The sequence below is a fragment of the Triturus cristatus genome, chromosome 10, assembly GCF_964204655.1.
Source record: "Triturus cristatus chromosome 10, aTriCri1.1, whole genome shotgun sequence".
In the NCBI taxonomy this organism is placed as follows: Eukaryota; Metazoa; Chordata; class Amphibia; order Caudata; family Salamandridae; genus Triturus; species Triturus cristatus.
The window spans coordinates 1233046276-1233118364 of NC_140593.1; the positions used below are offsets into that span (position 1 = coordinate 1233046276).

At 45.7% G+C, this 72089-nt stretch overlaps 1 protein-coding gene across 1 annotated transcript; it reads right to left on the bottom strand.

Moving 5' to 3' along the window:
• Positions 1–4174: 4174 nt before the first annotated feature.
• Positions 4175–51692, bottom strand: TSR2 (TSR2 ribosome maturation factor). Its single transcript, XM_085629856.1, has 5 exons — positions 51533–51692; positions 34818–34908; positions 11232–11323; positions 6301–6492; positions 4175–4762 (listed from the first exon to the last, which is right to left on the bottom strand). The coding sequence occupies exons 1-5, from the start codon at positions 51608–51610 to the stop codon at positions 4598–4600; spliced, it is 618 nt and encodes a 205-aa protein (XP_085485982.1). The 5' UTR covers positions 51611–51692; the 3' UTR covers positions 4175–4597.
• Positions 51693–72089: the final 20397 nt, after the last annotated feature.

Genomic DNA, 72089 nt, shown 5'->3' on the forward strand with positions numbered 1-72089 from the left:
AGATTGTTGTGGAGTGATAACGAACCTCATTTTATAGCGGACGTTATCAAGTATGTCCTGAAAGGAATGGGAATTACACAAAAATTCCACGCAGTGTTTCACCCTCAGTCTGCGGGATTGGTTGAGAAGTATAACGGCACTCTGAAGCTTAAAATGGCGAAAATACAAGCTTCCACTTCCCTGACTTGGCCGGATGCTTTACCTTTGGCATTATTGTCAATTAGGTCAGTACCGCATTCTCGAACCGGTCTCACGCCATATGAGATCGTGTTTGGACGTCCGATGAATATTTGGGGCCCACCGAAACCAAAGTCAGTGTATGATGTACCTTGTGTAATGATGAGTGATTATCTGGCACAGTTAACCGATAAGTTGGTCTCTATTCATCAACAGGTTCGAGAAGCGCTCCGTGACCGGTCCACAGATGAAGGCCATGATCTCCGGCCCCGAGATTTTGTCCTGGTGAAATCGTTTGAAAGGACGAGCAGCCTAGAACCGAGGTGGTGCGGTCCTGAGCAGGTCTTGCTTGCAACGAGAACGGCTGTCCGGGTCTCCAACCGTAAAAATTGGATCCACTCCATACATTGTCGTAGAGTGCCACCCGGATTGGTGGAGCCTGCTGTATTGACCGACCATCGAGAAATCCTGGCTGCGAAGAAAGGCCGTGCTGTGGACCCGGACGATACTGAGGAGCTCTTCCCGGACCAAGCGACCCCTGGAGTAAGAAGATATCACCTCAGATGGAGGAAGTGAATTTCTAAGTATCAAAATACGTTGTCAGAGCAGCCCCTGGGTTAGTGAAACGGAGAGCCAATGAGGCAAGGGGGGGGGGATCAGCCCTGCATTAGTGTAGTGACACCCGTCTTGGCCCGATGGTGAAGAAATCAACCGCTGCCTAGGGGGAAGAGTTCTGACAACCTTTTTAGTTTCAGGAAGATATGGACACTTGTTCGAAAATGGAGAAGAAGAAAATTTTTTGTGCAATAGGGTTCATTGTTGCTTTGGCGATTGCTGCCATCACCACGTGGTTTGTTGAAGATGTAATTCCTGCCCGTGAGTTGCTTGTTGTGTCTACTCCAGTGCCGGAGGAGCACTACTTCTACACCCTTCCATATCAAGAATTGAAGCATCGCCAGTCCTATCTGAATAACACTTTCATCCAGATGCTGCATCATTCCCACGTCGCTACAAATGCTACATATTGTTGGATATGTGGTATGATGCCAGCGCATCAGAAGAAAGGGGGAACACCATTTATACCTCTCCCTTTCTCACATAACGACTCCTGTAGAGCATGGTACACCTTGCTCTTTGCCACACGAAAACCTACCGTGGGACGATTACTCTTCAGACTTAACAAAGAGTGTCATCAGGATAAAGAAGGCTACCCACAAGCCAATGGAACAATATGGGAATGGGAAGAATATCGACCAGACAATTAATCAATTCCCTACATCTTTACGAATACTAGAGACACTAATGGAAACGAGAAATTTGTCATTTCAGTGGCACAAGCCCAAGCGGACATGTGTATCCAAAGTGTTGGTCATATTCCTGTTGGTGTCAGTGATTGTATTGTTGTACTAAACATAGATGGATTAAATAACAGTACCTTTCTGGCCTCCCACAATACCTATTTTGTGTGTGGTAATAAAGGTTACTATCGTTTGCCTGCCAGATGGTCCGGGGTATGCTATGTGGCCTTTTTATTACCCCCTGTAACTTGAAGTTATTGAACAACGTAACCGTAAATAGGTATAAACGCACTCTATCTGTTGATGACGTTGACCGGACGGATACCAGTTTGCAACAGTATATTGATTTTAATCTAGGGCTGTTTTTCTTTGTTGGAGCTGCCCTGAATAATAGGAAGATTCGACGATTAACTAGGGTTGTAGAGGCTGTGACAAATCAAACTGCTGCTGCTCTTGGGAACATTACAGAAGAGTTGCAGATCACTAGAATTGTTACATTACAGAATCGTATGGTATTAGATGTTATGTTAGCAGATAGGGGTGGAGCATGTAGAATTATAGGAAGTAGTTGTTGTGTGTTCATCCCTGATCACACACCATCAGTTTATCAAGCTATTAATAAATTGCATAAAATTGCTGCTGACATTCATACAGACAATGGCACTTGGACCTTTTTTGGATGGTTTTGGACCTTAATTACTACCTGGGGATGGAAAGTCCTTACTGGTTTATGTATTATTGTAGCAATTTTGTTCACATGTTGTATGTGTATTCAATGTGGTCCTATGATATGTTCTCTATGTGTTTCATTCTGTATCCCCAATAAGAAAGCTGTTGCCGATGCCACCTATCGAAAGAGCATAAACAAAGAAATAACTGAGATGATGAGAATAGATATAAATGATGATTATCTTGATTATCCTAGTAAACCGAATGTCTTCAGCAAATGCTGAAAGGGTCGTCTGTTGTAAATGAAACAGCGATATGATTAAGCATTCACTGAAGACATGTGCTCTTCATGTCTGAATTACGTTTTCTGCTTTATATTGACTAGTGTTCAAGACCCCATTTTGTTTAGCCGTCCGCCATCTTGTATGGCCACGAAGCCACGTGCTCTGCACGAGAAGAGTCTTACCTCTTCATTGGTCACTCTCGAGATCTGCCTAGCAACAGTCTATAAATAGCTCCTTTGTACGTTTGATGTATGTTCAAGACTGACCACATCTGTTACTAATTAGGCTTTGCTCGAATGTGTTTTCGCGGGTTACAGGAACTGTTAACTCCACCCATGTATTGATCCTGCATTGAACATGTCCATATAAGGCCACAAATCTTACTTCATGTTGTATCCGCCTACTTATGAGCCCCCCTATTGTGTATAAAAGGGGACCATGTGCACAAGTCCTTTGTGCTACTCTGTGCAATACTGTAGAGTGTTGTGTAGATTGTAGGACCACCTTTGAAGGTTAATAAACTTTGTATTTGTATTTGCAGTTTCCGTGCCAACTTCCTTCTAGTACTTCGTATACAGAAGGGCGAACCCTCTGTACTTGCGGGCCTAGCTGGGGCCAGTATTCATCAATTGGGTGCTAGAAGTGTAGGATTGCAAGCATTAGAGGGTACGTTAGGCGTTTAGGGCTGTAATAATTTTGTGCTAAATTTTGCAGGTGCAGAAAGTCCCTACCTGGGTAGCATCTTACGAAGACATCAGTGTGGCAGTCTCTCTTTCTGTCCCATTCCCCTTTCCCCCCTGCTTCTGATATCAGAGAGATTCTGGTTTAGGGGCATTGGGGAGTTGGGAAATAATCATCGAGGAATTTCAGCTGTTCGGCTCCTGTGGAAGAATCTAGATTCAGGTACTGGGCCTGACAATTTCATTCTGGTTTTGCACTTGAGTCATTTGATTATGTGAGTCTGCATTAACTGATATATTTTGCCTTCCTTTCTAAAATATTGAATTTATAAACATGTGTGTCACTTCAAATGCACCTGAATTTGTCTTCTTGCCTCACCTTAAGAGTGTGCCGGGTTTTGTTTTATCGGCTCGTCTTTTGGGAGTGCTGTTTAACGTGTGTTGTTTAAAGGTGCAGTGGTGCATGTGCCTCCTCTTGGGATCGCAGGGTCTAGGTGTGTCCTACTGTGTCACTACACGAGTCCACAGAGGGATTCACCCAATGTCTGAACGCGGGTTGCAGAGTCCATTGGGGGATTCACTCAATGTTTTAAACATGGGGTTGCAGAGTCCATTCAGGGATTCACCCAATGTTTTGAATGCTAGTTTGGAGAGTCCATACAGGGAAGCACCCAATTTTTTTCTGCTGAGGTGGATACTGGTCACTAACATTATCTCACTGAGGGTGTAACGCTGATGTGTGTCTGAAACATGGGCTAGTTTATTTGTTTTTCTACCCAGAAGTGGTATCTCCTAGCAGTTCAAACCTGCCGATACAACTAGCAATTCTGCACGTCACTTCCTTTGTGCACTTGTGTGTTATATTATCAGTCTCTGCATAACCCATTGGGTGTATTTGGTTCCTACATTTAATTAAGTTTAATAATTATGTGGCTTGATCTAAAAAACAAACACACAGACCAACTACACGAGTGATAGCACTGAATCCTTATATTAACACCTCTGCTACCTTTACTCACCAAATCATTGCCATTCGCTGCCGCAACACAATAGAACACGTCAGAAAACAACAAAGATGAATTATTTTAATCCTCAAAAAAGGTGTTCCTTTTTGTAACCAATTTATAGTCTTGGCAAAAAGGAGAGTTCTGCTGCCTCTGTGACGGAAGCTGGCTCTGGGCCTTGGCTCGGTCCCAATCCTTCTTCTCAGTAGAAGGACTAACGAAGTCCTTGGATGGCCAGGTACCCTATGCTGCCTGTAGGCGACTGTCCCACAGGTCCGGCCGTGTTTGTAAACGTCCCTCGGGTCTCCAGCTGCTGGCTAGTGGGGTTTCCAGCTAATGAACCTCGTTGCGGAAAATCCAAGCAAGGCTGCAAAGAAACTCTTTATAAAATGAATAAATAAGTTAAAAAAATATATGATTGCTGCCTTCTGTTTCTTTGCTGCACCGGTTAAAAAGCCAGCTATCCCACTAAAAATAATTTGGAGTTATTTTTTCTTTCGACACACAACTGTCCACCCGTCTGCAGCCTCCTCCTCATGAAAGTCTGTAGCAGTGGTGTCCACTTGTGGTGTTGCTTCGGGGCAGTCAGATGACGTTACCTCTGGGGAAGACACAGGGACCAAGAATGGTGGCTCCTCACAATCCATTGCCTGGAAACAAGAGAAAGATATTGAGCTGAGCTTGCATTGTCCACGTCTCAGCCCAGGAGGACAGTCTTGACATTCATCCCCGCAAGAAGGGGCTGCTCGCAAGTACCAGCTCCCAGGTCCACCACTTACATCTTAATACACATCAGCAATAAGACACATTTCAATACTTCTCCCGCCTCACTTCACACAGCGCTGCCGGCACCCAGCACTCCTCGGCGTCTGATGTGCTGATCTTTGGAAACATTGAATAAAAGTCAGGTGGACATGGCCAGGGCGCCGCCTATGCTGTGACTCTTGGTTACGTACCAGCACCAAAATTCCCCAAATTCCCGCTAAGTCAGTCCATCTCTGCTAGTAAGTTGGAACTCTGAAACACTGAAATGTACATCTGTGGGCCTGCATCTGCCCTGGTGATCCACCCACCAAAACTGCAACCCCTCAGGTGTGCGCATGAGCTGCTAGAAGCCTCTACTTGTAAGCACTATATAAATACCAGGTCCTGTTCTATCCAGTAAGGGAGCTCGGTAGGATAACACCTCTCGTGCAAAAACTTGTTTGACCTCTCAGCCTTCTTCAGATACAAATAACATAAGGATCGGTCATCAAAGGTGCTGCCATAAAAACAATGCATTATTAGGTCAACAGTGATCTTCTACTTTTTTGAAACAGCCACAGGTTTCAGCACGAGCAGCGGGTATTTACGGGCAATTTCCTTAAAGACCCCTAAAGACAACATCGTATGTAGCAAGTGAGGGTGTGACCTCATCATATCTGGCAAGTGAGGGCATGACCGCATCATATCTGGCAAGTGAGGGCGTGATGTCATCATATTTGACAAGTGAGGGCGTGACCTCATCATATCAGACAAGCGAGGATGTGACCTCATCATATCTGGCAAGTGAGGGTGTGACCACAACATATCTGGCAAGTGAGGATGTGTCCTCATCATATCTGGCAAGTGAGGGTGTGACCTCAACATATCTGGCAAGTGAGGATGTGACCTCATCATATCTGGCAAGTGAGGGTGTGACCTCAACATATCTGGCAAGTGAGGATGTGACCTCATCATATCTGGCAAGTGAGGGTGTGACCTCATCATAGGTGGCAAGTGAGGATGTGACCTCATCATGTGTGGTGTGTGACGGTGTGGACGTGCACTGCCTATGTGTTCCTCTCACTAAGTCAAGGTAAAGAGATTTCTGGGACAGAATCTCTCCATCAGCCAGATAACTGCTCGATAACCCAGTGCCATGGGAGCCTGGCACGGCCTGTGGACGATGCCTCTCGTTCAAGGCCCAGCTGCAGGAATCGGAAAAGACAGGCCATAAAAGGTACATGGGCCAAGAAAAGCTCCCTCGATACACTCAAGTGAGAAAATAATTACAGTATAATGGGGAAAATGATCGTTTGTTTGTTCCTCACGGAGTATAAACACTATTTTGATCTTATACACACCAAATTCAAGCTCTGGAATTCACAGAGACAGATATTGCCACATTAAGCTCAGGGCCCTGCTGACATCTAGTCAAAACAATTACCTCCTCTTCTTGCTCGTCGTCCTCCTCCTCCTCCTCCCCACTGTTGTCTTCCTCTTGGCCTGGCGTCTGGCCCTGCACGGCGCTCACTTTTACATGCTTCTTCCTTTGGCACAGCTGGGCGAGTCTCTCTCGCATGGCTGCCACCTCACCCCGCTGGCACTGCCGATTGAAGGTGCAGAGCTGCTGAGCCACCTGCCAGCCAGGGATGGGGGGGACAAATAACAAACACGTTACATGCACTATCCTGCCTCTTAATCATGGATTCTTTTCATCGCCCTCTTTGCCTTGTTGTTGCTTTTTGCTATACCAGACCCAAAACTTCATTTAACGTTAATCTAATCTGGTAATTTGTAAGGTATTCATGAAATTCACCCCTTTATCAGATATGCACTAAATCTGCTTCGCAGTCATTAAATCCATCTCAATGGTGAGTATTCAGTAAAAGTACCTCACTGTTGGATATTCACTAAATCCAACTCACTGTTGCGCATTAATTAAATCCGTGTACAAAGAGTATGCAGTTCATAAATTCATCTCATGGGGAGCACCATTAGTGCCACACCTATACGAAGAAGGGTCGGTGGAATGTAAATATTCATGAACAAGAGCCCCAGGATTGCAGAGAGGGGTAGGTTGCCGGTAACTGACCGCGCGAGACGCCAAACCTCACAATGAGCGGAATTCTTTGCAATACCGAAGGGGCAAGTGTACTATACCGACTGGGTCGGACTCCCCCTCATCTATTTATTATTTACACAAGGGATTGGTTTAGCCACACTTTATAGGTGTGTTTTTTGGGGGGATTGGGCCTTTTACCTATTTGGACACCTGTCCCGAATCCAAGTAGATAAGGATATTCTGACGTTCCTGACAAACTGCCATAGATCATACGTGACTCCCTTTTTGGCAAGAAACATGTTGACCTTTCCTTAAGTTGATCCCTTGAGATACGAAGGAACATTATTTCCTTTATAGTTTCACTTTGTTTTTAGACATGACAATATCCACCACCATAATAAAGTATCCATTAGGTGGCCTTTAGTCATTTTTATATAATCCATTTTTATTGTGTTTACAAAGCAAGCAACATCTAAAGCGATACAACCGTGAAGAACAGAACATTTCTGGGCTACAGCATTTACAAGAGACAGCTGATTCGAAAAGCACTCCCCTCATGATGGTGATCCATAATAAGACCTCCACTTCTCCAAAACGCTATCATGTTTATGAGGACAGCCACGTGCCTCATATATCGGCTTTCCTGTTGTGTGCATCAATCAACCCCCTTACGACACAGCTGGATTGAGGGGGGTGAGGTTGTCCCCGCACGCAGGTAACATCTCTTTTGGCTACCAGACATGCCACCCCTATAAAGATCCTCTCAGAGCATAGTCCACCCGTCTCTTCCAGGAGCCCCAGCAGTGCCGCTCGGGTGTCCTGGTCAAACGAGTGCCCCAGAACTGCTGAGATCTCACGTCACAAAAGGAGCACAGCGCCGGGCAGTCCCATGCCAGATGACAGAATCCAGCAGCAGGGAGAGCCCAAAGTGCGCATGTAACCTCAGAGGTCGGGGATATCCGTTGCATACGGCGTGGGGAAAGATATGTTGCATGCACATTCACGAAGACATCACCAGCTCCCTGGGGACCCGACATGCCTCCCTCCAATCACCATCCAGCCTGCCCACCCCCTCTAAGGGACCCGGAGCATTGATAATCAAAGAAAGATAAATCACGGGTATCTATCCCCTGCTCAGAGCCGGGAATCCAGGGGGAGGTGGTTCCGCAGGGCATGCCATAGCTGAAGGAAACAGAAGAACTGTGTGTGGGACAGGGCATAATGACCTCTCAATTCTTAAAAAACATCAGATTACCCCCCCTGGTTGACTTCTCCACAGTATGTAATTCTTATCCGGTCTCATTGGGCAAAACCCTCAAGGCTTGAGAGCTGTTGAAGCCATGTGCCTTGCCAGACTGGGGCAATCCAGTCAGGTGGCGGTCCCACCGAATAAAGGGTATCGCCGCCCTCCAACAACATACTGCGACCTGGGTGCAGGATGGTGTTGTTGGAGGCATTCGGCCCAGTACAGCAAGTCAAGGAGCCCCTCAAAGCCCAGTCGGTTAAGTGCCAAGGAGGAGGCGGGGTCATCCCAGCCACCTGCAATCCACACATTGATGGGCACCAGTTGTGCCACTAGATAGCACCCGTAGATGTCCGACACCCCACAACCACCGTCAAAGGAAGACTTGGGCACTGAGCTGACCACCACCCAATGGCGCTTACCGGCCCATATAAAGGATGCGAGTCTGGAGGTCAGGGAGTGGAACCATCTTTGGTGGATTGGATAAGAAACATTTGCTAGGGCGTGCAAATAGCGTGGGAGACATCATCTTAAAGAGTGTGATGCGTCCCATGGGGTTAAGGGGCAGTCGGCACCAGCAGCACAGGTCAAGGGACAAGGCTAATTGTTGAAAATTAGGGGCCCGGGCCAGGTTTGAGAGGCATGCTATATGAATCCCGGGTACTTGAAGGAGTTCAGCAAAAAGGTGCATGAGGGCACCAGTGTCGTCCCGCAGCGTCCCCAGTGACTTCCACCAATAAGGATTTACGCACATTAACCTGAAGACCAGAGACCGCTCCATAAAGACGAAGGATATCCAGACAGCGGTGACCAGAGGACTGGGGGTCGCCAAGAATGGGGAGAAGGTCATCAGCGTAGAGCGATATCCGTTCCTCGAATCCAACCCCTCACCTCCTGCCCAATCTCCAAGCATCGCAGCGGATCAGGCATGCCAATAGTTCAATAGCGAGGGCGAATGGTAGTGGGAAGAGGGGACAGCCATGACGTGGCCCTCAGTCATTTTTAATGCTCCACTCTTTTTCTCCATTCTACACATTCAGCACCCTCACTTCAGGCTCATTACAGCAAATCACTTTAAAATATGTCCGGCAAAGAGACCCTCAAGGGACCCGTTGGGCATTGCAGGAGCAGCCCAAAAAGGAGCTGCCCGATGATGAAGCATGCCACCCATCCGGGTGAGTGAGGACTCTTGCTCCGGAATATTTATATTTCACCAACCATTCTTGGCATGTGACCGACACACTAATGGTGTTCCCTCGTGAGAGGATATTAGGAACTGTATACTCTCTGTCCGTTGATCAGTCTACATAGGGGAGTGTATGCTGGACACGGATTGCTCCTAGTCCCGCCTTTTCTTTCAAGGTATTCACTACATCCACCTCCCTGTCAGCTTATTGTTGGGTTTGCATTAAATGAATCTCATTGTCTAGTATTCACGAAATCCACCTCATTGTCCGGCATTTGCTGAATCCACCTCATTGTCCGGCATTTGCTGAATCCGCCTCTACACCAGATATTCGCTAAAGACTCCTTTGCCAGAGAGGCATAAAATCCTCCTCTTCGTCTGATATTTAGTAAATTAATATCCTCATCAACCATACCAAAAATGTGCCTCTTTACCCACCGTTTACCAAATCTGCATCCTGGTTAGTTTTCACTAAATCTAGCATTTTCGCAGCTATTTACCAAAGATGTCGCTTTGCCTGGTTTTCACTTAATCGGTCTCTCCATTCCCCATTTAATAAACTTGTATGTTTATTTGGTATTCACCAAGCCAGTCATTTTGTCTGTTCGTTCCTAAATGTACCTCTTAATGAGGCGTTCATTGAACATTCCTTCCGTTATAGCAGTAAAGAAATGTGAAACTTTGTCCCACAGCCACTAAATCCACAACTTTGTCTAGAATTCAACAATACCATCTCTTCCTCGGCACTGAAAAAATGTACTTTGTCTGTTAGCAACAGAAATCCACCCCCTTGTGAAGTATTCTACACTTCATCAATATTCAGTAAATCTTCATCTTCATCCGGCGATCACGGAATCTGCCTCCTTGTCCGGTATTCACTAAATGCGCTTCTTCCACCAGTAGGTACTAAATCTGCCTCGTCCTTCGATATTACTCAAAGATGCCGATTCATCCGCCATATGTTAAAACTGCCTCTTCCATTGTATTCTCGCCAAATCTACCTCTTCGTCCACCAGTCACCAGACTGAGGTCTGCCTCAGTGATTGATTTCATTTACCTCCATGCCTGGTTTTCAATTAATCTGTTGCTTCATCCGAATCTTCTTGATCTGCGCCTTCGTCGTGTTTTGAAGCTACGCCCGCACCAAGTGCTCAAGAAATTCACCGAATCGTCTGGTGTTGTCTTAACCTGGCGTTTCGTTTGGCGTGAAGATTCTTGTCTCATCTTCACTCAATCTGCGCCTTCATCTGGTATTTACTAAATCTAACTCCACCAATGCTATTGAATAAATGCAAATTTCCATCTCTTAATCAATCAATAGGTCTCCGTGCTGGACACAGCCTAAACCGCTCTGTGTTTACTAACTCGGTCTCTTTGTGAGACCTTACTTACATTTGCCCATTTAACTGGGTTACCTTTCTCGTCATCAGGTCTGTATAAATATAACTTTTCAGTTAGTATTCAAGACTCTGTCCCTTCGTCTGGCGCTCACTAAACCTGCCTTGTCTGGTTGGTAACACATCTGCCTAAACAGGGTCGCAGAATTCTACCTTCCCATTTGTTACTCAATAACTGTGCCTCTTCTTAAAGTATTTATGTTCCTTAAAACAACTGGTTTGATGAGTTGTCACTGTTTCTATATCTTCAGCAGATATTCCCACAAGTCAACACATCTGGTCTTCAAACATCTGGCACTCTACGTAGCGCTGAATGGGGCCACATCTCTATCTGATGTTCACTGGATCTCTGCGGCAGACCAGGACACAGTTACAACAGTAACACACAGCTGCCCAGGTAACTTGGAAATCTTTCACCTCTGGGTTTCGCCAGACTCTGCACTGCTCTCAGGATCACAAGTCCTGGCGTGTTTGAGATCTCCCTCACCTCAGGCAGGCTGCCGTCTTCCACCAGAGTGTCAAACTCATTGTTCATCAGCTCAGACAGGAACTCCTCCACTTCGTACTGCTCCAGGTCAGCTGGTGGGGGAAAGAGAACATGTTTGCAGCAGGGAATACAGGAGCCTCGTCCTTCCCCAAAGGAGCTCAGAACTCCCTAAAGCAGGTGGAGAACAGCAAGTATGAGGCGAGTCTGGACAAACATCTTCACCTGGAGAATCCACAGACATTGTCAGCCTGCTGATTCATCTGCCCCTCTCTACACAGCCCCCAGTAGACCTGCTGATTCATCTGCCCCTCTCTACACAGCCCCCAGTAGACCTGCTGATTCATCTGCCCCTCTCTACACAGCCCCCAGTAGACCTGCTGATGAATCTGCCACACTCTGCACACACCCCTGGTGTCTCATGACCCTGTTAATGAATCTGACGCTCTCTGCACACACCCCTGGTGTCTCAGTACCCCGTTAATGAATCTGACACTCTCTGCACACTCCCCTGGTATCTCATGGCCCTTTTAATGAATCTGACTCTCTGCACACACCCCTGGTGTCTCATGACCCTGTTAGTGAATCTGATGCTCTCTGCACACACCCCTGGTGTCTCATATGACCCTGTTAATGAATCTGACGCTCTCTGCACACACCCCTGGTGTCTCATGTCCCCGTTAATGAATCTGACACTCTCTGCACACTCCCCTGGTATCTCATGACCCTTTTAATGAATCTGACTCTCTGCACACACCCCTGGTGTCTCTTAACCCTATTAATGAATGACTCTCTGCACACACCCCTGGTGTCTCTTAACCCTATTAATGAATCTGACACTCTCTGCACACACCCCTGGTGTCTCATGACCCTGTTAGTGAATCTGATGCTCTCTGCACACACCCCTGGTGTCTCATATGACCCTGTTAATGAATCTGACGCTCTCTGCACACACCCCTGGTGTCTCTCAACCCTATTAATGAATCTGACTCTCTGCACACACCCCTGGTGTCTCATGTCCCTGTTAATGAATCTGACGCTCTCTGCACACACCCCTGGTGTCTCTCAACCCTATTAATGAATCTGACTCTCTGCACACACCCCTGGTGTCTCAGTACCCCGTTAATGAATCGGACACTCTCTGCACACTCCCCTGGTGTCTCATGACCCTTTTAATGAATCTGACTCTCTGCACACACCCCTGGTGTCTCATGACCCTGTTAATGAATCTGACGCTCTCTGCACACTCCCCTGGTGTCTCATGTCCCTGTTATTGAATCTGACACCCTCTGCACACACCCCTGGTGTCTCAGGGCCCTGTTAATGAATCTGACACTCTCTGCACAAACCCCTGGTGTCTCATGACCCGATTAATGAATCAGACACTCTGCACACACCCCTGGTGTCTCATGACCCTGTTAATGAATCTGACGCTCTCTGCACACACCCCTGGGGCTGTCTTTACCCTGTTAATGAATCTGACGCTCTCTGCACACACCCCTGGTGTCTCAGGGCCCTGTTAATGAATCAGACACTCTGCACACACCCCTGGTGTCTCAGGGCCCTGTTAATGAATCTGACGCTCTCTGCACACTCCCCTGGTGTCTCAGGGCCCTGTTAATGAATCTGACACTCTCTGCACACTCCCCTGGTGTCTCATGACCCTATTAATGAATCAGACACTCTGCACACACCCCTGGTGTCTCATGACCCTGTTAATGAATCTGACGCTCTCTGCACACTCCCCTGGTGTCTCATGACCCTGTTAATGAATCTGACGCTCTCTGCACACACCCCTGGTATCTCTTAACCCTATTAATGGATCTGACACCCACTGCACACACCCCTGGGGCTGTCTTCACCCTGTTAATGAATCTGACACTCTCTGCACACACCCCTGGTGTCTCATGACCCTGTTAATGAATCAGACACTCTGCACACACCCCTGGTGTCTCATGACCCTATTAATGAATCAGACACTCTGCACACACCCCTGGTGTCTCATGACCCTGTTAATGAATCTGACGCTCTCTGCACACACCCCTGGTGTCTCAGTACCCCGTTAATGAATCTGACGCTCTCTGCACACACCCCTGGTGTCTCAGGGCCCTGTTAATGAATCAGACACTCTGCACACACCCCTGGTGTCTCATGACCCTATTAATGAATCAGACACTCTGCACACACCCCTGGTGTCTCATGACCCTGTTAATGAATCTGACGCTCTCTGCACACTCCCCTGGTGTCTCAGGGCCCTGTTAATGAATCTGACACTCTCTGCACACACCCCTGGTGTCTCATGACCCTATTAATGAATCAGACACTCTGCACACACCCCTGGTGTCTCATGACCCTGTTAATGAATCTGACGCTCTCTGCACACACCCCTGGTATCTCTTAACCCTATTAATGGATCTGACACCCACTGCACACACCCCTGGGGCGGTCTTCACCCTGTTAATGAATCTGACACTCTCTGCACACACCCCTGGTGTCTCATGACCCTGTTAATGAATCAGACACTCTGCACACACCCCTGGTGTCTCATGACCCTGTTAATGAATCAGACACTCTGCACACACCCCTGGTGTCTCATGTCCCTGTTAATGAATCTGACGCTCTCTGCACACTCCCCTGGTGTCTCAGTACCCCGTTAATGAATCTGACGCTCTCTGCACACACCCCTGGTGTCTCATGACCCTGTTAATGAATCTGACGCTCTCTGCACACACCCCTGGTGTCTCATGACCCTGTTAATGAATCTGACGCTCTCTGCACACACCCCTGGTGTCTCAGTACCCCGTTAATGAATCGGACACTCTCTGCACACACCCCTGGTGTCTCATGACCCTTTTAATGAATCTGACTCTCTGCACACACCCCTGGTGTCTCAGTACCCCGTTAATGAATCGGACACTCTCTGCACACACCCCTGGTGTCTCATGACCCTATTAATGAATCTGACACTCTCTGCACACACCCCTGGTGTCTCATGACCCTGTTAATGAATCTGACGCTCTCTGCACACACCCCTGGTGTCTCATGACCCTGTTAATGAATCTGACGCTCTCTGCACACACCCCTGGTGTCTCATGACCCTTTTAATGAATCTGACTCTCTGCACACACCCCTGGTGTCTCATGACCCTGTTAATGAATCTGACGCTCTCTGCACACACCCCTGGTGTCTCAGTACCCCGTTAATGAATCTGACGCTCTCTGCACACACCCCTGGTGTCTCAGTACCCTGTTAATGAATCGGACACTCTCTGCACACTCCCCTGGTGTCTCAGGGCCCTGTTAATGAATCTGACACTCTCTGCACACACCCCTGGTGTCTCATGACCCTATTAATGAATCAGACACTCTGCACACACCCCTGGTGTCTCATGACCCTGTTAATGAATCGGACGCTCTCTGCACACTCCCCTGGTGTCTCATGACCCTGTTAATGAATCTGACGCTCTCTGCACACACCCCTGGTGTCTCATGACCCTTTTAATGAATCTGACTCTCTGCACACACCCCTGGTGTCTCATGACCCTGTTAATGAATCTGACGCTCTCTGCACACACCCCTGGTGTCTCAGTACCCCGTTAATGAATCGGACACTCTCTGCACACTCCCCTGGTGTCTCAGGGCCCTGTTAATGAATCTGACACTCTCTGCACACACCTCTGGTGTCTCATGACCCTATTAATGAATCTGACGCTCTCTGCACACACCCCTGGGGCTGTCTTCACCCTGTTAATGAATCTGATGCTCTCTGCACACACCCCTGGTGTCTCATGACCCTATTAATGAATCAGACACTCTGCACACACCCCTGGTGTCTCATGACCCTGTTAATGAATCTGACGCTCTCTGCACACACCCCTGGTGTCTCAGTACCCCGTTAATGAATCGGACACTCTCTGCACACTCCTCTGGTGTCTCAGGGCCCTGTTAATGAATCTGACACTCTCTGCACACACCCCTGGTGTCTCATGACCCTATTAATGAATCTGACGCTCTCTGCACACACCCCTGGGGCTGTCTTCACCCTGTTAATGAATCTGATGCTCTCTGCACACACCCCTGGTGTCTCTCAACCCTATTAATGAATCTGACACTCTGCACACTCCCCTGGTGTCTCATGACCCTGTTAATGAATCTGACGCTCTCTGCACACACCCCTGGTGTCTCAGTACCCCGTTAATGAATCGGACACTCTCTGCACACTCCCCTGGTGTCTCATGACCCTTTTAATGAATCTGACACTATGCACCCACCCCTGGTGTCTCTCAACCCTATTAATGAATCGGACACTCTCTGCACACACCCCTGGTGTCTCATGACCCTATTAATGAATCGGGGTTTCCCTTCTGCTCCCTGTGCAAGGACGCTACGCTGCTGTGGGGCTCCAGAATCGCCTGAACACATCGGGACTGCGAGGACCGGGGAGCATTGCGCTCCGATAATCTGGCTCACCTGCTCCTCTTCCCGCTGACCATCTCGCCCACGCCACGCCTCGCGGCCCCCGCTCCGCGGGTGCCGCTCGAAGGCTCCTTCAACATTTAAAAACTCGGCTTGTGCTACGAAGGTTGGGTTTCCCTTCTGCTCCCTGTGCAAGGACGCTACGCTGCTGTGGGGCTCCAGAATCGCCTGAACACATCGGGACTGCGAGGACCGGGGAGCATTGCGCTCCGATAATCTGGCTCACCTGCTCCTCTTCCTAACGACCCGCCCCTCTTATTATTTAACCATGTTCACGTGAATCCGCAGCGCGGATCGCAGCGCGGGCGAAGCCCGGGCCAAGGGCGGGCCCGTTGTAGCCCGTTTGAGACCGAGAGAGACCGGACCGGGCTACCCCTCTGTCACCTACGGCTCCAGCGCGTATGTGCTTATTATATGTCATTTCTATTGCATGTGGTTGTATCGTTTATATTGTCTTGTGGAGGACATATCGCTGCTAAATCAGAGTAATTGCGCACTGTGTTGCATCCTAATTAAGCATGGCAGCTAAAGAGGGTAGGAACCATGCGACCAAAAGTAATCTCACTGGTACATTAGATCAATTCATAGTTAGAGCCAACTCGGTGATTGACCAGGGTATTGTCCTCATGGAGCGCAGAGTGTCGCAGGATCTGGCCCTAGCAAGAAGATCTTCTTTGGGCCTCCTTGCATCTGCACGTACCCCAAATGGCACTGGTAGTAATGCCCTTCCTCTTACCCAATTCATTGATGAGACTTCAAGCAGTGAAACTTCTAGTGACAATGAACCCGGGGTCAACCTTAGAACTACATCCCCCCCAGTGACTAGGTCGGGACCGATCCTACGGGAAAAAAGGGCCACTAAGGTAGGGCTGTCCGCAAACTCCAAGCCAAAAGCCATCAGGCAAGTTCGCTCCAAGCCAGGGGGGAGCTAAATCTGCACATCATGGTGCAGTTTTGGTGGCCGACTCGATGGCTAGAGATGGTCAGGGTAGCTGCTCCCTTCCTCCAGCTTCGTGTTCCTCGTTTAAGTCTCCTGGGGATCACTCAGCTCAGGCATCAGCCCCTCCTGCATTGATGACACAGTCACAAGAGGATGTAGTAGTACTGCAACAACTAGATCTAATGCTGCGCGCGCTACTGGCACCCCTGGAATCCAGGTTGGAGGGAATAGCGTCCCTTATTACCAAGCTTGAACAAGGAATTAAGGAACACACTGAGGGTGCTAACAATAACAAAGTATTCCCCGCATGCTTTTGCAATTGCCACTGTACCACCATAGCCGGGGCTTTACCAGTCCCGGCGGCCCACTGTACAGCTCCACGGTTACCATCTGTCCCGAAAGCAACATCACTGGCAATTCCAGCCACACTTAACGCTCCCGCACTAGAACATCATGAAGTTAGGTCTCTTACTGACCATCACGCAGATAGTAACACCTTGGGAGAGGCCACTTTGGGTAATAATAGTGACAATATGAGGACAGTGAGAAAGCGAACCCAGGATAAGGCTAATAGGATGACTTCTAGAATAGACCTGCCCCCGGAAGCTAGCCCCTATATGGTTGTCCTAACAGGGGTTCCTGAAATGAATGATAATAGTACTGAGGAGTTCTCGAACCTAAAAAACAAGGCAATCCACTGGCTCTCAAACCACAGGCCCCTGCCACCGCAGGTTAGTTGTGAGGTCATTATGGTTAGAAGGGTGGGGTGGGTAGGGCACACTCCTAAAAACTTAACTGGCGATTGTGTCATAGTTAACTTCCGGGATGCCAGGATAGCAGACTACATCTGCAACTGGAAAAAACCACGCTTAGACACCACTATTGGGGTTCGCCCCCTCTCCTACTTCTACCCAAATGATCGTCTGAGAATAGAAGAGAGCGGTTGGACATACATTCCGCATTTACAAAGAGGAGGTGCTGGGAAATCAAGGCATCTGCCCTTTGACGCAGACTGGGGTTATCCTGTCTGTTCAAACAGGTTTAGCTGCCTAGACCAGGTCGATTGACTGGCCAAGTCAACCCAGGTAGCTCAGGATTCTATGGGGGATAGTATTCTAGGCTTAGAGCCCTTTGGGCTGCATGACGAAGGGAATTTGACTCTTGACACCATGGGGTGCACCACTAGTACAGGGGAGACCAGTCTCAGCAGTATTAATGGCAATCCCCAAGCGTACTCCCTGCAGTTTTCTGCTTCCCTTCCAATGCCAGCCACCTCCCATAGTGCTATTTTCACCCTTATAGGGGGAATTGATCCTCCCCAGAAGAGTAGCATTTCGACTGTACTAGATCCCTCATCCCAGCACACACCTCGCCACCAACATATGAACTTACTGTCATGGAATGTGGCAGGCTTAGCAAATAAGATGGCATGTCCTGAATGGGGCTCTTTTGTGGACGCTGCTGATGTGGTTCTATTGCAGGAGACCTGGGCCAGGGAGGTGGTTCATAGAGCCGGGTTTGCTTCCTTTAACATCGCAGCTCGGTGGGGAGGCAAGGGCCGCCCTTCTGGTGGCCTGACAACATGGATAGGTGTACACCTGGGTTGTAGTGTGGATTTGATCCAGACCAATTCGGATGACATCCTTTGTGTCCAACTGTCCTGGCCCAACTCATATAAGCTGGCAGTTGTGAATGTATACTCACGCCCTACTGCTATGGCTAAGGAATCTAACACCGTAGGGGAACTATCATCTTTCCTGGAATCTTTGGACCATGATGTTAACTGTGTGATTGCAGGAGATTTTAACTGCCACTTTGAGCCCCTCCCAGGGCTGGGTGAAGGGGCATTGCAGGAAGAAGATGAGTTTTGGGGCATCCCACAGTGCAGGTCCACCTATGCAAAGGCATGGACCCCATTGGCTATCCAGGTCATGACTCTAACCCTGCAGTTTTCAGTTAGGGCGGTTAATGGCCGAATGCCTTCGGACATTCCATCCAAATGCACCTATAACAAAAAAGACCATGAATCCCATCTGGACTATTTTATGGTCCGGACTAGGTTATGGTCCAAAATTATAGATTTGGAGGTCATGAATAGATCAGACAGTGATCATAACGCCCTACTGATGAGAATGGAATTGCCAAACTCTGCTATAGCCCATACGGAACCAACTGTTGATCTAGGATTGGTCCTTACCAACAATAGGAGGAGGGTTAAGTGGGAAACCCTATGTGAAAGGCGAGATGCACTGCCAAGCCTATACTCATCTATTCTCCCCCTGCTCAAGATGGCAAGTGACATCTGGGACAAAGGGCAGTCCGAGGATAACTCTGCACGCTTCCTCACTGTGCACCGGGAATTAGTTGATACCCTTGCAGGCTTTTTTAACCCCATAGTTCCCGACAGGAAACCAAGGACTACCCCGCCATCCTGGTATAATGCCGCATGCAGGAGTGCTAAAACTGCCTTGATTAATGCTATTAAAACTGGCAGTGATAAGCTAACAATCTGCTCACTTAGGGGTGCCCACAAACAAGTCTTAAAACAGGCAAGGATAGATTGGGATTGGGAGAGATGGGAAAGTTTATCATCAGCCCTTGCTAATAAGGAATTGAACAGATTCTGGGCCATTGTGAATTCTGGGTGCGCGGAACCCCGCAATGCAATCGAAGCTAATCTTGACCCGGGGGTGTGGGAATCCCATTTTAAAACCTTGTACGCTGCCACCTCTGATTTAGATCTCTTGCCTTTTTGGCTTCCGTCTACGGGGGATGCCGTAGCTTTGGAATTCACTGTAGATGATGTTTCGATTGCCATAGGGAAACTGGCACTGGGTAAAGCACCGGGCATAGATAAGATGCCCGGGGATTTGCTCAAAGATCAGCCTCAGATATGGGCACCGTACCTTTGTGCACTTTTCAACTCAATTTTGCAGGGCACGGAGGTCCCAGACTCGTGGCTGGGAGCGGAAATTGTACCGATATATAAGAAGGGTTCTCCCCTGCTCCCCGTTAATTATAGGCCTATCAGCCTCATTGACGTCCCCCAAAAAATAATGGCAAGACTTATTTTAGATCGCTTGCAGGACTGGATCAATGAGAATGATATCCTTTCTCCCTATCAGGCTGGTTTCAGAAGTAAAACATCTACCATAGACCAGATCTTCCGCCTAGTAATGTTATACTGGAAGACTGTGTCGTTGGAGGGTGGCAGTCTCCACATGGTATTTGTTGATCTACGCTCTGCGTTTGACACTGTTCCTAGGGGCAAACTTTGGGCTGTTCTACGCGATCTGGGTGTACCCATCTCCCTACTGGGTATATTGGTGAGGCTACACACTGAGAATTTTGCCCAGGTCAGGTGTGCAAGAGGAGGTGTATTGTCTGACAGGTTTGCTGTAAACAAGGGAGTCAGGCAAGGGTGTGTCCTGGCCCCTACTCTCTTCTGTATTTATGTGAACGGATTGATTGCCAGCCTGGACGCAGTCCCTAACAACGATGCACCCAGGTTGGCAGGCAGGAAAGTAGCAGCCATAATGTTTGCGGATGACACCCTGCTCCTTTCCAAAACACCAATGGGCATCCAGCGTATATTGGAGGGATTTAGCAACTTCTGTAGGGAGCACGGACTGCAGATCAATGTAGATAAGACCAAATACATGATTTTTAATCCCCCAATACACACTAGGCCACCACCTACCCTTGATTCAGTTGCACTTGAGAGAGTTCACACCTTTCAATATCTTGGTGTTACCCTAGGTGAAAAACTTTCCTGGGGCCCACACCTTGCAAAATCCCAACTTAAACTGACCCAAATAGCTGGGGGAATCTTAAAGATGACAAACGCCTCTACTTTTAAACCCATCAGCCCTAGTCTTGAAATCTACAAGATGAGGGCCAGAGCGGCTGCACTATACGGAGGGGAACTATGGGGGCACGCTACTAGACCAGGATTGTCTAAGGTTGAGAACAACTTCCTGAGACAACTGCTTGCGCTCCCCCAAAGTACACCCCTACTACCGCTGAGGCTCGACCTAGGTATTCTCCCCATCCAGGAGGAACTAGCTATCAAACCTCTCAGGTTTTGGAGGAGGATTTGGCTGACCCCTGAGCTGGAGCAGTATAAAACAGAGCTCCAAGAAATACTGAGATTAGGTAGGGCAGCACATATCCCCTGGCTTTCCTATATCAAAGATGAATTTACGAACATGGGTCTTGCAGATATGTGGGTGAACCCAGCAATAGCTTGCAGAGAGATCTCAGGGAAAACATTCACTGAGTTATATCGATTTCGATGCTCTAATGCGTGGCTCCATGATTCAAAGAATGGTACCATGGTGAAAGCATTCATTGAGATCAAATCTGTTTATTCATTCGAAGATTTCATGGATGTAATTTTCCCTGTTATGGCTAGGAAGCTATATATACAATGGAGGTTTGGTGCACTTCCCCTAGCGTGTTTAACAAGCAAATGGTACCCGACTAGGTCCTCACATTGCATTGGCTGTGGCATGAGTAAAGAGGATGAAAGCCACATCCTTTTTTTCTGTCCTCTCTATACCAGAGCGAGGCAGAATTGGATTGTACCTATCTGTAGGAACCTTGGATTTAGGAAATGCTCTGACGCACTAAGGGTTTTTAAGACTGAAACTGCAGGTCACATTGTATTTGCCTTAGCCAAGTATCTGCATGCTTTCTGGATTAAAAGGAGTTTTATACTATCTAATACCGCCTAGTAGCCGGGCATGTTTTCTGCTTGTGTAACCTCAGTTACAGATACAATGTTGTGTCTTAACACTAATACTAACATTGACATTGATTTACATTCCTGATTTGCATTGTCTATGTCATTTTAGGTGCTCTTTTTTTTTTTTTTAATATTGTAATTTTAATGTCTATAATATGCTGTGTACTCTTTTATGGCTGAAATATTGCCGAAATAAAGATTTAAAGAAGAAGAATCGGATGCTCTCTGCACACACCCCTGGTGTCTCTTATCCCTATTAATGAATCTGAGACTCTCTGCACAAACCCCTGGTGTCTCATGACCCTATTAATGAATCGGACGCTCTCTGCACACACCCCTGGTGTCTCTTAACCCTATTAATAAATCTGACACTCTCTGCACACACCCCTGGTGTCTCTCAACCCTATTAATGAATCTGAGACTCTCTGCACACACCCCTGGTGTCTCATGACCCTATTAATGAATCGGACACTCTCTGCACACACCCCTGGTGTCTCATGACCCGATTAATAAATCGGACACTCTCTGCACACACCCCTGGTGTCTCTTATCCCTATTAATGAATCTGACACTCTCTGCACACACCCCTGGTGTCTCATGACCCTATTAATGAATCTGACACACTCTGCACCCACCCCTGGTGTCTCTCAACCCTATTAATGAATCTGAGACTCTCTGCACAAACCCCTGGTGTCTCTTATCCCTATTAATGAATCTGACACTCTCTGCACACACCCCTGGTGTCTCATGTCCCTGTTAATGAATCAGACACTCTGCACACACCCCTGGTGTCTCATGACCCTGTTAATGAATCAGACACTCTGCACACACCCCTGGTGTCTCATATGACCCTGTTAATGAATCTGACGCTCTCTGCACACACCCCTGGTGTCTCATGTCCCCATTAATGAATCTGACACTCTCTGCACACTCCCCTGGTATCTCATGACCCTTTTAATGAATCTGACTCTCTGCACACACCCCTGGTGTCTCTTAACCCTATTAATGAATGACTCTCTGCACACACCCCTGGTGTCTCTTAACCCTATTAATGAATCTGACACTCTCTGCACACACCCCTGGTGTCTCATGACCCTGTTAGTGAATCTGATGCTCTCTGCACACACCCCTGGTGTCTCATATGACCCTGTTAATGAATCTGACGCTCTCTGCACACACCCCTGGTGTCTCTCAACCCTATTAATGAATCTGACTCTCTGCACACACCCCTGGTGTCTCATGTCCCTGTTAATGAATCTGACGCTCTCTGCACACACCCCTGGTGTCTCTCAACCCTATTAATGAATCTGACTCTCTGCACACACCCCTGGTGTCTCAGTACCCCGTTAATGAATCGGACACTCTCTGCACACTCCCCTGGTGTCTCATGACCCTTTTAATGAATCTGACTCTCTGCACACACCCCTGGTGTCTCATGACCCTGTTAATGAATCTGACGCTCTCTGCACACTCCCCTGGTGTCTCATGTCCCTGTTATTGAATCTGACACCCTCTGCACACACCCCTGGTGTCTCAGGGCCCTGTTAATGAATCTGACACTCTCTGCACAAACCCCTGGTGTCTCATGACCCGATTAATGAATCAGACACTCTGCACACACCCCTGGTGTCTCATGACCCTGTTAATGAATCTGACGCTCTCTGCACACACCCCTGGGGCTGTCTTTACCCTGTTAATGAATCTGACGCTCTCTGCACACACCCCTGGTGTCTCAGGGCCCTGTTAATGAATCAGACACTCTGCACACACCCCTGGTGTCTCAGGGCCCTGTTAATGAATCTGACGCTCTCTGCACACTCCCCTGGTGTCTCAGTACCCCGTTAATGAATCTGACGCTCTCTGCACACACCCCTGGTGTCTCATGACCCTGTTAATGAATCTGACGCTCTCTGCACACACCCCTGGTGTCTCATGACCCTGTTAATGAATCTGACGCTCTCTGCACACACCCCTGGTGTCTCAGTTCCCCGTTAATGAATCGGACACTCTCTGCACACACCCCTGGTGTCTCATGACCCTTTTAATGAATCTGACTCTCTGCACACACCCCTGGTGTCTCAGTACCCCGTTAATGAATCGGACACTCTCTGCACACACCCCTGGTGTCTCATGACCCTATTAATGAATCTGACGCTCTCTGCACACACCCCTGGTGTCTCATGACCCTGTTAATGAATCTGACGCTCTCTGCACACACCCCTGGTGTCTCATGACCCTGTTAATGAATCTGACGCTCTCTGCACACACCCCTGGTGTCTCATGACCCTTTTAATGAATCTGACTCTCTGCACACACCCCTGGTGTCTCATGACCCTGTTAATGAATCTGACGCTCTCTGCACACACCCCTGGTGTCTCAGTACCCCGTTAATGAATCTGACGCTCTCTGCACACACCCCTGGTGTCTCAGTACCCTGTTAATGAATCGGACACTCTCTGCACACTCCCCTGGTGTCTCAGGGCCCTGTTAATGAATCTGACACTCTCTGCACACACCCCTGGTGTCTCATGACCCTATTAATGAATCAGACACTCTGCACACACCCCTGGTGTCTCATGACCCTGTTAATGAATCTGACGCTCTCTGCACACTCCCCTGGTGTCTCATGACCCTGTTAATGAATCTGACGCTCTCTGCACACACCCCTGGTGTCTCATGACCCTTTTAATGAATCTGACTCTCTGCACACACCCCTGGTGTCTCATGACCCTGTTAATGAATCTGACGCTCTCTGCACACACCCCTGGTGTCTCAGTACCCCGTTAATGAATCGGACACTCTCTGCACACTCCCCTGGTGTCTCAGGGCCCTGTTAATGAATCTGACACTCTCTGCACACACCCCTGGTGTCTCATGACCCTATTAATGAATCTGACGCTCTCTGCACACACCCCTGGGGCTGTCTTCACCCTGTTAATGAATCTGATGCTCTCTGCACACACCCCTGGTGTCTCATGACCCTATTAATGAATCAGACACTCTGCACACACCCCTGGTGTCTCATGACCCTATTAATGAATCAGACACTCTGCACACACCCCTGGTGTCTCTCAACCCTATTAATGAATCTGACACTCTGCACACTCCCCTGGTGTCTCATGACCCTGTTAATGAATCTGACGCTCTCTGCACACACCCCTGGTGTCTCAGTACCCCGTTAATGAATCGGACACTCTCTGCACACTCCCCTGGTGTCTCATGACCCTTTTAATGAATCTGACACTATGCACCCACCCCTGGTGTCTCTCAACCCTATTAATGAATCGGACACTCTCTGCACACACCCCTGGTGTCTCATGACCCTATTAATGAATCGGGGTTTCCCTTCTGCTCCCTGTGCAAGGACGCTACGCTGCTGTGGGGCTCCAGAATCGCCTGAACACATCGGGACTGCGAGGACCGGGGAGCATTGCGCTCCGATAATCTGGCTCACCTGCTCCTCTTCCCGCTGACCATCTCGCCCACGCCGCGCCTCGCGGCCCCCGCTCCGCGGGTGCCGCTCGAAGGCTCCTTCAACATTTAAAAACTCGGCTTGTGCTACGAAGGTTGGGTTTCCCTTCTGCTCCCTGTGCAAGGACGCTACGCTGCTGTGGGGCTCCAGAATCGCCTGAACACATCGGGACTGCGAGGACCGGGGAGCATTGCGCTCCGATAATCTGGCTCACCTGCTCCTCTTCCTAACGACCCGCCCCTCTTATTATTTAACCATGTTCACGTGAATCCGCAGCGCGGATCGCAGCGCGGGCGAAGCCCGGGCCAAGGGCGGGCCCGTTGTAGCCCGTTTGAGACCGAGAGAGACCGGACCGGGCTACCCCTCTGTCACCTACGGCTCCAGCGCGTATGTGCTTATTATATGTCATTTCTATTGCATGTGGTTGTATCGTTTATATTGTCTTGTGGAGGACATATCGCTGCTAAATCAGAGTAATTGCGCACTGTGTTGCATCCTAATTAAGCATGGCAGCTAAAGAGGGTAGGAACCATGCGACCAAAAGTAATCTCACTGGTACATTAGATCAATTCATAGTTAGAGCCAACTCGGTGATTGACCAGGGTATTGTCCTCATGGAGCGCAGAGTGTCGCAGGATCTGGCCCTAGCAAGAAGATCTTCTTTGGGCCTCCTTGCATCTGCACGTACCCCAAATGGCACTGGTAGTAATGCCCTTCCTCTTACCCAATTCATTGATGAGACTTCAAGCAGTGAAACTTCTAGTGACAATGAACCCGGGGTCAACCTTAGAACTACATCCCCCCCAGTGACTAGGTCGGGACCGATCCTACGGGAAAAAAGGGCCACTAAGGTAGGGCTGTCCGCAAACTCCAAGCCAAAAGCCATCAGGCAAGTTCGCTCCAAGCCAGGGGGAGCTAAATCTGCACATCATGGTGCAGTTTTGGTGGCCGACTCGATGGCTAGAGATGGTCAGGGTAGCTGCTCCCTTCCTCCAGCTTCGTGTTCCTCGTTTAAGTCTCCTGGGGATCACTCAGCTCAGGCATCAGCCCCTCCTGCATTGATGACACAGTCACAAGAGGATGTAGTAGTACTGCAACAACTAGATCTAATGCTGCGCGCGCTACTGGCACCCCTGGAATCCAGGTTGGAGGGAATAGCGTCCCTTATTACCAAGCTTGAACAAGGAATTAAGGAACACACTGAGGGTGCTAACAATAACAAAGTATTCCCCGCATGCTTTTGCAATTGCCACTGTACCACCATAGCCGGGGCTTTACCAGTCCCGGCGGCCCACTGTACAGCTCCACGGTTACCATCTGTCCCGAAAGCAACATCACTGGCAATTCCAGCCACACTTAACGCTCCCGCACTAGAACATCATGAAGTTAGGTCTCTTACTGACCATCACGCAGATAGTAACACCTTGGGAGAGGCCACTTTGGGTAATAATAGTGACAATATGAGGACAGTGAGAAAGCGAACCCAGGATAAGGCTAATAGGATGACTTCTAGAATAGACCTGCCCCCGGAAGCTAGCCCTTATATGGTTGTCCTAACAGGGGTTCCTGAAATGAATGATAATAGTACTGAGGAGTTCTCGAACCTAAAAAACAAGGCAATCCACTGGCTCTCAAACCACAGGCCCCTGCCACCGCAGGTTAGTTGTGAGGTCATTATGGTTAGAAGGGTGGGGTGGGTAGGGCACACTCCTAAAAACTTAACTGGCGATTGTGTCATAGTTAACTTCCGGGATGCCAGGATAGCAGACTACATCTGCAACTGGAAAAAACCACGCTTAGACACCACTATTGGGGTTCGCCCCCTCTCCTACTTCTACCCAAATGATCGTCTGAGAATAGAAGAGAGCGGTTGGACATACATTCCGCATTTACAAAGAGGAGGTGCTGGGAAATCAAGGCATCTGCCCTTTGACGCAGACTGGGGTTATCCTGTCTGTTCAAACAGGTTTAGCTGCCTAGACCAGGTCGATTGACTGGCCAAGTCAACCCAGGTAGCTCAGGATTCTATGGGGGATAGTATTCTAGGCTTAGAGCCCTTTGGGCTGCATGACGAAGGGAATTTGACTCTTGACACCATGGGGTGCACCACTAGTACAGGGGAGACCAGTCTCAGCAGTATTAATGGCAATCCCCAAGCGTACTCCCTGCAGTTTTCTGCTTCCCTTCCAATGCCAGCCACCTCCCATAGTGCTATTTTCACCCTTATAGGGGGAATTGATCCTCCCCAGAAGAGTAGCATTTCGACTGTACTAGATCCCTCATCCCAGCACACACCTCGCCACCAACATATGAACTTACTGTCATGGAATGTGGCAGGCTTAGCAAATAAGATGGCATGTCCTGAATGGGGCTCTTTTGTGGACGCTGCTGATGTGGTTCTATTGCAGGAGACCTGGGCCAGGGAGGTGGTTCATAGAGCCGGGTTTGCTTCCTTTAACATCGCAGCTCGGTGGGGAGGCAAGGGCCGCCCTTCTGGTGGCCTGACAACATGGATAGGTGTACACCTGGGTTGTAGTGTGGATTTGATCCAGACCAATTCGGATGACATCCTTTGTGTCCAACTGTCCTGGCCCAACTCATATAAGCTGGCAGTTGTGAATGTATACTCACGCCCTACTGCTATGGCTAAGGAATCTAACACCGTAGGGGAACTATCATCTTTCCTGGAATCTTTGGACCATGATGTTAACTGTGTGATTGCAGGAGATTTTAACTGCCACTTTGAGCCCCTCCCAGGGCTGGGTGAAGGGGCATTGCAGGAAGAAGATGAGTTTTGGGGCATCCCACAGTGCAGGTCCACCTATGCAAAGGCATGGACCCCATTGGCTATCCAGGTCATGACTCTAACCCTGCAGTTTTCAGTTAGGGCGGTTAATGGCCGAATGCCTTCGGACATTCCATCCAAATGCACCTATAACAAAAAAGACCATGAATCCCATCTGGACTATTTTATGGTCCGGACTAGGTTATGGTCCAAAATTATAGATTTGGAGGTCATGAATAGATCAGACAGCGATCATAACGCCCTACTGTTGAGAATGGAATTGCCAAACTCTGCTATAGCCCATACGGAACCAACTGTTGAACTAGGATTGGTTCTTACCAACAATAGGAGGAGGGTTAAGTGGGAAACCCTATGTGAAAGGCGAGATGCACTGCCAAGCTTATACTCATCTATTCTCCCCCTGCTCAAGATGGCAAGTGACATCTGGGACAAAGGGCAGTCCGAGGATAACTCTGCACGCTTCCTCACTGTGCACCGGGAATTAGTTGATACCCTTGCAGGCTTTTTAAACCCCATAGTTCCCGATAGGAAACCAAGGACTACCCCGCCATCCTGGTATAATGCCGCATGCAGGAGTGCTAAAACTGCCTTGATTAATGCTATTAAAACTGGCAGTGATAAGCTAACAATCTGCTCACTTAGGGGTGCCCACAAACAAGTCTTAAAACAGGCAAGGATAGATTGGGATTGGGAGAGATGGGAAAGTTTATCATCAGCCCTTGCTAATAAGGAATTGAGCAGATTCTGGGCCATTGTGAATTCTGGGTGCGCGGAACCCCGCAATGCAATCGAAGCTAATCTTGACCCGGGGGTGTGGGAATCCCATTTTAAAACCTTGTACGCTGCCACCTCTGATTTAGATCTCTTGCCTTTTTGGCTTCCGTCTACGGGGGATGCCGTAGCTTTGGAATTCACTGTAGATGATGTTTCGATTGCCATAGGGAAACTGGCACTGGGTAAAGCACCGGGCATAGATAAGATGCCCGGGGATTTGCTCAAAGATCAGCCTCAGATATGGGCACCGTACCTTTGTGCACTCTTCAACTCAATTTTGCACGGTACGGAGGTCCCGGACTCTTGGTTGGGAGCGGAAATCGTACCGATATATAAGAAGGGTTCTCCCCTGCTCCCCGCTAATTATAGGCCTATCAGCCTCATTGACGTCCCCCAAAAAATAATGGCAAGACTTATTTTAGATCGCTTGCAGGACTGGATCAATGAGAATGATATCCTTTCTCCCTATCAGGCTGGTTTCAGAAGTAAAACATCTACCATGGACCAGATCTTCCGCCTAGTAATGTTATACTGGAAGACTGTGTCGTTGGAGGGTGGCAGTCTCCACATGGTTTTTGTTGATCTACGCTCTGCGTTTGACACTGTTCCTAGGGGCAAACTTTGGGCTGTTCTACGCGATCTGGGTGTACCCATCTCCCTACTGGGTATATTGGTGAGGCTACACACTGAGAATTTTGCCCAGGTCAGGTGTGCAAGAGGAGGTGTATTGTCTGACAGGTTTGCTGTAAGCAAGGGAGTCAGGCAAGGGTGTGTCCTGGCCCCTACTCTCTTCTGTATTTATGTGAACGGATTGATTGCCAGCCTGGACGCAGTCCCTAACAACGATGCACCCAGGTTGGCAGGCAGGAAAGTAGCAGCCATAATGTTTGCGGATGACACCCTGCTCCTTTCCAAGACACCAATGGGCATCCAGCATATATTGGAGGGATTTAGCAACTTCTGTAGGGAGCACGGACTGCAGATCAATGTAGATAAGACCAAATACATGATTTTTAATCCCCCAATACACACTAGGCCACCACCTACCCTTGATTCAGTTGCACTTGAGAGAGTTCACACCTTTCAATATCTTGGTGTTACCCTAGGTGAAAAACTTTCCTGGGGCCCACATCTTGCAAAATCCCAACTTAAACTGACCCAAATAGCTGGGGGAATCTTAAAGATGACAAACGCCTCTACTTTTAAACCCATCAGCCCTAGTCTTGAAATCTACAAGATGAGGGCCAGAGCGGCTGCACTATACGGAGGGGAACTATGGGGGCACGTTACTAGACCAGGATTGTCTAAGGTTGAGAACAACTTCCTGAGACAACTGCTTGCGCTCCCCCAAAGTACACCCCTACTACCGCTGAGGCTCGACCTAGGTATTCTCCCCATCCAGGAGGAACTAGCTATCAAACCTCTCAGGTTTTGGAGGAGGATTTGGCTGACCCCTGAGCTGGAGCAGTATAAAACAGAGCTCCAAGAAATACTGAGATTAGGTAGGGCAGCACATATCCCCTGGCTTTCCTATATCAAAGATGAATTTACGAACATGGGTCTTGCAGATATGTGGGTGAACCCAGCAATAGCTTGCAGAGAGATCTCAGGGAAAACATTCACTGAGTTATATCGATTTCGATGCTCTAATGCGTGGCTCCATGATTCAAAGAATGGTACCATGGTGAAAGCATTCATTGAGATCAAATCTGTTTATTCATTCGAAGATTTCATGGATGTAATTTTCCCTGTTATGGCTAGGAAGCTATATATACAATGGAGGTTTGGTGCACTTCCCCTAGCGTGTTTAACAAGCAAATGGTACCCGACTAGGTCCTCACATTGCATTGGCTGTGGCATGAGTAAAGAGGATGAAAGCCACATCCTTTTTTTCTGTCCTCTCTATACCAGAGCGAGGCAGAATTGGATTGTACCTATCTGTAGGAACCTTGGATTTAGGAAATGCTCTGACGCACTAAGGGTTTTTAAGACTGAAACTGCAGGTCACATTGTATTTGCCTTAGCCAAGTATCTGCATGCTTTCTGGATTAAAAGGAGTTTTATACTATCTAATACCGCCTAGTAGCCGGGCATGTTTTCTGCTTGTGTAACCTCAGTTACAGATACAATGTTGTGTCTTAACACTAATACTAACATTGACATTGATTTACATTCCTGATTTGCATTGTCTATGTCATTTTAGGTGCTCTTTTTTTTTTTTTTAATATTGTAATTTTAATGTCTATAATATGCTGTGTACTCTTTTATGGCTGAAATATTGCCGAAATAAAGATTTAAAGAAGAAGAATCGGATGCTCTCTGCACACACCCCTGGTGTCTCTTATCCCTATTAATGAATCTGAGACTCTCTGCACAAACCCCTGGTGTCTCATGACCCTATTAATGAATCGGACGCTCTCTGCACACACCCCTGGTGTCTCTTAACCCTATTAATAAATCTGACACTCTCTGCACACACCCCTGGTGTCTCATGACCCTGTTAATGAATCTGACGCTCTCTGCACACACCCCTGGTGTCTCATGACCCTATTAATGAATCTGACGCTCTCTGCACACACCCCTGGTGTCTCATGACCCTGTTAATGAATCTGACGCTCTCTGCACACACCCCTGGTGTCTCATGACCCTGTTAATGAATCTGACGCTCTCTGCACACACCCCTGGTGTCTCATGACCCTTTTAATGAATCTGACTCTCTGCACACACCCCTGGTGTCTCATGACCCTGTTAATGAATCTGACGCTCTCTGCACACACCCCTGGTGTCTCAGTACCCCGTTAATGAATCGGACACTCTCTGCACACTCCCCTGGTGTCTCAAGGCCCTGTTAATGAATCTGACACTCTCTGCACACACCCCTGGTGTCTCATGACCCTATTAATGAATCAGACACTCTGCACACACCCCTGGTGTCTCATGACCCTGTTAATGAATCTGACGCTCTCTGCACACTCCCCTGGTGTCTCATGACCCTGTTAATGAATCTGACGCTCTCTGCACACACCCCTGGTGTCTCATGACCCTTTTAATGAATCTGACTCTCAGCACACACCCCTGGTGTCTCATGACCCTGTTAATGAATCTGACGCTCTCTGCACACACCCCTGGTGTCTCAGTACCCCGTTAATGAATCTGACGCTCTCTGCACACACCCCTGGTGTCTCAGTACCCCGTTAATGAATCGGACACTCTCTGCACACTCCCCTGGTGTCTCAGGGCCCTGTTAATGAATCTGACACTCTCTGCACACACCCCTGGTGTCTCATGACCCTATTAATGAATCAGACTCTCTGCACACACCCCTGGTGTCTCATGACCCTGTTAATGAATCTGACGCTCTCTGCACACACCCCTGGGGCTGTCTTCACCCTGTTAATGAATCTGATGCTCTCTGCACACACCCCTGGTGTCTCATGACCCTATTAATGAATCAGACACTCTGCACACACCCCTGGTGTCTCATGACCCTATTAATGAATCAGACACTCTGCACACACCCCTGGTGTCTCATGACCCTGTTAATGAATCTGACGCTCTCTGCACACACCCCTGGTGTCTCAGTACCCCGTTAATGAATCGGACACTCTCTGCACACTCCCCTGGTGTCTCATGACCCTTTTAATGAATCTGACACTCTGCACCCACCCCTGGTGTCTCTCAACCCTATTAATGAATCGGACACTCTCTGCACACACCCCTGGTGTCTCATGACCCTATTAATGAATCGGATGCTCTCTGCACACACCCCTGGTGTCTCTTATCCCTATTAATGAATCTGAGACTCTCTGCACAAACCCCTGGTGTCTCATGACCCTATTAATGAATCGGACGCTCTCTGCACACACCCCTGGTGTCTCTTAACCCTATTAATAAATCTGACACTCTCTGCACACACCCCTGGTGTCTCTCAACCCTATTAATGAATCTGAGACTCTCTGCACACACCCCTGGTGTCTCATGACCCTATTAATGAATCGGACACTCTCTGCACACACCCCTGGTGTCTCATGACCCGATTAATAAATCGGACACTCTCTGCACACACCCCTGGTGTCTCTTATCCCTATTAATGAATCTGACACTCTCTGCACACACCCCTGGTGTCTCATGACCCTATTAATGAATCTGACACACACTGCACCCACCCCTGGTGTCTCTCAACCCTATTAATGAATCTGAGACTCTCTGCACAAACCCCTGGTGTCTCATGACCCTATTAATGAATCGGACGCTCTCTGCACACACCCCTGGTGTCTCTTAACCCTATTAATAAATCTGACACTGGCTGTACACATCCCTGGTGTCTCATGACCCTATTAATGAATCTGAGACTCTCTGCACAAACCCCTGGTGTCTCATGACCCTATTAATGAATCTGACACTCTCTGCACCCACCCCTGGTGTCTCTCAACCCTATTAATGAATCTGAGACTCTCTGCACAAACCCCTGGTGTCTCATGACCCTATTAATGAATCGGACGCTCTCTGCACACACCCCTGGTGTCTCTTAACCCTATTAATGAATCTGACACACTCTGCATAAACCCCTGGTGTCTCATGACCCTATTAATGAATCTGACACTCTGCACACACCCCTGGTGTCTCTTTATCCGGTTAGTGAATCTGACACTCTCTGCACACACCCCTGGTGTCTCATGACCCTATTAATGAATCGAATGCTCTCTGCACACACCCCTGGTGTCTCTTAACCCTATTAATGAATCGGACACTCTCTGCACACACCCCTGGTGTCTCTTAACCCTATTAATGGATCTGACACTCTCTGCACACACCCCTGGTGTCTCTTAACCCTATTAATGGATCTGAAACTGGCTGTACACATCCCTGGTGTTTCTTAACCCTGTTAATGAATCTGACGCTCTCTTACACAGCCCGGGGGTCTCATGACCCTATTAATGAATCTGACACACTCTGCACCCACCCCTGGTGTCTCTCAACCCTATTAATGAATCTGACACTCTCTGCACACACCCCTGGTGTCTCATGACCCTATTAATGAATCTGACACACTCTGCACCCACCCCTGGTGTCTCTCAACCCTATTAATGAATCTGAGACTCTCTGCACAAACCCCTGGTGTCTCATGACCCTATTAATGAATCGGGCGCTCTCTGCACACACCCCTGGTGTCTCTTAACCCTATTAATAAATCTGACACTGGCTGTACACATCCCTGGTGTCTCTCAACCCTATTAATGAATCTGACACTCTCTGCACACACCCCTGGTGTCTCATGACCCTATTAATGAATCTGAGACTCTCTGCACAAACCCCTGGTGTCTCATGACCCTATTAATGAATCTGACACTCTCTGCACCCACCCCTGGTGTCTCTCAACCCTATTAATGAATCTGAGACTCTCTGCACAAACCCCTGGTGTCTCATGACCCTAATAATGAATCGGACGCTCTCTGCACACACCCCTGGTGTCTCCTAACCCTATTAATGAATCTGACACACTCTGCATAAACCCCTGGTGTCTCATGACCCTATTAATGAATCTGACACTCTGCACACACCCCTGGTGTCTCGTTATCCGGTTAGTGAATCTGACACTCTCTGCACACACCCCTGGTGTCTCATGACCCTATTAATGAATCGGATGCTCTCTGCACACACCCCTGGTGTCTCTTAACCCTATTAATGAATCGGACACTCTCTGCACACACCCCTGGTGTCTCTTAACCCTATTAATGGATCTGAAACTGGCTGTACACATCCCTGGTGTTTCTTAACCCTGTTAATGAATCTGACGCTCTCTTACACAGCCCTGATGTCTCTTAACCCTATTCATGAATCTGACACTCTCTGCACACACCCCTGGTGTCTCTTAACCCTATTAATGGATCTGAAACTGGCTGTACACATCCCTGGTGTTTCTTAACCCTGTTAATGAATCTGACGCTCTCTTACACAGCCCTGATGTCTCTTAACCCTATTCATGAATCTGACACTCTCTGCACACACCCCTGGTGTCTCTTAACCCTATTAATGGATCTGAAACTGGCTGTACACATCCCTAGTGGTCTCATGACCCTATTAATGTATCTGACAGTCTCTGTACACAGCCCCAGGCGTCTCTTCATCCTGTTAATGACTCAGACACTCTGTACACAGCCCCACTGCATCTACACTGTTAGATACAAAACGACACTGCCAAGAAGGTGCTCTGTCACCCCCGCCTCTCCCCACAGGAGCTCTCCATAGCCTCACATTAGACAGGGCCCAGAATTCACTGCTGCCCAGAAGGACGGTTCCATAGCTCATCGCTAGTTACATAGTGACAGTACCTAGAAGCCAGTGGTGCCCATGAAGCCTTCACTTTGCTCTCACCATTACTGTGGAAATACTCCGCCACGGCTCCCACCATCCACTCAGCCTTCTCCTGGCTGTAGGCGCCTCCGAAGCCGTTGTCTACCGCGATCTGAGGAGCAGAACACAGAGGTAGTTGCAACAGGAGGCGAGGCTTGCTAGGCAAGAGAGGAGGGGGCGGCCAGGCAACAGAGGAAAATGGAAAGACGAGGACAGCAAGAGGCAGAGGAGGCTGAAGTATCGACTTGCAGGGGGCAGAGGGGACCAGGGAAGGAAGATAGCGTGTGAGGGGGCAAATGAGGGAGGAACGTGGCATGATGAGGGACAGAGGTGACCAGGGATGGAAGATAGCGTGTGAGGGGGCAAATGAGGGAGGAACGTGGCATGATGAGGGGCAGAGGGGACCAGGGATGGAAGATAGCGTGTGAGGGGGCAAATGAGGGAGGAACGTGGCATGATGAGGGGCAGAGGGGACCAGGGATGGAAGATAGCGTGTGAGGGGGCAAATGAGGGAGGAACGTGGCATGATGAGGGGCAGAGGGGACCAGGGATGGAAGATAGCGTGTGAGGGGGCAAATGAGGGAGGAACGTGGCATGATGAGGGACAGAGGTGACCAGGGATGGAAGATAGCGTGTGAGGGGGCAAATGAGGGAGGAACGTGGCATGATGAGGGGCAGAGGGGACCAGGGATGGAAGATAGCGTGTGAGGGGGCAAATGAGGGAGGAACGTGGCATGATGAGGGGCAGAGGGGACCAGGGATGGAAGATAGCGTGTGAGGGGGCAAATGAGGGAGGAACGTGGCATGATGAGGGGCAGAGGGGACCAGGGATGGAAGATAGCGTGTGAGGGGGCAAATGAGGGAGGAACGTGGCATGATGAGGGGCAGAGGGGACCAGGGATGGAAGATAGCGTGTGAGGGGGCAAATGAGGGAGGAACGTGGCATGATGAGGGGCAGAGGGGACCAGGGATGGAAGATAGCGTGTGAGGGGGCAAATGAGAGAGGAACGTGGCATGATGAGGGGCAGAGGGGACCAGGGATGGAAGATAGCGTGTGAGGGGGCAAATGAGGGAGGAACGTGGCATGATGAGGGACAGAGGTGACCAGGGAAGGAAGATGTTATGTTAAGTCTATAAATGCGCTTGAATGCCCATAGGCGTTTTAGTCAAAAGTACCCAGTAATAAATACAAGAATATAGCACATTCTGCATTGAACAAACAAGTTTCAAAGCCTTCCTAAACATTAGATTGGGCTTGGCTCTAATTTGCAGGGGGGAGAGAGTTCCAAGCCTTTTCAGCTCCAATTATGAAACTTGTTTCACCCCAGGAAGATCTTTTAAACCTTGACACTGCCGCACATTTTGCTGTCGCGGATCGTAGTGTCCCACCTGGGACAGAGCAACAAAAACGGTTTATGTGAAATTCTGGGCCTATGTTTAGGGCTTTGGAAGTGATTCTCTGTCTAACTCGCAGCCGGTGCAACTTCCTGATAGATTTAGATTCTGCCTGGCTCGAGGGCATACGTTGCATTCAGCTACATAGTTGATTACTGGTGTTTCTGCCTCAGGCCACAAGGAATATATTTGGACCAATTCTCACTTTTTGTTTCTATACCTGCATGACCGGCCAAAGATTACATTGACAACACTACATTACTTTATGTTGTAATTCTCGGTTTGGAGATACATTTCGTCTTGATGTTGTAATAGCTGTCTAATAGACATATTTGATTGTTTTCCAAAGCAAGTAAAAATGCTTTATGGGATAGTGCATCTTGACCAGAATAAAAAATGGTGTGTACAACACCCATCCCCACCTCCAGTTAATTGGTGTGATTAGTGGAGGCTTTCCAGAGTGGAGTTCAGCATCTTAGTAAAGAGTCCAGCAGGTAGTTTGCAACTCCCTAGTGAAATGTGATGACAGTCTTGGTCAGAAATAATAAAGTCCAGCAGAGCAGGATGAAGACATTGTAACTTTCTAAGACTGTGACTGGATGCCTGGCTCCCCAACAGCTAATGTATTTTGTCTTTAAATGCAGCGATGATTGTCACTAATTCTATCACTTTAATCCTATAATTTTTGGCCTGCAGACTTTTTCCAAGTTTAATGTGTTTATGAGAAGACGGCTCCTTAGGCACATCCAAAATATCATCCTCTGCACAAAAAGTTTAGCAGCGTCAGGATGAACCAACACTTGAGCACAAGGCAAAAACTTATTAAAGTGTTCAAAAAGCTTTTTTGGCTTCCTTGGTCTAAGCAAAACTATGTCCTTTTGCAATAAGTTAGTAATCAAGGCATCGTGAGGGTGCAAACTGAGTAAAGAAGCAATGGTAAAAGTGAGCACCTAGATACACTGAATGTCATAAGTATACTTTCAGATGAACCATTCCATCGCCATTTGCATTTTTTTTCCTCTTCTTCATTTGTAACCATTTTTGACTGTTCAAGAAACAAAACAAAAAAATCTTCCGAAACTAGTACCTCCAGTTTAGAGGCTTACAATCTGACCATACTAGTGGAAAGAGCCTATGACACTTATTTGGCACAGTTGTCCAAAGACTTGGATTAAATCAATATATCTTTTACGTAAATGTTTATGAATCTGCAAAGGAATTCTCTTAACACCATTTTTTTTTGTAAACAAATTTAATTTGTCAAATGCACATTCAGCGGAGCTCTGTAACCCAGAGGCTTTCGTAGCATCTATGAACAAAATCCTGACTTTGACAGTTTTCTCATGGAATAACAAAAGAGGAATAAAGAAGGGACATGCATATAAAATACAACCGAATTAAACAAAAAAAACAAATAACACCCCCCACCCCACCGCACAACCAACCCAGCAAAATCAGCAAGTATGATCGGAGCTACAGTTCTACCTTCGCTATGAAACATGTCCAAAAGACACCATGCCGCCCAATACGCGTATGTTATTTGCCCCCCCCCCCCCCCCCCCCCAAGACAAGGGAGGAAAAGACTACAACCCACACAATCCCTACGCTGGAATGGGCTCCAATTCCAATCCCCTGTAATCTGCCCAGCGCTTCCAGATTTTATGTTTACGCAGGCAGCCCCGTGCTATAAAAATGGGGGCCTCAAGGCCCATACAGAAATCCAGCCCTGCCTTCCACACTGAGACGGAGGGTGCGGCTGTCGCCTTCCAAGCCCTCGCAATGTCGCGCTTGGCAAGGGTAAAGCCCAGGAGCATCAGGTGGCGCTTGTAGACATTGCCCCCTATATCCTCCATTGCATGCAGGAGCACAAATTTAGGAGACCGAGGGAGATCCCAACCCAGAACCTCTGAGAGGCATGCCAGTACACCCCGCCAAAACCTAGTTAGCGCAGAATAATCCCATATAGTATGCAGCAGAGTCCCTTCTTCATGCAAGCAGCGAAGGCAATTCGGGGATGCCACCAGACCAGCCCTGTACAGTCTGACTCTAGTAAAATACACTCTATGGAGGTATTTAAACTGGATGAGTCGAAGGCTCATAGCAATAGCCGCCCCGCGTGGGGAGGCCAGGGCCTCCGTCCAGTCCTCCTCCTCAAGTGAGCCCCACATCCTCATCCCATGCCCTGCGGAGACGCTGCAGAGATGGGGAGCAGTGCGTTACCAGGGACTGGTACATTTTTGATATCTTATGGTCCCGCAGGTCCCCCATGAAAACTTTCGCCTCTACCGGACTGAAGTCGGCTAGCTCCCCCAGGCCCACCAAGCTAGGAGAGAGAGCATGCCGGAATTGCAAATATTTAAAAAATTGTGTGCGCGGCATTTGAAAGTCCTTCTGCAAGTCCTGAAATGATTTCAGGACAGGACCCCTCATGACATCCCCCAAGGTGGAGATCCCAATCGCATCCCAGTCTTGGAAGCCGGGCAAGGCCGCCAACTGCGGCAGACGTCCCTTTTGCCAAAGCGGTGTCTCTCGAGTTGGGCAATTCCACCAGCCCATCCTCCGCAACGCCTGTCTCCAAACCTGAAACACCAGCTGTGTCACACTCGGCAAAGAACGCCACAAGGGCGCAGAATAGAGGAGTGTATGTAGTGAGTGATCTCCCATTAAAAGGCGTTCTAGGGTATACGCCGGATCCGACCTGTCGCCATACCACCATTCGTTAAGAACCAACAGGTGGGAGGCCTTATAGTACGAAAGAATGTCGGAAGTAGCGAGTCCCCCACAGTACGTGGATTTAAAGCAAGTACGGAGAGCCACCCTAACAACACCCCCGCCCCAGAGAAACTGGCCTAAAGCCGCATTAACCTGGCGGAACCAACCCGATGAACACAATTTTTAAAGAATTTAAAAGCTTCTGGATTATTGTATAAGCCAAAAGGTATTTATCAATGAATGCTTGAGGACACTAACTGGTACTGAAAGCTTTTTTCCGCTTATACCCCTGTTGAATACAAACAAGGCGATTAAGCTCCTCGCAAGTGGAGCTTGCTGTAGGCAACTTCAGATCGCATGTGGATGAGTAAAAAAGGAATGAGTGCTAATGGGCAGCAATTCTGAACGATGATATCAAGTCACAGTAGTCGGTACATGTCCTGAATTCTCCATTAGTGTTTCGGATGAAAGATAGTAAGGAATGAACCAGTTCTTTAGATAGTGGTCTAAATAAGTCCTCTTTTTGGCTCTATATCTTTGTATAAATTCTGCTATACTGGACATCAGCCACAGGAGTAAGATCAGTTTTACAGTCATATGATCTGTCAGGAGAAAGTATCTCTGCTGTGTCCTTATTGAACACATCAAAACAAGCATTTGCAATGCAATAGGTCTCACATTTACAAAAGTTTGAGTATTTTTTAAAACCTAAATAAAAGGCCTAAATCATTGGCATTGTCTAATAGCTTAACCTCTCGAAAATGCGAGACATATTGCATTGCAAATGCTTGTTTTTTATTCTTTCCATCATGCTGCAGAGCAGCTGCGCTCTGCGCGAAAACAATGACAAAGTCGAGAGCTGTCTCGTAGGTGAGACCTATTTTACAAAGCTTTTTTCCCTGACTCTGAATGGGAAAATAAGGTATTGGCCTATGAATGGAGAAGCTGTGCAGAAAGGTTATTTGCTAAAAAAATTAATATGTAACCCCTTCTATCCCACCGGCAGGCCCCTATCCAGCCCATAGAAATGCACAGTGAGCATGTATGTAGGTTCCTCAAAAATAAATATATCGAGGCACATGGAGTTAAAATGTGCCTGTTTTCGTATTACATGTGCTCAACCATTTTCACTCATGTCCCGGATTAGCCTCTTTTCTTTGTAAAAATGTAAATTAGTGCAGTTGTGGGAAGACAGCCACCAATCTGCACAAAAAAGAACAGCAATTAATTACCACGTAACTCTTTATCTACATGCTGCATTGCTAGCACGCATTTGTTTGTGCGCACTGTCCCTTGAAGTGAGCACCTCACGCATCTAAGACGCTTGACGCAAGAGCGTTGAAAGTAATTCCGAGGTTACAGCAATAAAAGGCCTCTGGCCAGCTAATTAGATTTAAGCTAAGTGCACGGTCAAAAAATAATAACAAGCATAGCCAATAGGTCTCGCCTTTGGGACCTTATAAGTGTTTAGCCATGTAACAGTTGCATAATTAAATACTTATAAGGTCCCAAAAGCGAGACCTATTTGGCTATGCCAAGCGGCCGGGAAAGTGAAAGCGACCGCGATCACGATCAAACATCAAAGCGGTCGTGAAAGTGAAAGTAATCGCGGTAAAGCGCTGCGCCCGCGCCCGCGCACTGTAGCTCTAGGCTGGCCTGGTAGCACTTTTTGGAGCCCTCTCAATAAGTCTCGCCAGACCAGCGCATGCGCTGGGTCAGGCGAGACCTAAAAAAAAGATGGAGACCGCTTGCTTAAGTCAGGAATCTTATTGTTTTCTAGAACTCTGTCTCATGCTGTTACGAGTCGCCATTTCAGTGTTTTGCGAGCACTTTTATTCTTTAAAAGAGAGCAAAACTCGGATGTACTTTTAAACTCCATAAACGTGTGCTTGAATGACGAGCATTTGCAATGCAATAGGTCTTGCATTTGCGAGAGTTTAAGCTATTGGCATTGTGGCATTGTCATGTATAATGCCAATAGCTCAAACTCTTGTAAATGCAAGAACTATTCAAAGAAGCGGCTGCAATTGTCCCGGGCTGTTTAGAAAGTGAAAGCGCGCATGCCATGCTGAATTATGCGAGAAGCATGTCGTGCCCTTTGTACGAGAAACTATTTAAAGAAAATAGTGCTTACAGACTAAACAAGCATTGGCATAGCCAATAGGTCTTGCCTTTGGGACCTTATAAGTGTATAGTTATCCAGCACAATATCCTTGGTGCAACAACATCAAATGTTGCATCATGGTTAAACACTTATAAGGTCCCAAAGGCAGGGGTGGGGGAATCATATCACCCGACGCATGTTGTTTTTATTGAAGGGCAAGAAGATTTAATATCTATTTTGTCCGACGGACAAGTAGACATTGAATCACGTAAATAAAATAGGCTGTGGGGACTCTGGAGCTCACAGCCAATCATTAAAGCTGATTGGCTAGCAGCCCATGACTTCACTGGGCTCTAGCCAGTGATTGGCTGAGGAGTGAAACGTCTCAGCAAGCAGTTGAACTTTGAGACTGTCGCAAGCGAGGCAATTCTACATTTCAGGTAAAATTAAAGCACTGCCATAGCGCTGCTAGAGTGTTATTTTGCCCAGCTTGCATATAGATTGCACTAAAATATTGGAAGAGAACTTGTCTGCCTGCTGACGGACCATGTCTAATGCGGCGTCATTTTGGCTGCAGATAGCGTGGGCTCTCATCGCTGCTATTGCAAGCTGCGCACGTTTCCATTGGCGAGCAGAGTGGATTAAAACTCCCTTTTCATACCAGATGTGTGATAGATTGGGCAATTCCTCTCAAAAATAGGCAATATCTTTCCCATTTGTGTGAGAAAATGCTCAATTGGCCAGTGCCTATTTTTCGGGTTTAATTTAGCCCGTTGTGTGCATTTATTTTTTAAGCTGCAGCGGCGCCTCAGCGTCGTCGCTGCAGTTTATCTGTCGTAACTGTAAAAGGACACTTAACTGTTCCCTTCAAAGTTCATTGCGGCCAGCGTGGGTACTGCACATATCAAGTTGCATCACATCAGTGCCAGGACTTCAGACTCATCTGAATGCGGGGGTTAAAAATACATTTGTTTTTGGAAAGTGAAAGTAGCCGCCTCACTGTTTTAATGCTGAAGGCGCGATAAAGTGAGGCAGTGCTGCACTGGGGAGAAGGAAGAGGCGCTCACACAGTAGCAGTTTAAAAACCTCAGACGGAGAAAGTGAAGGTGCAAGGAAAGCGCATGCAGTCACATCGAGCCTGATCTACATTGGCATAAAGTTAATTGCGGGCGTGTGCTTATTGTCTTACGGAAGGGCGCTGCCTAACTGAGTGTAAGGAGCAACTGTAACAGTGAGCCACACATCGTTTTAATTAACTTTGCAACTTCAGCTGCGCCACGCTCCAAGCGTAGCAGAGAATGCCTAGAGCGGGTCACAGGGAGGCACCTGATATACTTCTAGCAGAAACCTTGGTCTTCATTCTGAAGACTACAATGATCGCCTTAATAGCGTCTGCCAGAATAATGTCCCCTCTGTAGCATAACACATTATTTGATAGGATTTCTCGTGAACTCTGCCAATAGTGCTACAGTTAGAAATAAACAAATGTGTCCTTGTAGTAATGTAACTGGCGCTCATCTAAAGCGCCCCAATACGTTCAGGTCGAGTTTGTGCTATTAAACTGCAAAACAAATGTCAGATTCTCTTATTAGGAATGCACTCTCAGTCTCAAGGTCATATGCAAGGGTAGTCGAGTCGTAAAATAACTCGGGCTAGAATGAATTAGAAACAAGTGAAACTGGGAGGTGGTGAGGAAGAAGTACTACCATTAAAGAAGAAGAGAAAATGCGGATTTCACTTGCCAGCAGTACAACTCTGTTGGTGTGTTCATTTGGTATGTACTAGTTTATACAAATAGATATGCAGAGCTCTGCCAATGAACACAACTAGATCACTCTGACTGACTGCGCTTCTGTGAAACAGGGGGGCCGGGCCTCTGAATAGTTCTGCAATGCACTTCAGCTCTTCCTCAATAGCTCTGTAAATGCACGTTCACGTTATATTATTTAATCATAGTCCGGGATTCTTTTGGTCAATGTATCTCTACAGTCTTACTTGAAGCAGGTGTATACATGTCTGTGATGACTGTCCGTTATTTGTGATATGTCTGCATGCTCTGGGATAGTCCAGTATTCTGGATAGGGAGTGGTTTGTTGGCGACAGATGTTCATTATTAGTGATCATGATTTTTTTTTTTAAGCAGTTAGTTAAGTAAGTACTGGTTGCAATTAGTTGTGACATTGTGCAACAACCTTCTTGAATGCAGTTTATTTACAGTAGTTATCTGCTATTTGTGACGTTGCAGAGTTCTTGACAGTCCGCAACTATTTAGATACTCTTTGTGAAAGAGAACCTCGCTTGATGAATTAAAAAAAATAGCTTCCATGCTTAAATTGTGTGATCTTAGGCAAATATTTTATTACACCAAAACGAACTTTTTCTTCATAATTAAGGCTCCCTGTTTTTCGTTTTTACTGATTTTTACAGATAAATGCAGACAGAAAACCATTTATTTTCTTATCTGTATTTATTTTAAAATGTGGATAAAAACAGAAATTGGGTGCTTTTTGAGTGATTATAAATACACTTTTTCATGATTGCCAGGCCAATAACTGTGCGGATTGATAGGTAAGGGGGTTAAAAAAAGGAATTTTAGTAATGAGTCTTAAACAGCAGTTGAAATGCACACAGCTGATACTGAAATGTGCATATTTTCACATAAGTGCATGGATTTATCTTCTGCATGTGTTCCTATCACTGAAACCTGGCAGGCATTCAAGCGTGACTGCATAATGATTTACTGATTTTAATAAAACAATATATTAATGTTTCTCTGGCAGCCGGAGCCCTTATGTTTGATGTGAGATGGGAGTAGGTGGGACAAGTGGATTTTACAGGACATTTAGATCTTAGTGGCATTGTGTCCCTTGGACAAGTAGATTATTTGGAAAATTCCACACCCCTGATGCTTAAAAGTTATCATAAAGAAGTGGGAGAAGCATTTTTGTTACCTTAGATTTGACTAAGAAAGTATTATGTGCAACAGAATGACCATATTTATAAAGAATTAATAATAAGTAATGACTTGATGGTTTTTTTGCCCTTTGAAAGCTTGAAACTTGTATCTGCCTGTCCCAATTGTTGCTTATTATAGTTTTTATTGTTAAATGGGAGGGGGGGGGGGGGGTATAAATAACAGTAGAGTGAAGGTTAGTTAGTGCACTGGGCACGTTACCTCCGCAGGATCCTTCCTAGCCATGACGGTGTTGTTGTGTCCATTGACTAGGCTGAGGTCCAAATAGATGAAAGGGAGAGCAAAGGCACAGTGAGGCTGAGTGAGGCAGAATAAGGCAGAGTAGGGGATGCGGTTACACAGCTGAGCCCGGGTCCCTGGTCTCTGGGATGTTAGTCTTGTGAGGATGATTGCTCCATATGGACCTGGTCAATGCATACTATGTATAGAGACGAATGTCTGGAGCGCCAAGAAGCTGCTCCAGCTCTTTACACTTCCGGTGAATTAAACATAGTATAAAGCGCCAAGAAGCGGCACCAGTGAGGTTTCCAACTGAACATTATCATGAAACAGCAAACACGCATGGAAAATCACCATTAACAACCCAGTGTTAGCAGTGAGCCAGAGCTGATGTCAGCCCCTGTGTGGGGTCTGCTGAAAGTTAGAGTGGGTCCGTAGGTGAAAGGAGGAGCCCCACCGCCCCCGGGCATGAACAGTAACCAGGGCAGAGCTGCACAGGGCGCTTCACCTACGCAGGGTCCTTCCCAGCTATGACAGTCCTGTTGTCTCCAGTGACTGGGCTGAGGTCCGGATGGATGAAAGGGAGAGCAACAGAAAAGATGCGATATACCAAAATGTGTCAAACTCGCAGCGAAAAGCGCCGTAAACAAGCCAGTGTTAGCAGTGAGCCAGAGCTGACGTCAGCCCCTGTGTGGGGTCTGCTGAAAGGCAGCGCGGGTCCATGGATGAAAGGAGGAGCACCACTGCCCTCGGGAAATGAACAGTAACCAGGACAAAGCTGCACATGGCGCTTCACCGTCATAGGGTCCTTCCCAGCCATAACGGATAATATTGTGAAAAGAAGCGTTAGGGCTAATAAATAATTGGGATACAATGAGGTGGAATGAGCACCATGCACGTAGCTTATAAATTTAGAAAGTGCAATAATTACCCAGTGGGCTTCAAAGCGCTGTACAGTTCTATGTATGCAGTATGCATTATACGGGAATGAGGCGGAATGAGGCTAAATCAGTCCGTGAGGCTCAAACAGGTGAAATGGAACACCTTTAGGCAGAGTGAGGGATGCGGTTACACAGCTGAGCCCGGGTCCCTGGTCTGTGGAACATTGGTGTTGCGAGGACGATTGCTCCACATGGACCTGGTAAATGCATGCTATATATAGAGAAAAGCATTGGCATAGCCAATAGGTCTCGCCTTTGGGGCCTTATAAGTATTTAGTTAGGCAGCACAATATCCTTGGTGCAACAACATTAACTGTTGCATGGCTAAACACTTATAAAGTCCCAAAGGCGAGACCTATTGGCTATGCCAATGCTTGTTTTTATTTTGCCTTTTTCTCTCTCTCTCTCTCTTGCTCCAGGTCAAAGTTTAATGAGGAAAACAACTCACAGGCCCCAGGTTGGTGCCCACCACCAGCAAACACCGGCGCAAATGAAGCACGGACTGCCATCCCAGTCACAACAGTAGCGCTACACAACCCCCCTGAAGCCGGGTTCACTGATGACGACCCCCGCTATGTTTTTAACATACAAGCAGCCCGATGAAGCCAGCTGCGTTCAATTATTCTCTTGTCGCGCCTATCGTTAGAACTAAGTGCTGTGGAAAACGAGTGATGCAAATTATTTTATTTTACTTCACTTCACAACAAAGCAATGTATCCTCTCTCAGTAAGTTTCTGAGTGCCTTACTGTTCAACTATATTAAAATGCCCTGGTGAATCCAGTTTCGACACCTAATAAACTCCTGTTAAAAGGCGAAAGGTCCAGCTTAGGTTTGTTTCAGCTCGCCAGCTTGAAATCAACGTCTGGCGCTATCTACCGATTCCCGGGTATATACTTATGTAATCACTAGATCGTTTTCGTTCTGAATATATTTAGTCGAAAGTCCGAAAACGTATGTCCCGTATATAGAAATGAACAATAATAGAAAATACATATGTTAATTATATAGATTCTTAAACTTCTAAACCATTTGTAACTGTACAATTGGTATTTGCACTGGGTAAACCAGTAGTGTCAATGCTTAGTAAATTGTGCGACTTGATTTAATATTGATATAGAAACGGCGCACACAAAGCAACTCTAATCATGGTACTACACTCGTACAACTACACTGATTTAGTGTGATTCTCGCAAAATACATAAACGGTTGTAAGTTGTACGTTCATTGTGATTAATAGAGCGGGGTCTCGACGCAGGCACTGGATGGCTTGACATTTCCACGGGTCCCTGTGCTAGTAGTCGTCATGTAACCCATTTTACGCACACACAAAGGCCAGCGCTGCTTTCATACTCCTGGTGATTTGAGAGCATGTTCTACAACTAGGAACCTTAGAAATAGAACAAAGACAGGTATTTTTGTTAAATCTAGATTGTCAATTGCCATGTTCGCTTGAGTTACCACCTACTAAAGAAGAAATATAACACAGAAATGGTGCCCCTGGTGCTGCTTTATTGGCTTTCCCAGTAATGGGTCTAGGCGCCTACACACAGAGGGCGATAATGACGTATGCAGCTCATCAGCAGATAAGCGCGGCATCAAATAAGATTCGCCACACACTTCAGCGTCGGCTTAAATGCGCTGGATTGATGACATCCCCGCTTCTCCTCTTCAGCTTCGCAGTGGTCCCACCATCAGTGGTAATTGGCCATTTTCTACAGTTCACATCCATCGCGTTGAATTATGGATGTCAGGCAAGGCATAATAAACCTAGGAAGCCGTTGCTGTCCTCGAGGCGTGATCACCGCGTCACGTGCTCGCAGGTGTGCATTCTGAGAGCTGCACTTCTTGCAGGCACGGCCTGCTTTCAGGTTGCGTAGGCGTTTTGTTTGGGAGCGAAGGAACGTATGAGCCCTTTAATTCGGAAGCACAGGTCTTCCTTCAGCAGACATCACGCATACAAACCCGCGTGACAGGCAGCCGACGCAGGCCTGTCAGGGTCCACCTGCTGCCATATCCAGAACATTGTAGTTCAAAGGCCAGTCTTGCAGCGCAGCATGAGGAAAATACCAAGGCATCGATTCCTGAAAATTCAGCAAATAAGGCTTCGTTTTACCGAGTACATTATGTACGCTTGCAAACGCAATGTAAGGACTTTTAGAACAAGCCTGCGAGTGGTGTGCGCCGCGCGCCACAGCAAGCTATCTGTTTTCAATTACCGCGCACGCATCTGTGCACGATAATTCAAAATAGATGTGGCCTGTGCGGGTAACCGCAAGCAATAGACCGTGGGCGGAGCAAAGGCGGGACATGCACCCGCCTTTGCCCAATTTTGTGCTGTCTTTCTCAGAAAGACGCACGCAAAGGCGAATAGCCTCTGAAAGAAAACAAACCACACGCACGAGCGTGTGGTGAGCTTTCCAAAGCTCTTTTACTGTTTACATAAAGTCTCGTCAGAGCAGCGCATGCGCGCTGCTACAGGCTCGACCTAAAAAAGGCTGGGAGACAAACTGACCTAGCGCCACTGACTGTTCTCTGCCCAGGAGTAAAGAGCCTAAGAAACCCCGGGCTACCCCGGTGATGCCAATCTTGCCAACCGATCTATCAGCAGCACATGATTACCAGTATCAAAAGCCTCTGATAGATCTAATAGGATGAGGACCGGACTACCTCGTTGGTCAAGGAATCATCTATTCTGCTCTGTGGCTTTGATTAACGCTGACAACTTACTGTGGCCACTGTGAAATCCAAATTGGTAGGGTCTAATAGATTGTTTTGTTGAATGCAATCCGTCAGTTGTTTGTTCATGATTTTTTCAGCTGTTTTAGCTGGTAAAGATAGCCAAAAAATAGGTTGATAACTCTTCATGTCCTAAGGATTGAGAGCGGGCTGTTTAGTTAGTGGAAGCAGAGAGGCTCTCTTCTAGGTGGTGGGAATGAACCCTGTCCTACACATCAGTTGAAAGACTTCACTCAGCTTGGAGGCAATAGTATCCGGGCGGACATGGCTCAAATGGGAATCCAGATTTAACCAAATTAATCAAAATCGCCGCTTCCTCTTTTGGTGGAGGGGTGAACTCTTTAAGGAGTGTTTTGCTCTGTATATGACTAGATGTATAAATCAAGTTGTTAGAGGGAGAAGTCAAATTGATAGGAGAAGAGAAGACAGACTCTGAAAATCTGTTTTACACCTCTTCAAATTTGTGCTGAAAAAAAATCAGCTAAGGTGTTACAAAACGATTGGCTTCAGCTAACCCGTTTGTTATATGTTTCTGTTGTCAGTTTTATAACAATCTGGAATAATTCTTTAGATGACAGCATGCATGAAAAGGAAATGTCAGTGAGAGGATAGGCACTCAGGCAATAGAGGACTTGGGTGGAAGAAGCAATGACGGAGGAGGTAGGACTGAGGAGGGAGGGTATGCCAGGGACTGCTGAGACCAAGGGGCATGCTAGGGAAGATAGCCCGCAGGGGGAGAAAGGAATGTGAATGGAGAGGAATGGGAAAGGCCAGGGGAATCTAAGGGAGAGGACTGAAAAGACGGTGCAGCGGGGCACAGGAAGTAGATCAGCAGAGAGGAATGCAAACATCTCAAGTTGTCTCACATAAGAAGTTAGGATATCACCTTGTTTGATATCTCAAGCATACAATTGGTTTTATTCTGGTGAGAGTATAGAGGAGTGGCACTCATGCATTTACATACTTTGAGACGATTATCTGCATGATTGTGTTGAGCTGTGGGTGAATCACAGAATTGCTTTAAAAATAATGATATCTAGAAACAGATGCCCCATCTCTAAAGCTTCCGCCACATGTCCGACGAGTTACCTGTGCCATCAGTACAGAGTCACCTTTGCACAGTAACTTCCTACCCTGATTGTTTACTAGAGGAGTACTGGTGAAAGTAAACGATAGGATGCAGTTCAGATGTGTCTGTGAGTCAAGGGCATACTCAGTCCCTCTCATGTCACCCAACCTACACGCCTGTATATACGCTTCTCATTCATTTCATAAAAATAAAAAAGTAATCATATGTTATCTCAGGATAATGTGGGTATTTGCAAGGAGACACCAATATCTCAATGTTTTAGTACTACCTCGGATTAACTCTCAGTTAACACACACTGCTGCTGGTAATGTCCTCCTGTGGACACAGATTCGGCTCAATGAACGTGGAGGGAAAGGGAAAATGGGAGGACCCCAAGTAGACTCCCCCCACACGTCCTCTTTTGTTGTTAAACTCACTAAGTGGTCATATAGGAGACGTCCTGGGTGGACGCAATAAACCTTGATGTGGCTCCTGCACTTCATGTGCTGCCCCTGGGTGGAACCAATGGGCATTAATTTGTCTGCTTGGAACAAGTGCAGGTCATGTGCTCTTTCAGTGTTGCTCTTGGAGACAGTATTTGGCATTGATCCCGACTGCCTGTTTCCAGTGCATGCCGTGGGAGACTCCTCTGTCGCTTTTGAGTGGATCTTAGCACGCACAGTCTGAAATATGACTTGAATTGCCAACGCTTGATGACATAGGGATGAATGTCAGTTGTACGTTTGGCAAAAAGCCACAGCCTCATCTGTCCTTTTGCCCCGACTCCTGTCCTTTTTTCACCTCTTACTCCCACACGGTCTCTTCCCTTAACTCAACACATTCTTCCCCCAGACTCTACTAGATGTCACCTCAGCAGCAATTCTGTCATTAATAGGTTGACTCAAAGTGCAGTTTCCTATTGGTTTGGCACTGATGCCAGAAGGGTAGTACTCTTTCAGCTTTGAGTTGACTTCATTTCGGACCTTATTGCAGTGGTTAACTGGTTAAAAAAAAAAAAGTGCCAGGGCCCTGGCCAGGAGGCAACAACAGCATGCAACACCTATTGTCAATGACAGTCCCAACACAACTACTAACATCACACTCCTACAAGTATGACAATTCAAACTATATGAATAAGAATGGCTTTGGTGGCAGGTATTAGTCCTTTTTACTGTATATTAAACGAATAAACAACTGTTGTTGTCCTCATCTCTAAATTAGATATACAGTGTCCCCATGTGACAGACTGTCATGAGTCACGCTGTTGACAATTAAGTGCGGGGCAAAGCACCGGTAGCCACAAACTCAAATTAAGCACTGTTTTATCATTGCTTGGCACTAGGAGGAGGGACTGTGATTCGGTCACATCTGGAATGACAGCATAGAATGCCTCATTACTTCCACTATCAGCAGATGGTAGCTATACGCTTGCATGCCTGCTCACAATCACTACACAACTGTACGCGCAATCGCTGGAATGACAGCCTACGAAACAGACTGCATAACCTCTTAAGGACATATGGTGCACCAGATTATATGACAGTTTACACCACCATAATACACAGATAGGACTCAGCACTGCACTTACAAACTGTCATTAAAGCACAACACACTATAACTCAGTTTACTTAACAAATGGCTCTAAGGTTGTAAGTATTTTACAGAAAAGTGTGTTACACATCTACCAAGTACTTCAGTAGCGTCTCTGGGTTAGAAAGTGCTATAAAATTACCAAGACTATAGAATGCAATATTTCTACCTTGGTAATGGTACGAAACATCCCATAGAACTGCAAACACACAACCTTAACCTACATATAAAGGGAACTGTGCAATAAATTTGCATGAAATGCACATTGCAAAATGCTTGACATCGCATGAAAACAGCATGACAAATTGTAACCCTAAGCATGACTTAATCACTAACACTGGTTTCCCATAGGGTCATTTGCTCCCCAGCTGCATAGTGCTTCATCCCCTCGTCATGGGTAGAAGAGCTATATAAATCCTCAAACCATGGTTAAATAACAATTTGTAGAAAATGTTGTCTTTTTCGTAGTAGACTCCTGCCTAGGTTTGATTTTGTCATTTGGGAAATACCTCTGAGAGCTATAAAATATTTTAGTAATTTAACTAGTACTGCTTTTCAATTCCCTATTTCACATTTGAAAGATATCAGCTTTTGCCGATTACACCACTTTTTCACTGCTTGACATAAAAATACCAGGAGGGTTACTGGATAGGAGAAACCCTACATTGAGGGGGGAGAGGGGGGGACAAAACAAACTACAGGTAGCAGTCGTGTTCTGAGAAGACTCTGCGCTCTGCTACTCTGGCCTGGGGGGGTGGGTGACTGCGCTCTGCTACTCTGGCCTGGGGTGGGCGGTTCTGCGCTCTGCCCTAGGTGTTGATCGGGTCTAGTCCTTGCGTGCGATGGATTGCTCGGCGTTCTTTCACTTTGGTCTGAAATGCCCGCGTTGGGGAGTTAAGCCCTTTGCTAGCCCGGCCGGTCGAGAGGGTGCAGGGAAGCGCCTGTGCCGTGGACGGTTCCACTTCACTGAACACGGGAGGGGGCGTCCCACTGACCTGCAGCACGGCCCAGTTCTCCAGCGCTGCGCGGATGCCCTCCTGGAGCAGCCCGCGGGTGTCGCTGCAGGCCGCCATGACCGGAGCTACCACTCCTGGTCCACGTAAGATTCTCGCGTGCGTAGCAAATGCCAATGAGGCGTGTCCACACCCGAGCGGAGATCCGATCCCATCGCAAGATGGACTCCGCTCTTGTGTGTAAACTTGTGTGTAACGGGAGCACCTCGCGGACATTTTGGAATGGGAATGTAATCTCACGTATGTGGCATGACTGAAGGGGCCTATGTTGACGTCCTCGTGTAGCCCCGAACTAAAATGTCTGCCACGTTGACGTCTTTCACCTCGAGAGGTCTCTGTTGTCGTCACAGTTCCAATTAAAATCTAGAGTGCGAACCTTTGTGTTTGATGATGTACCTACATGAGAAGAAACTTGCCATAGTATTTCGTACCCACTAGGCTTCTGCCACCGAATAAAACGTGGTTTAATCCTATGTCAGGACTGGAGGTGTGGATTATGCATTTTTTTCACTTTAATTATATAGTAGTCTCTTTCAAAGAACATTTTTAATAATAAAAAAAGACAACCAGAACTACAACTCCCATCAACCCATGGGGTACAATTGTCCATAACAACAGTCCTCCAACCACATTACATTCACATGTCCCTATATATCCAAGACATCCCTTCTTGTTTCTCTTTTTTCTTCACTACATCACACATCAGTTAAGTCACACTCTGTTATTATCTTGTTTACAACATACTGTATTATATATACATATATTTATATATTACCTACTGGCGGTCGCAAGTAGGTAGTTATAGTTAGGACCACGTTTCCATAGGAAATCCGCAACATTCTATTCTGAATAACTTTTGCGCCGGTCGACGAATCCTCGTGAATTTTTCAAAATAGGTGGGGCGCTACGCTCCGCTCCTACCCTGAAAGTCTCGGGGGGATTCGTCAAGCGGGGGCTGAGATAAAAGGGGGGGTCCCAAAACGCGTTTTTCCATGCATTTTTCCATAGGACCTTTAGACACAGCTACAGCCCGAACGGCTGAACAGAATTACTTGAAATTTGGCAGAGAGGTAGTCCTCAGGTCAAGGAAGTGCCTTTTGTAGGTTTGGTGTAAATCTGTTCAGTAGATTCTGAGAAAATAGCCTTTAAATCAATATATATATCTGAGCCAGCTTACGGTGCGCTTACCGTACGCGTACGGTGGCGTGCGCGAGCGCGATTCTGATTGGCTCTTAGATCTTAGTAAACATTCGAATCGGCCGAAACCAGGAAGCGGCGGCCGCCATTTTCTCTCTCGCACTCAGAGTGGGGCAGCATAAATGAAGCCCAAAAATGTGTAAAGGGGCAGTATATTGAGATAATAATCACCCAGCAGTGATATACGGGCCCCCAAACAACCCCCAAAGGCAAAATTCTTTTTTTTTTTTTTCGAAAAATCGCCGATTACGCTTACCGTACGCGTACGGTAAAAATTAAAAAAAATAAATAAATAATTATCCACACTTTCCACACCCCATGTGCAAATGGTGCCGTAAGGGCTCCATTTGTGCATGGCATATCAAATAAATGAAAATAATAAAGAAAACATTTCACAACGATGCGCATAATATGTCCCCCATGTGCGCACGGTGCGCATGTGCGTAAAGTGGGCGCAAAGCGCACCGCGTGCTCACTGTGCGCGCACCGTGCGCGCACGGAACGAACTGCGTTAACTGGGCGCGCACGCCACGCATGGCGTAAAGTAAGTTAGCATTTAAAAAACCGTACAAATTCACTGAAAAAACCATAGGTTTCACACACGTTATAGTTAGGAATTAGCATTTAAAAAACCTTGCAAATTCACTGAAAAAACCATAGGTTTCACACATGTTATAGTTAGCTGTACATTTTACTGATAAAAAACCAATGAAATTCCCCCGTTATAGTTACTGTAGGCAACTATAACTCACACGACCGTAATCCTCTGCTGATGACATATGTGTCTTTATGAAAAAAAAATATTTGTAATATATGTATAGCTTAAATTTAATGGAAGAAGACATGGGCAAATAAGTGTCTAAATACAGTATTAGCATCAGCTGAGGATTACGGTCGCGTGAGTTATAGTTGCCTACAGTAACTATAACGGGGGAATATATATATATATATATATATATATTCACTGAAAAAACCATAGGTTTCACACAAGTTATAGTTAGCGGACATTTTACTGATAAAAAACCATTGAAATTCCACGTTATAGTTAGTGCAGGCAACTATAACTCACGCAACCGCAATCCTCTGCTGATGACATATGTGCCCACTTTACGCAGTTAGTGCCGTGCACGCACGGTGGGCACGCGGTGCGCTACGCGCACCGCGTGCCCACGTTACGCTGAATGGGCCATGTACGCACGATGCGCTTCGCGCACCGTCCGCACACGGAGGCCGTATTAGGCACATCGTTGTTAATGGTTATCTGCAGATTGTCTTTACAAAAAAAAAAAAAAAAATTAGGCCATGCACTAAAGTTGCCCTTCGGGCACCTTTTGCACACGGGGTGAGGAAAACGTGGGTATTGTTTTTTTTTAATTTTTTTTTACCGTACGCGTACGGTAAGCGTAATCGGCGCTTTTTCGAAAATAAAAAAATTTGCATTTTTTGCCTTTTGGGTTCTTTGGGGACACCGTAACAATGACTGGGTGGTTGGGAGCTGTCTATCAAGCCGCTTTTACTGTTTTCGGACTTTGTTTTTCCTCCACTCTCCTCAGAGTGCGAGAGAGAAAATGGCGGCCGACACTTCCTGGTTTCGACCGATTCGAATGTTTACTAAGATCTAACAGCCAATCAGAATCGCGCACGTAAGCTGGCTCAGATATATATATTGATTTAAATGCTATTTTCTCAGGAACTACTGAACAGATTTACACCAGACCTACAAAAGGCACTTCCTTGACCCGAGGACTACCTCTCTGCCAAATTTCAAGTAATTCTGTTCAGCCGTTCGGGCTGTAGCTGTGTCTAAAGGTCCTATGGAAAAATGCATGGGAAAAACGCGTTTTGGGACCCCCCTTTTTTCTCAGCCCCCGCTTGACGAATCCGCCCGAGACTTTCAGGGTAGGAGCGGAGCGTAGCGCCCCACCTATTTTGAAAATTTCGCGAGGATTCGTCGACCGGCGCCAAAGTTATTCCAAATAGAATGTTGCGGATTTCCTATGGGAACGTGGTCCTAACTATAACTATCTACTGGCGACCGCCAGTAGATAATATATATATATATTCAAAAATAAGATTCTCCTTGGTAGGAAGAAAGCCGTCCAGCACTCCAGAGGGATTAGATCATTCTGATTTTATTTAGATGAAAATATATATATTCGTAACAACAGCAAACACTGAGATTCCAACACACTGATATCTTCCTGCTTTGATGCTTTATCATTCCTTTGTTCCTTCTTTTTAGAAGCTTCATACAGCGCAGCACACAGATTTTAATTCTGCAAACAGCCAACATGTGTTTCGCGCCTCATTGCGCTTCTTTGGGGCTTTCGTATATGTATCCTATCGTCTTCCTGCTCCTTTTAAGTAACCTACAATAGGCCTCTTTGAAAATTAGCAATCGCTAATTTGAATTGTACGCAATCGCATTGGAGAACTGTTTGGAACCGGCCCTTATCAAGGGGTTTTCATAATCATTAACAATCAACGTAAACACAAGGAAGTTTTACTTAATGCCAAAGATGTATCACGTATGAAAGAATAGGTGAGATCATTACTCATGAGCCAAGAAGAGGCCTATTGTAGGTTACTAAAAGGAGCAGGAAGATGATAGCTGTTTCTGACTGGGATCTTGGTAACCAGGACCCCAGTCTTTGTGCTTTTCCCCCTAAAATCGGGTTGGTAAGTACTTAGGTACTCAGTTTGGAGATGGTCATCGCCTAATGATGCATGGTCACTCTATGTATCGTCATGGCTGCTGCACTTACAACCCGGGAGAATGGACTCCGAAGGTTGTAGGGTGTTCTGCTCATCCAGGGGCACCCTCACACTTAGACCCGAGCACCCTGCCTTCAGGATTGAAAGGCCTAATTTTGGGGTGACTTATAGGTCTTAAGCGAAGTGACCTTAGATATTGGTAAACCTAAATCTTCTGTAAGTGGTGCTAGCACCAGTTTACACAGGCTGCAATGGCAGGCCTGTAGTTACAGTTTAGGTGGTCTCCCATAGTTTGACATAATGCATATTTCAGCCTATGGGGGACCTCTGGGGTACCCATGCCGTGGGTACCTTAGCACCATATACTAGGGACTGATAAGGGTACCCCAGTAATCAATTTGGGATGTACCTAAGTACTTACCATTACAATTTAGGGGAGAAAGCACAGAGACTTGGGTCCTGATTAGCAGGATCCCAGTCAGACTAGTTATAAACAGCATTATATCAAGCAAAAAGTGGGGGTAACCATAAAAGCAGATCCTACAGTGCCCCAGAGTGAACGTATTACTTGGTGGGCTGCGTTGTTCATCCTATGCTGTTAAAGGCTCAAATAAATGACTCATTTTCCTACATACAACCCACTGCTCTTCCCATAACTTAAACTAGCCATACATTTTAAAGTATGAGCACTCGAAGTGAAAGAGTGAAATTCCTCATTTTTCAAATTAAATGCATTTATAAGCAAAGTGCAAATTACAATGTTAAATAACATTCACACATTTAACTCAAAATGTGTAGAAGGTTATTCCACGTAGCCATTATAAACAAATGTTCGAGATAACGTTGTATTTAAGTTAGCCTAAATATTATTAATTTTGTACATCATACTTACCTAACCCCAGAGAGACTAGTGGAAATGTAGTGGAGCCCAAACCATATGTTCCAGATGTTCAGCAAGGGTTCCAGATTTTTTACATATGGTTTGGAACTGCCCAGTAATGCTGCACATCTGGTCATAGGTGACACAGTGTATCTCAGGGGTGACTATCTCCATCCTACCCATGGACCCACTCCAATGTTTGCTGGATGCTTTCCAATCATTTACCCAAACAACTTGATTGCTTCCAGAGTTTTGCCTTGGTTGTAGCGAAAAGCCAAATACCCATGGCATGGTGATCTAATGTAGCTCCAGTTCTGATCCACTGGCGATAAGATGTGGTTAAGTGGAATAAAACAGAAATAGCTGTACACCTAGATATATGGACCAGGAATGGGATGTGTCGCCTGCTTGACCATTGGTATACCTACGTTGAGAAAATGGAGCCAAAAACGAACACATAACACCCTTGAAAGTAAAGGCATACTGGTAATTGATTGAGGGGGAGCAACACAGCTTCCCACAAGGGCATGAGTGTATGATAGCTGTACTCAATAGGTGAATAACTTACTGTAAACAGAGACATTCTTCCTAGATAAAGGGCACTTGGGTAGAAGGGATGACCTTTAAACCCCAGTGTAATTTGGGCACCAGTGGTGCCAATGTCTCAAGCCGATAACATGTTTTTTTAATTGCACTGTATATTAACTGTCTGAATATCAGGTGGTGGTCACTTGGGTGACCAGATATTGTACAATGTGACTGGTTGCCATGTTCCACTATCGTGTTACAATAAGAAATTAAAGTGATTGTTGGGGTCGCAGTCTATTGTGCATATTGTATTTTCCCATATGTGATCTATAAAACGTCAAATAAAAGTGTAAGAACAAAAAAAATAAGTTAGCCTAAATGTTAAAGGCATTTTAATGTCGACTTTACATGTTTAAAGCTAAGAAATCTGTTCACACGTTTTTGCAGTTGCTTAGCACAAGATGTTTTTCCTCTCACTGCAGATGCTGTATTTTTCCAGAAGCCTACTGTTAGCTAGTGCATAGGCATTTGTTATGTATTAGACAACTGATAGTGATATTCTCACCAAGAGGAGAGGAAGATGCAAGGAAGCTTAACTCGTGGGAAGAGCTGTCTAAACCACAAGATTCTGTTCAAAGTGACAACTAGAGGACATAGCCATGTATGAACCATTGTAGACTGCTAGGCCAATAACTGTGTGGATTGATAGGTAGGAATTTTAATAAAGAGGTTTAAACAGCAGTAGATATGCGGAAACAACCCATGGAGTGACCTCTTTTTATCATGAGAGTTGGGTACCACCCCCACGCCAGTCCCGGTCATAAAAAGCCTCGGCATCAAAATAGATGCCAAGCTCTCCATGTCAAAACAGGTGTCCACCGTGGCGGGGACATGCGTGGGCTTACTGAGACAGCTGCGGAGACTGGCCCCCCCTCTCATTTACTGCACTACGTATGGCTGTGTCGGCAATGATCGTGTCACCGCTGGACTACGGCAACGCCCTGTACATTGGCCTCCCTGGGAAGTTGTTAACCAAACTCCAAGTTACCATGAACGACGCAGCTAGGCTAATCTTCAGGCTCCCAAGACAGGCACATGCTAACCCCCTATTGCAGCAGCTGCACCAGCTCCCTATCAAGCAGAGAGCCAGGTTTAAAGGCCTTTGCATTGCCCACAAAGCCATCCACAGCCGGGCCCCAGTTTACATCAAGGAGCGCCTCCAAAATTATGTGCCAGGACGTACCCTTCGTTCGTCTGAAGCAGTCCTATTGGCCTGCCCTCGCTTCAATATGACCTCCACAGGGGGCAGAGCTTTCTCTGTAGTGATCCCTCAACTGTGGAACGGGCTACCGGAAAACCTACATAGGGAACCTACCCTTCTCCCATTCAGGAAAAAACTTAAGACGCTTCTTTTTACTGAAGCTTGGGGCACAACATAGGCCAAGACCGGGAGCGTGTACAGGCTGATCTTTGGCGAGGTTTAGTCTCGCGCTCATAGCGCTAAGAGACCTGTCGGTGAACACGCGCTCTATAAGTCCCAGTTCACAATTAACAACGAGGCTGATACTGAAATGTGCATATTTTCATATAAGTTCATTGATTTATCTTCTGCGGGTGTTCATATCACTGAAACCTGGCAGGCATTCAAGCATGACTGCATATTTATTGGTTAAATAAATATGGAAATATACCAGTTTCAACTTTATTTTTATAATTTCTCAAAACCCATAATAAAGATTGATAAATACAGATAAAGTTGACAAAAAATAAATATGGATAAAGACGGAAATGTCAAAAAAATAAATACCAGTAAACCGGGAGCCCAAATTATAATACCATATGTTCCTTAGACTAGGGAAGCAGATCCTGTAGATGCTTGCTGACTTAGAGCTGAAAAGACCCTTCCAGCCGCTGCTAATCTCCACTGCCTGAGTGCTAAGGCTTAATGCATATGCATTCCTGTTCTCTCACCAGAAACCTTTGTGTGGTTTTCTGAAGTGGAGCCCTTACCCCGTTTTGCTTAATTTAAATGGCATTCTTGCCCGAATCTACTTGTAATTTAGATTAGGGATTTTCCTGTATGGAACACACTTGCTGCATAATCTGCATTCTATTTGTAATTCTTACCAACGTGCAATATTTTCTCATCTTGAAATATTGACTTTTAGATTATTTAAATCTAATAACGATGACTAAAATTTAAATACTTAATGTAACTAATGATTTGGTTCTGAATAATTTGTTAATAAATCCCTTTAAACTCTCTTCAGTTCATCTTGTCATTTCCTGTGAAGTCCCAATTGTTCTTCACTGTTTATGGAAATTCATGTAAATGATAGCTCCTTATCCACTCTCCTTGTCGACTATCACATGTCCATGCAACCAATGGTGGGAGACGTATGATGATTATACCCAATGTTTGAGATACAAAAATCCCTGCTCTAGCCAGTGGTAGCAGAGTGACGGTTATTGTCACAGGAGTAAGGAGCTAGAACAGTCTGAAAATCTAGATAGATTAAACTTACCCCAGTTTAGAATTGTCCATGTCTCTTAAGTTCATGGCCGAATCTTGAAGAATTAGGGAGTTTTGGTGGTTCTTAAGGCATTTACAGTGGTGGAGGATTGAGTATTATTAGAGTTGTACTTCCTGATTGTTTATGTTGAGATTACGGTGTTGTGTTGAAGTTGTGTGTTTTACGTTCTGGTGATACATATGGTCCAGTTGAGGAAATGTGTATATGTGTTTGATGCTGAGCAGTTGAAGTTGGCATCGGGCTCGTAGCAGTCCAACATCCTGGGATAGATAAGAAATTGTGGTTTTACTTGTCTGCAAAATTTTGAGGAGTTGGTTCGTGAGGTACCATTGACAGCAAAATTGAGATAGGGACCAGCAACTGATTGTTGTGCATTTACAAATAGTGATTGGTGCTATTAGACCCTATTGCACAAAGGAATAAGCTGCATCGCTCAGTGATTTCTACTGGTTGAGATTTTATCTGTGTGTGTGTGAAAGTTAGAAGAGCTATTTCTGGCTAATTCTTGTATGTTTGATTACTTTGAATAACTTACTGGAGTAGACAAGAGTTGTTTGTTTAGTGTGCTTGCTTAGAGTTTGTGTAATTTAATGTATGAGAACCGCTGAGAGGAGTGAGAGTTGCATCAGAGAGTACCGCGCTGGGATAGGTCAACTGGTGCGAAGGTTTGCGCTAGGATTGGTTTGTGTCTCATCACGTGTTGTGCTGTGATAGGTCCACAAAGAAAAAAGATTCCCATTGAGATTGGGATGCGAGTATTGATCTGTATTGAATTGTGATTCAGACAAAACATTGAGTATATTTTGTATTGAATTTTGCTCATTTCTTTTGTTGAACTGTTATAATCATGAAATGTTTCAGAGTCCATAGAGATTTAATGAGGAGTGATGTGCAAGTTCCTGTCCTTAAGGGTGAGGTAGCTCCACTGAAAAGGTACGCCAGGCCATTATATGGTGACAAGCGTAGGGCTTCATTCATGTTTGTGGCTTCGTTAATGGCACAAGATCACTGAAAAGAAGGTAGTATTAAGATTTCCTCAATATGGCACATTTCAACGTAGAGTTATTGAGAATTTGAGGGAGAATTGGTCCCTGAGATGTACCAAAATTGATTCATTAGGGAACATTTAGACATAACACATCTGAATCAATACCAGGAAAATGAGCTGATATGTATGAGTAAAGAGATTATTAGGCTCACAGCTACAACATATAAAAAATTAGCAGATTTTGTAGGTAAATATGAGGTAGACCTTTCTAAGAGTCTTTCTTTGCAGATAAGTTTCAGGGCACAAATAGATGATGTCACCATGCGATCTTCAGGGATGAAGTTACACATTGATGAATTGGTTAAATGCATCCAGAAACGGAGCGATTTTGACAGATTGGAGAGCAAATGGGCAAAAAGCATGGAAAGAAAAAGAGGCAAACATACAGTGAAGCGGTAAATGGCAAACCACCTCCAGCACCCCCAGATGAAGTGGAGGCCCTGACATCCCCTGTGAGGAAGATACCAGGTGGAGGGTATGTTCCTGTGCCATGGAGTCAAGATGATCTTGTGACATTCACAAACAGTTTCCCTAAATTGAGAGAGAATCCTTCACAATGGTACACCGCAGTTGACTGATCTGTAAAAAATGTCAAAGGTTTTGTGGACAGAACTGAATACCCTTTCGATATTGTGGTACTGAGCGATTTTGGGTTGAGTGTAAGATAGCTGTACAGTGGCCACATACAGATCCCTAAAGGGATCTACATACCTGTGCACCATCTCCTGCGGTGATGACGAAGTATGATGAGGTGATTACTTTCCTGAACGGAAAGACCCCCGTAATGGATATTGATTGGAGACAGATCAATAGAACGACTCAGGAAGGTAAAGAATCCGTGCATGCCAATTACGAACGAAAGTTGCAGGTGTTTAAACAGCACAGTGGTCGAGAAAATCCTGAAAGGGGAGCTATGGAAAGTTTTGTGTCACAGTTCTTTCTTGGGTTGCATCCAGAAATCAGTATGCACATACAACCAAATGTGATTTGCTTTCAGACTAAGCCGTTAGAGGATTTCCTGAGGTACGCTAAGTACTGTACTGTTAAGCAGGAGATTGAAGCAGAAAAGACTTAAGGGGAAGTTCATGTTTGCCCAACCGAAGTTAGCACATGAAGGGCTTCAAAACCAGATGTATGAGGTAAATGTTGGTGGAATGCAAGGTCCTGGTTACCCGAGTGGAGGCCAAATGATGCAAGGTGGAGTTGGTGTTTCACAACGCAGCGGTCGGGGTGTTTCAGTTGATCTTTGTCATTGCTGTAACAAGCTTGGGCATTAGAAGAGGGAATGCCAACAGAATCCTAACAGAGTAGTTGGTGGTGGACAAACGCAACATGTCAATTCAACTCAAATGCAAAATGTCTCAGTGCAGCGAGTGCAGACTCCAAATCAGTCATAAGCCCCAAATATACAGATCCCACAAGCTCTGTCGCCACCACAAAACATGGGTAATTAATATTATAGTCATCCCATGTTATACCGTAGTACCAAATCCAGCTACAATATTGTTTGAGGTCCCCTGTGAGGCTGAATGGTTCTCAGTGGTTGATATTTGCCATTCCTTTTTTGGATCCCATTGCATGAGGATAGCCAGTTTTTTGTTCTCCTTTAGCTTTCAAAATAGAGTTTTGGCATGGTGCTGCTTCCTACAAGGGTATACAGAAAACTCATCGATCTTCAATCAGATCTTGAAGAAGAATCTTGGGGACAGATGTATGAAGTATTTTTGCCTGTGCAAACAGGTTTGCGACCCGCTTGCGCATGCAAAAATTCCTAAGGGCCATGTACAAACCCTAATTAGCGAGTCACAATTTATTTGCGACTGGCTAATTAGGATTTGCGACTCCCTATTAGGAAGGGTTGTTTCAAGGGCGTCCCTTCCTAATAGCGAGTCTGAGCCCTATGTATGACTGTTTTGCGTCGCAATTTACCACCTACTTCAAGTAGGGGGTAAAGCATTCACAAACGGGAAGTGATCCCCAGGGGACCCCTTCCCATATGGGAATGCATGGGAAATGATATTTTAAGGGCAGGCAGTGGTCCTGGGGACCATTTCCTGCCCTTAAAAAATGAAACGAAAACATTTCTTTTTTTTCTTCCTTAAATCCATCCCGTTTTCCTTTAAATAAAACATGCTGCGTTAAAAAAAAAACTGCTTTATTTAAAAGCAGTCCCAGACATGGAGGTCTACTTAGCCCAGCAGGCCACCATCTCTGGGAGGGCCTGCCATTCCCAATGGGGTCGCAAATTGCAAGTGACTCATTAATATTCATGAGCCTCTCATTTTGTGACCCCCATTGGGAATCGCTAACAGTGTCTCTGACACTGTTGTACATTTGCTTTTGCGACTCACAATTTTTCGCAATTTGCGAGTCGCAAAAGCAAATGGTCATACATCTGGCCCTTGATTCCTTATAAATGCCTTGTAATTATTTAACGACCTCATTGTGGCATCAAGTACACAAGAACCATGAAAACAGGATCCAAATGCACTACTAAATCATTTGGCTGAGAACGGGTATAAGCTGTTACCAAGCAACTTGCAATACTGTCAAAAAGATGTTCTGTACCTAGAACATCTCACTGAAAAGGGAACAAGGAAGGTGTCACAAGAGTTAATTACTGAAATTCTGAAATTGAATCCACCTAAAACACATAGAGAACGTAGAATGTTTTTGGGAATGGTGGACTACTTTAGAGAGAGGAAAATCACATTTTCCGTAATGGCCAAGCCTTTACTGTGGCTGACACACAAAGATGTGCCTGATCCGCTTCCAGCATTCCTAGAGCTGAGAGAAAGTCTCTGTTGTGTCCAGGCACTAGGAATGCCTGATTACAGTAAATGTTTTCTTTGTTTTGTTCTGAGAGGTAAGTCTGATCTCTTTCGGTGCTTACTCAAGTGCACTAAGACTCTCGAAGAACTGTAGAGTCGTTTTTGACTACTCTTGACCTTGTAGCGGCAGAACTTCCCGGCTGCCTTAAAGCGGATGCAGCATTTGGTGTCAGTATCAAGAGGAGCCAGAGCTTAGTGCGGTCCATGACTTTGGACGGTTATGGTCACAGAGTGGATTCATTACTTTGACCAGATTGCTTATATGGAACAGAGAATATGTGATGAAATTGTTGGAAGCTTTACATTTGCCACAAGGAATTGTAGTTGTTACGCTCATAGCCCACAGGACCGGAAATGACTACCTAACCGCTGGAAACAGATACGCCGACTAAGTTGCTCAGTATTGTGCAACTGCGGCATACATATTATTCTCAATGCTGTTGTTTGTAGGCGATACTTGGGATAAAATCAAGAGATTGCAGTAGGAAGAGTCAGAGACAGAACAACATGGATGGGTCAGACGAGGATGTGTTAAGAACACAAATGAAATTTGGGTCTCAGCTGATGAGAGACCTATGTTACCTGATTGCCTGTTATTCTCAATGATGAGTATTTCACACAAAGGGGGGGTCTAGTTGCGACTCCTAACTTTACTACTACTAAACTGAGAAAAATCCTAATTTTAAGGCTTTCGGTATTCACAGAAGGCATTTAGGAGTCCTAAAGTTAGGAGTCCTAACTATACTACTACTAAACTGAGAAAAATCCTAATTTTAAGACTTTCGGTATTCACAGAAGGCATTTAGGAGTCCTAAAGTTAGGACTCCTAACTTCTGTGAATACCGAAATGAGTAAGTGCCTTCTGTTAATACCAAAATGAGTAAGTGCCTTCTGTGAATACCAAAATGGTAGTAAGTTTAGGATTTTGTCTTAAGTTAGTTCTGTGAATCGGGCCCTATGTTTTCACTCGGGACCAGACACATGGGAATAAGCAGTTTTGAACAAACATTCAAAGTTCTTGAAGGACCTGTTCAAATAATAACTGGAGAAGAATCAGGGATACTTTGTATGCGTACAGGACACTTATTTGCAACTGCCGGTTGGTTGAGAAGGTGTTAGTTAATTGGCTTTAATATTTCAAAAAATGTATCATGTGAGTATATAGAAACTTTGACAATGAATCCTTTTCACAGACACAGATGTAGTACTAATGATGAGACACAAATATGAGATATATGTTTGGTGCTATTCCCCCAGTAGGAGTAGTCCTAAATGTTGAGAAACTCAGAAAGCTTTTTACAGTAGCGGTTAAATTAGGCACTAGTATAGCTAATGCTATGTTAGCAGTGAATAGCTTTGGACATATTGTTTGCAGAGAATGGCGGAGTCTGTAAGATGTTGAAAGTGTAACATTGCTGCTCATACATACCAGACAAGAGTAATGAAATAGAAGAATTTGCTAAAAACAATTCTGACTTAAAACCTGATTTAGAAAATTTTGAAAACACTAGCTTTTTAGAAAGCTTAGATAAAGCCTCTTCTGCTATATGTAGTTGGTTTGGAATTACTGGTAATGGCTTTTTAGGTGTTATATTAAAGCATATTTTGATTAATGGCATTTGCTTGATTTGCTTGTTTGTTTTATATAAGGGATTTAGATGTTGTTTAGCAAGGAAGAAAAAGGAAAAAAGAAAAAGTCAAAGGAGGGAAGAAATAGAAAGGTAAAAGAGAGAACGAGTAAGGTTTACCAGGAGTTGAAAGAGATGCAAAACTCAAAGGGCAAGATGGATGACTCAGCAGAGAGAGGAGGTGCTCTTCCAAGATTCAATTTGTGATAAAATGTGACGGCTATTCTAGCCATCAGAAGGGGGAACTGATAGAGTGAAATTCCATATTTTGCAAATTAAACGCATTTATAAGCAAAGTGCAAATTACAATGTTAAATAACGTGCTCACATTTTCTGCAAACTTTGTAGTAGGTTACTACACTTAGCCATCATAAACAAACATTTGATTTAACATGTTATAATGAATTAAGTTAGTCTAAATATTAATGGCATTTTGAATGTCAACTTTACAGGTTTAAGGCTAAGAAGCCTGTTCATGTATTTATGCAGTTGCTTTGCACAACATATTTTTCTTTTTCTTCCCACTGCAGATGCTGTATTTTTTCCAGAAGCCTACCGTTAGTTAATGAATAGACATTTGTTATGTGTTAGATGCCTGATAGTGAGGCTCTCACCGGGAGGACAAGAAGATGCCAGGAAGCACAACTCGTGGGAAGAGCTGTCTAAACCACAAGATTATGTTCAGAGTAACAACTCAAAGACAAAACCATGTATGAACAATTGTAAAGATGTGTGAAACTAGGGAGGTCACCTGCTCCCAGAGCTTGGAAGAAAATGATTGGTTCCTAAAAGTCGTAACGAGTTGCAATGTTGCAACTCATGTTTTGTTGACTTATATCAGCATATGTTCCTTATACTAGGGAAGCAGGTCCTAGATGCTTGCTGACTTTGAGCTGAGAAGACCTTTCCAGACTCTGCTAATCTCCACTGCCTGAGTGCTAAGGCTTCATTCCTATGCATTAGTATTCTCTCCATCAAAAACCTTTCTTTGTTTTTCTGTAGCTGATACCTTACTCTGTTTTGGTTAATTTAAATGCCATTTTGACCCAAATCTTCTTTAAATTAGATATGGGATTTTCCTTTATGGAACACTCGCTGCATATTCTCCATTCTATTTGTAATTCTTACCAACTCGCCATTTTACCTCATCTTGAAATATTGACTATTGGATTATTTGAATCTGATAATGATGACTAACATTTAAATACTTAATATAACTAATGATGTGGTTTGAACTAATTTGTTAATAAATCCCTTTGAACTCTCTTCAGTTCTCCTTGTCATTGCCTGTGAAGTCCTCATTCTTCTTCGCTGTTTATGGTAATTAAGGTAGACGATAGCTCCTTAGCCACTCTCCTTGTCGACTAACAAAGGTCTATATGACCAATGTCACAAGTCGTATGATGATTATAACCTGAGAAAGAATACTGCATTAGCAAATACATATATTGGAATATACACACATTGGAATTCATTTTGTATAAATACCTCCATCTTATGAGCTGTCAAATTGAAGCTTGCTAAAGTACACCCTCACTTGTCCTTGAGTTTCTCAGAAAAGTTTATCTCTTGTTCTTCTGTTATCTGTGTGCGACTCGTGTGTACCTTCAGGCAGGCATTTTAACTGACGTCCTGGGCCGGGCATGTTTGTGCTGATAAGACTGAACCTTGCACGCACCGTCTGGGTTTGGTGATAAGCCAGCTTGTGTGATATTAACTTATGTAATCAAGAATGTATATAAATAACATGAACAGTTGCTTGGTTGTTACGTAACTCTTAAACTCGAGTTTTAAATAAACTCTCTACAACTGTAATTTGATACTTTGTTTGTCATTAATAGAAACTCTGCTTTTACAACGCGACGAATGAGATACAAAAATCCCGCACTGGCAGAAGAAATAGGCATTCTCCGCCTTCCACTGTATTCAGGCGTCAGACTGGAGGAGGTTTATTGGGAACTATGCTTCCAATCTTTTTGTAATATTACAAAAACAGTCCCTCTCCACTTGTTGTTAAAACACAACCCTTCCTGGATTGTAAATGACGCCTTTGAGGTGCCTCTGGCCGAAAGAAGAGGGAGGGGTCCTCCGGCAATGTCAACCCAAGGGAGAGAAAGACAGTGAAAGAAGAAACAAGCCTTCGCTGGGGTACCCACTTGCTCAATGGAATGTAAATGTGCACAATTTGTTAGTCAGCAAATCTAAAAGATGCATAGGAGCCAGAGTATGCTTACATGGGGACCCTTGTGTTTTTTAGGTCTTGCTTAGACAGCGCTTGCAGTCTCTCTTCGAGACCTTTTGTCTTCTAGCAGTGGGCTTAGGGTCCGCCCATTGCTTACAATTGGTTGGCTTAACTGCCACTCGCAGTTGCTTCTTATTGATCAGCTGCCGTAGGCTTCTTTCCTCTTCATGTGTTTGTTCCTCCACTGGAGCACACACACATTGCTTCTTTGCTTTCACTGCTCATTTGTTTAGGAGCTACTTTATTCTTTGTGTTCAAGTATTTTACAAGGGTGCATCTTTTTCAGCGGACTTTCTCGTGTACGTCCCCCCTCCTTGTTCCTCCCTCATCCATGTTTCATGCCCGATCCGCCTGCCCTTCCTCGTATATGTTGCTTGCATCCCACCCACCCTCCCTTCGTTGTTGTCCAGGTTGTTGCTTTCTTTATTTACCAACCAAAGCTTTATTGTTCTCATCACAATCCCCAAGGTTAATTATCTTTTTTTATATGCAGAATATACTCTTTGACATTTCCAATATGAACTTCATTGTTCCAAAATATTGCAAATAAATACTGAATAAATTTCTTTCATTATAAAAATGTGGTTTTATTTAAATTATCCATATTTTCCTGTATGAGTAATTACCTCTAAGTCCAAGTTCATGCACTGTAATTTGGACATAAACTCTCAGAAATGAAGAAAGCAACTTGAATGTTGTTAGTCATCCATTCCTTTTGGGTCAGGTGTGTCCAACTGTTCCATCCCGTAGAATTCTTTCCTTAAGTATTTTTTTCCTGAGTTTGTTCCTGAAGTTGCATCCTCTTAAATCTATGTTTACCATCTCCAATATTTGGAATTTGATGTGAGACATTTGATGGTCACATTTTAAACAATGTTTAACAAAGACTTTTGATGTCAAAGCTACACATTCGACCTGTATTCAAGATGGTGAAAGTTTTTGGCCTCACTCAACTTGAGCTCTGAAGGCTGGGGGGGTCGGAGTACTATGGTAATTCTATTGTCCTCCCACATCTAACACTAAAATGAATTGAGTTTAAGGCAGCCATTGTACCTAACATAACCCCAGAGACAGAACTCTGGTATAAAAAAGGAGAGGTTTCCAGCAACCAAACAGTGGATAGACAAGAATTATGTTGGCAGCTTGTTCTCTGCCTTTCAAGTGGGCCACAAAGTGTTATATGTAAACCCAGCCAATCAGGATTTGACACTTCCGCAGATTCAACACTGTGATGTCACAAAGGATGCTACCCCTACCCTGCATGTTCGGTGAGGATCAGAGGAGTCCTCTCTGCCCATTAAGGACAGCCTATTATTTGCTCTTTGCATTTCGCACCTTTTTGAAACCTATTCAAATGCTAGTCCCTGGCTGGGAAAAGTTTGAGAGCAAATATAAATTAGCCCCAAGAACTTCAGGCAGGGTAAAAGCCACTTTCTAGAAGTTACTTTTCCTTTATATTTATTTAAAATCTTGACTTCGGCATTCAATTGGGTTTTCAATAAGTATTAAAAGTAGTTTTTAAATTCCCTTTAAGCTCGTTCGATGCCTACGATACAGTATTAGGATTTTAATCTGTTCTCCGGTTTACTACATAGAGCAGCTACGCCTGCCACAGTGAAAAGTCACTATAAGGATACGTTAGCATTAATACTTTTAAATACCATGGCACCCAGCCTTGTGGACTGCAAGGCTGACCTAGGGGTGTCTTATTAATATTTAAAAGGGAGGTTTTGATCTATCAAAAAGTTTTATATTGACAGGTTGAATTGCAGTTCTTAAATTGCAACAGTCAGGCTACGATAGTAGACCCGAAGTCATGTTTTACACTGACACTTAGTGGGTGCCACAAAGGTGCTTCATTCCACTAGTGATATTTTGCTTTCCGCCCTGGGTACATTTTGTACCATATACAAGAGACTTATAGGTAAATTACATATGTCAATTAGGAGGAATCAATTTCCCCATGTTGAAATAAGGAGCAAAGGCACTTTACCACTGGTTAGCAGGGGGTAAAGAGCACAGAGTTCCAATGCTAGCTAAAAATAAAGGATCCAGCAAAGGCAAAAATCCAGGGTGACCTTGCATTTCCTAAAAGAGTCTTCTGTCCCTAGGTGAGGACCAGCTCTGCCCTTAAGGAAGCAATAGACAGAGGCCACTGACAGCAGTCCATGTCAGGAGCCAAGCCCCTGGCTACCCACTGCCAGGTTGACATCAGAACTTGGGGCATTGGGTAGGTCTCACCTCCATAGTTAGGCATATACACAATTATACATTTAAAATGTTTAAACCACAAGAAAGAATTTTATTATTATGAGAAGAGGTAGGATATATACTTGTACAAAAGGGTATAATAGCAATAAATGAATAAAATATGTACTACAATCAAGTCGAGTAGTGTTGTGAGGGCTGCTAATGGGTTTTAGTTGCGCCACTGTGATGGCTTCTTTTAATGTTGTGGGCAGAACTCCCAGGTCTCGTATTCCTGATACTGTGACACTATATGCAGAGCCACAATCTCGCTATTCAATATGTGTTAGACTTGGCATCTTTTGGCGTGTTTCCCCTGAGTTTTCGCTTTCTGACCTCCCGGTTTTGACTCTGTTTTTGCTGGCATAGTGTTTCTGCGCACTTTTCTCACTGCTGATCAGTGGTAAAGTGCAAGTGCTCCTGTGGTAAAATGTGTTATAGATTGGTGTTTCCATGATTGGATATTTGATTTACTTGTAAGTCCCTAGTAAAGTGCACTGAGTGTGCCATGGCCTGTGAATCAAATGCTACTAGCGGGCCTGCAGCACTGATTGTGCCACCCACGTGAGTATCCCGGAAAAGGTACCGCAGACCATTGTGGACTCTGCGCGCAGTTTGTAACTGCCATGTCTACTTGGCCAGTGCACACACTTGCCAGTCCCTCACCTTCCCTTTTCTTACATGTCAGCCACTCTTAAGGTAGGCCCATGGTAGCCCTGTGGGCAGGGTGCATTGTATGTGAAAGGTAGGACATGCCCTGGTGTGTGTGGCATGTCCTGATAGTGAATTACGGCTAATTTAATTTTTCGCTAAGGCTACCTGTTCCCCATAGGACAGAATGGGGAGTTTGTTTATAACATCTTATAAACATAACTGGCCCGAGGAATTAGGTAGGAAATTAAAGTTTAGTATGCCTGAACTCAGAATCTAAAGATGCGTCTTTTAGTGAAGGTGATTTTTACATTCTGTGTTTGAAAATACCACTTTTAGAAAGTAGGTATTTTCTTGCTCAGTCATCCCGTGTGCCTCTGCTGGAATGTGAATTGCCTGTCTGGGTTTCGGATGACAGAAGGCTGGGGAGCAGGAGTGGTTCCAGATAGTCTAGGTGGGTCAGGAAAGGGCTGAATAGACCTGGGCTGCAATTGGGGAAGGGGAGGAGATTTCCTTGTACTTCAAAGGGCCTGGTCTGCCTCTGACCATACTGTCTCCACCTCCTTCCAGGAAGTCACACCAGAGAAGGCAAAACTGGTTCTGGCTGGGCACAGACACTCTCAGCCTAAGAGATCAAAGGATTTTGGGATATAAATATTGGGACCCCTGAACTTTAGAACTCTTTTGACCAAGAAGACTGCCAAGGAGAAGAGCCGGAGAAGCTGTGAGGAGGAACTACCACTTTGCTGTCTTCAACTACCTGTCATTCACAATAAACTTTCACTTATACAAAAGACAGGAATGTAGAGGTCTACATACACCAGTATTTATACAAGCTGACTAACACTAGTATAATCCCCAAGCAACCCACAGTACATGTTTGAGATGCATAACACACCATTGCAATATGGCCACCGACTAGCACTAAATATCAGTTCGTAGGATCATTAGCAATTGTATTTAACACATATGATGCAGAGTTTATATTAGCAAGAAAAAAACACAGAATTGCAGCGAGAAGCAGCTTTTCATTTAGCACAAACATGTGAAGCCTATTTAAACAACGTGTAATATAGGCCCCACACAATTGTACTTCCAAGATGATGCAGTACAAGGATGCGGTCTGGAACACGTCAGACGACGCAGAAGTTGTGTCTCCATCCAGACAAGCCTGCGCTCGGAGATAAAATGCACAACATGTCTGTAGGAAGCTGGCTCTGTATATACTATACCAAAGTAAGGTATAATGTGGAGAGAGACCAATGGATTCCCAGAGGATTTACAGAGGCTAAAGTAGATAATACTAAAGCTCTCTTTTGTGGTAGCGTGGGCGAGCAGTTAGGCTGATCAGGAGGGCAGTGCTAAGCATTTATTGTATACACTACGACAAGAAATGATTAAACACACTCAATGATTAAATCCAAGACCAATGGTTTGTATAAATGTTACCTTGTTACTTTTATTACTAGAACCAAAGAACTTAGTTGCAGGTAAGTACAGTTTTCAAACCGGCAATAGTTTTCAATGCAGTAAATGAAGGAAGTTTAGTAAGATATATACAGTTTTTAGGAATAGCAATACTTTGCAGATCAAGGAAAGCATGCCCTTAGTGCAATATTTCAAATATGGGATAAAAACAATAATGCCATTTTTTAGGTAAGTATACAACTTAAAATTCCAGTCCGGGCTTTAAGGTCAGCAGAGGGCAAGATTCAGGTAAGCACAAATACTGCACCATCACCGGCACAGGGGCGGCCAGGTGTAGAGGTCAAATCCGGAGTTAAGACCCAAAGTTAACCAATAGAGACTGAGGGTGCTTGAAGACACGCTGCTTGCAGGAAGTAAAGCAGCTGCTGGGTTTAACTTCGGAGGTTTCGGCAAGCACAAGAGGGGCCAGAAGGCAGCACCAAGCATACACCACCAGCGGCACAGGGACGGCTGAGTGCAGGGTGCAAACACAGTTTCGGGGGCCCAATGCAAGTCAATGGGGGAACTCAGGAGTCGATTAGGATGGCGGTCCTTCCGCCATCATACAGCG

Coding starts and splice junctions, on each gene's coding strand:
- TSR2 (XM_085629856.1), bottom strand. CDS start 51,610: ATGGCGGCCTGCAGCGACACCCGCGGGCTGCTCCAGGAGGGCATCCGC. Junction 11,324..34,817: donor GGAGTATTTCCACAGTAATG/GTGAGAGCAAAG, acceptor TTCCCCCACCAG/CTGACCTGGAGCAGTACGAA. Junction 6,493..11,231: donor AAGACGGCAGCCTGCCTGAG/GTGAGGGAGATC, acceptor CCTGGCTGGCAG/GTGGCTCAGCAGCTCTGCAC.